Source organism: Acomys minous, assembly GCF_964271855.1.
Source record: "Acomys minous genome assembly, chromosome: 1".
Lineage (NCBI taxonomy): Eukaryota > Metazoa > Chordata > Mammalia > Rodentia > Muridae > Acomys > Acomys minous.
The window spans coordinates 109,145,040-109,217,128 of NC_140483.1; the positions used below are offsets into that span (position 1 = coordinate 109,145,040).

The 72,089-nt window shown below is 38.6% G+C and overlaps 1 protein-coding gene and 1 long non-coding RNA gene across 4 annotated transcripts; one reads left to right on the top strand and one right to left on the bottom strand.

Moving 5' to 3' along the window:
- Nucleotides 1–4,913: 4,913 nt before the first annotated feature.
- On the bottom strand, nt 4,914–15,386 carry LOC311607636. Its single transcript, XR_014782676.1, has 3 exons — nt 15,247–15,386; nt 11,513–11,638; nt 4,914–5,297 (listed from the first exon to the last, which is right to left on the bottom strand). It is a non-coding gene; the product is annotated as an uncharacterized lncRNA (long non-coding RNA).
- A 328-nt stretch (nt 15,387–15,714) lies between these two features.
- MYBL1 (MYB proto-oncogene like 1) lies at nt 15,715–52,707 on the top strand. 3 transcript variants are annotated; one of them, XR_014778683.1, is made up of 16 exons: nt 15,715–15,989; nt 24,343–24,448; nt 24,751–24,822; nt 27,039–27,131; nt 30,929–31,149; nt 32,813–32,987; nt 34,986–35,057; nt 36,489–36,593; nt 41,046–41,279; nt 43,294–43,662; nt 44,945–45,087; nt 45,675–45,789; nt 46,917–47,033; nt 47,254–47,358; nt 48,822–48,939; nt 50,113–50,246. XR_014778683.1 is itself a non-coding variant. In XM_084779246.1 (16 exons), exons 1-16 carry the CDS (start codon nt 15,970–15,972, stop codon nt 50,239–50,241), a joined length of 2,256 nt encoding a protein of 751 aa, XP_084635372.1. In that variant the 5' UTR covers nt 15,715–15,969; the 3' UTR covers nt 50,242–52,707. The 3 variants fall into 3 exon arrangements, 2 of the variants coding, with proteins under 2 accessions (XP_084635372.1, XP_084635373.1); XM_084779246.1 differs by having other exon boundaries at nt 48,760–48,939; nt 50,113–52,707; XM_084779247.1 differs by lacking the exon at nt 48,822–48,939 and having other exon boundaries at nt 50,113–52,707.
- Nucleotides 52,708–72,089: the final 19,382 nt, after the last annotated feature.

Below are 72,089 nucleotides of genomic sequence, written 5' to 3' on the forward strand. Positions count from 1 at the left end.
GAACTTATTTAAAAGACTGTAGCATTAGGACGGTTGAGAACCACTGATTGGTCATCTTGCTATGGCGGGAACGATAGACACCTAACATCCCTACCCTAATTGTTAACTAGCTCTTTGGTGAAAAACTCAAAACAAGATGTTTATAGGTTTAATCTAATTTATCAATTTTACTTTGAATATTTTAAAAAACAGTCTTTCCATTTTATGTGTATGAATGTTTTGCCTGCATCTAAGTGTATATAGTACCCCACAGAAGCCAAAAGAAGGTGGCAGATGCCCTGGGACTGTAGTTACAGATGGTTGTAAGATGTAAGAGGGCACCATCTGGGTGCCAGGAACTGAACCTGGGTCTTCTACAAGAGCAGCCAGTGCTGTTAACCATTGATTCATCTCTCCAGTTTCTATCAATTTTAGTCTTTTATTTGCTTATGGAAGTTGAGTTCCCTTGTCCTTTTTATGACATTATTTTTATAACAATTATGCCTCTATCAAGCCATCACATTTTAACATCTGTTTTCACTCTAATATAGAAAATTAACATTTCTATCCAAAGAGTCCTTCCCAATGTCTTTTTTAGCTTTTAACAGCTGTATTATATTATAAAGATTAGTGATGGCAAAATGACTGTCTTGGAGCCATAATTTCCTTAAATAATAATTATTATTACTATTTATAATTTATGTGTGTGGGTCTTTTGCCTGTATATCTGTCTGTGCACTACATGTGTGCCTGCATAGGCCAGAAGAGGGCATTAACTCCCCTAGGACTGGGGCTAGACATGACTACGAGCTGCTATATAGGCCTGGTCTTCTAGAATAACATCCCTTTATTTGCCAATCTGCAGTTGGACTAAGCTGGCAAATAGCTGCAGGTGATCTCAAATGTTAAAATGAAAAGGACTTGTCCTGGCCCCCAGCGTATCCACCAGACGTTGGAGCTTCCCAAGGCAGATACCTGCTTTTCCTGGAAATAAATGAACCAGTAGTTACTCCATAAGAAGAGTGTTGGACTCTCTTATGGGGGAGATTTCAGCTCTTATGTTTTATGTTCCACTATCACTCTTATCTGTAGAATTTGGAGCCTTAAGAAAACATTGGGAAATTCACCTCCCATTTTGCTGTTGTCTTCTGTATAATGTCTGAAGTGTGTATGTGTGTGTATACACACATGTATGGATACATGTATATATATTAAACACAGGGCTTACATGCTAAGGGCATCCTCTGCTGAGCTACACTCCCACCCTCAGTTGTCAGTATGCTTCATACATCAATCTTTTCCACTTCTTGTCTGTTAGAAACACATTAGGAAGAATGTGTCCTTTCTGCTTCTCTTAGATGTTTTAGGTCTGGTTCCTTTATTTCCTCACTGTAATAACATGAGTTTGGGATAGAAAAGCAATGATCCACCAACCATAATGAACCAACAGTCAAGCTCTTAAATTTGTAATGAAATTGCAGATATAATTTCAGGGTTCTGTTTTGTTGATTTTTAAAATGATTCACCATTTTGTAAAAGAAAACCATTTTTATGTCAAAGAAAGACTGTTAGTCTTTTTTTGTTTGTTGGTTGGTTGGTTTTGTTTTGTTTTTTTGAGACAGGGTTTCTCTGTAACAGCCTTGGCTGTCCTGTACTCATTTTGTAGACCAGGATGGCCTCAAACTCACAGAAATCCACCTGCCTCTGCCTCCTGAGTGCTAGGAATAAAGGTATATGCCACTACATCTGGCCAAGGCTGTTACTTTTTTTTGCAAGGAAGAAATATTAAAAATTAAAATTGCTCTCTAGCTGGTATATTTATTTATTTTTGGTTTTTCGAGACAAGATTTCTCTGTGTAGCCCTGGCTCTCCTGGAACTCATTCTGTGAAATGGCCAGGTTAGGCTTGAGCTCAGAGATCTGCCTGCCTCTGCCTCTCAAGTGCTGGGATTAAAAGCCTGCATTACCACTGCCCAGATACTCTCTAGCTTTTATTTATTATTTTAATATGTAACACACACACACACACACACACACACACACACACACACACACACACACACACAGGAGAGGGAGACCGTGGTGAGAGAAACATCATGCTTTTATTGTTATCCAGTTTTTCTGTATCCCACTGTTCTGTTTCATACCAGATCATAACTCACAGTTTCAGCTGTGCTCTCAAGTTGCTTGTGTGGCTACTATGGGAGAAACAGCCCTCCATAGCCTTCTTGCACATCTATACAAATTTGGCTGGGCATGCCAAGTTTGCAAGGCCCTAGCTAATACTTAGCCAGATCATTTCTAAGAGTTGTTTTACAACTTGTGGCATTGAAGTAACATATTGCCCCAAACAAAAGGTAGACGCACGCCTTTAATCCCTGCACTCGGGAGGCAGAGGCAGGCGGATCGCTGTGAGTTCGAGGCCAGCCTGGTCTACAAAGCAAGTCCAGGACAGCCAGGGATACACAGAGAAACCCTGTCTCAAAAAACCAAAAACCAAAAACAAAAACAAAATGGTAGATTCATTTACTGCAAAAGCAGCAAGTCAAGAGGGATGCATTAAAAGTTTAATACCAGGGGAGTCCCCCAAAGCTCAGTATTTCTCCACGGAAGCACAAACTCCCTGTGTGCACAATGCTCATCTGGGCCCAACCTCCTCTTCCTTACCTCGGAGGACCAAGGGAACTGGCAGAAGTATGTTGGTGCTCATGGTGTCTGCTGTGCTGTAAGTTATAATAATCTTTTGTTATTGATATGAGAATGATTGTTCAGAAGCAAACATGGGCCATTCACAGACTGTCTTAGGTTATAAATAATAGAAAATCAACCCCCAGATCTGTTTGCTTCTGGACCAAAGTATCATAAATAAAGGGGACTCCTAAACATTGTGGATTCTGTAGTTCTCTGTATAGAAAATTTATAGAAATAGAAACTTTCTATAAGGTTCATTTTGGCTTTCATAAGTTTCTGGATTCCCATATATGCATATATATTATATTATATTATATTATATTATATTATATTATATTATATTATATTATGTTTATTAAGTGAGCATGGGGAGAAAAGGAAAGGGGGAGGGGTACCCCAGAGAAAGACAGGGACAGAGAGAAAGCAGGTAAGGGGATAAGAGAGAGAGAGTGCATATATATTTTTAAAAGTTCATGAATTCCTGAGTTGAGATTTGATTGTATAGGAGTGTAAGGCACCTCCCCAGCATATGCAAAACCCTGGGCTCAATCCCCAGGGCTGGTAAAAAGGAATGTATCATGGTTAAAGAAAACCAGAGGATGTTTCCCTGGCTGTGGGATTACAGGGACAGTGAGAGCATTCATACCTACTGTTGGCCCCTTTCTAAAGATTCCCAAGGGTTTCCTTTTTATATTATCAGGTAAAATAATCTCTGAAAATGAAATTCTGGACACTTTGAATCTTGTTTTAGAACTATCTACTTGGTTGCTGGAGAAACAGCTCAGTTGGAAGAAAGAAGGAAGGATAAATGGGCTAGTGAGATGCCTCGGTGAGAAGAGTTGTTTGTGCACAGAACCTGAAAAACTGAGTTTGATCTCCAGATCTCATAAGTTGTCAGAAAACACCAATTACCAGAAGTTGTCCTCTGACCTCAATATGTGTGCCATGACATGACCATATGCACACATACAAAATAGACAAAAAAGAAGGCTGTTATGAGAGCAGCAGCAAGGTCAGATTTGATCTTAGATTTCTAAATTGACAGTCAGACCCACCTTTAAAAGTATCAATGCATGATAATAGAATAAAAATCATGTGCATAGGGGCTCAGTCAGTAAGTGCTGCTACATAACTACAAGGAATCAAATTTGAGTTCCATAAAAAAGCTACTTGTCGTGGCTTTTGTCTCTATTTTTCACTGGCAGGTAAAGGCAGGTGACTCTCTGTGAGTGGCCAGCAAGCTCAACCCACTCAGTAAACTGCAGGTCGAAGAAAGCTTGTCTCAAAAAGATTATGGCCTGCTAAAGACACTCACAGTCACCCTCTCACCACAAGCACATGAACACATGAGAACTCGCCCAAAATAACCCCCCCACACACCCCAAACAGTCGTGTACATAAAGGACATGTCCATGTGATTATTTCAATCCTACGTGTAAAGTATCATGTGTTAGATTAGCTGTAAGTTGGAATTGATTATATTAACATATACACTTTCCCTACACTACATCAATGCATTCATCTCTCCTCCCAGTCATCTTGAATTCAGCTCTATTTGCATTCTCATCTCCTAACACTCTGTCAAAGTGCAGTACATGTTAATCACCTTTGAGTCTGAAAATCTGGTTAAAAATGCTCCAAATATGAACTTTTATAGGCTGACATATCACAGATTGAAGATTACACACCTAACTTTATGTGATGAGCCACAGTAAAGCAACAGGTGGATGAAAAATTTCACATAAGATTAAATCCAGGTCATATGTACAGGAAACAAATCTCATTTCTAAGCTTGAGTCTAATTTCTGAGATATTAAGTGCATGTAAGTATTCTTAAATCTGAAACATTAAAGCATATGCAACCCCCAATGTCATATGGTCCACGCATTTAAAGCATGCAAGTGGTTTTATTTTTAAACATGTTTAGGGGGTCGTACAATCGCTACCACAGTCCATTTTAGACCATTCTCGTTGCCACCAAAGAGATCTGTGCCCATGCCCTGGTTCTTCTGAGGACCCTCTCTTTAGGCAGTTCAATTCTTTCTCCTCCATTTGCTTTTTAAAACAAGTTAGAAGATAAATGGATTTATGTTTTGAAAAATCCCCTGGAATCTCAATTTGTGGATGGGATATTATTGGATTTGATCTGACAAGAAGCTAGGAGCTCAGCTAAAAGACTAGGTGAGAGAGGAAAGCTCTCCCACCCTCACCGCCCCCCCACCTTCCTTCACTCCTTTGGTTTTTGGAGACAGGCTTTCTCTGTGTAGCCTTGGCTGCCCTGGACTCACTTTGTAGACTAGGCTGCTTCTGCCTCGAATGCTGAGATCAAAGGGGTACGCCACCACGCCCAGCTGAGATAAAGGGGTACGCCACCACGCCCAGCTGAGAGAGGAAAGGTGCACTAGAGGTTGGGGTGGAGACTGAGAACAGTGGGATGAGAGTACGAAGTTGGACACAAAGGATTAGGTTGTTCTTTGAGAGGCAGGAGGGCAGTGCTATTGATTTAGGCTAGGACACAGAAGGAACTACAGATGGTGGGTTGGAGGTGAGCTCTACTTTGGACACCGCAAGTTTGTGTGCTTAGTGCTTCCAGAAGGAGAAATACGAAGTTCAAATGTGGGCTTTGGACTGAAAGAAAAAAATATTTGTTAATTATGGGATAACTGAAATCACTAGTGTGGATGAGACTGTCTAATAAGAAAGTGTAGATTAAAGAAGAGCTAAAAACGAAATGTTGAATTCTGAAAAGCCAGCAGAACAGGCTTTGCAAAGGAGCCCACGGAATGCAAACTATAGACATGATATCACAGAAATTAAAGGATACATTTCAATACAGAGTATAAACAAAATTGAATGCTATACAAACTTCAAGTAAAATGAGGAGTAATTCATTTTCTACAAACATCCAGATAGGATTTGGGCCACAGATACAACAGTATGGTAGTAAAGTCAGAGTGCTAGAGGCAGGGAGGTTGATGGGAATTAAGGTCAGGATTCTCTGTAGGGAAAAAAAACAAAAACAAACAAACAACAACAACAATAAAAACCAGGAGGTGGCAAAGACAGGGTTGACTAAGATGCAATTCGTAGGCTATTTACAACTTTTTGTTGTTGTTTTGTTTGTTTGTTTGTTTGTTTGTTTTTCAGACAGATTTTCTTTGTGTAGCCCTGGCTATCCAGGATTCACTTTGTAGACAAGGCTGGCCTCGAACTCACAGGGATCCGACTGCCTCTGCCTCTGCCTCAGGCTACTTAGAACTTTTAAAGCACTCTAATTCTTGCCTTGCTTTGGTATGTCCCTCAAGGGATCATTCAGGATGGTTTAGCCCTGAGTAGCTCTGCGGGAAGATGAGATCTTGTGGAAGTCTTTAGATCATTGTGCCATGTCTTCAGGAATACTTCTGGGACTCTTCTGGCTTTCTGTTTTTGATGTAATATTCTCTGACACATACACTTGCCTTTTGACCTTATCTCTACAGTTAGGTTAATACTATGGGCCAAATCACTGTTTTGCTCCCCAAGCTTGATCATGGATTCTGAACTTCCAATACTTTGAGCTAAATAAACCTTAGTATTTCTTCATGGTAACAGAAGGTAGGACTAATACCGAGTTCTACTGACAATGCAGAGAAGAAACAAAGTCTCTTGTTGAGCATGTAACTCATCAATTTGTCTACACTAACTGGATAATAAGCCCCAGGGATCCTCTTTTTTTTTTTTTTTTTAAAGATTTATTTATTATGTATACAAAGTTCTGCCTGCACGCCAGAAGAGGGCACCAGATCTCATTATAGATGGTTATGAGCCACCATGTGGTTGCTGGGAATTGAACTCAGGACCTTTGGAAGAACAGAGAGTGCTCTTAACTCTGAGCCATCTCTCCAGCTCCTCCAGGGACCCTCTTATCTCCACATCTCCAGCACGGGGATGCCATGTTTGGCATTTCACTTGAGTACTGGGATCCAAACTCGGGTCCTGAGGCTTATGTAGGAAACACTTTACTGAGCCAGTTCCCAGCTCCTTTAATGTATTAAAAACAACACATCCTACTTTGGAAATCTATCTGGTGCTTTCTCAGAAAACTGGGAATAGGGCTTCCTCAAGACCCAGCTATTTCACTCCTTGGAATATACCCAGAGGATGCTTCATCACACAAGAAGGACATATGCTCAACCATGTTCATAGCAGCCTTATTCATAATAGCCAGAACCTGGAAACAGCCTAAATGTCCCTCAGTTGAAGAATGGATAAAGAAACTGTGGTACATTTACACTATGGAATACTACTCAGCTATTAAAAACAAGGAAATCCTGAGATTTGTGGACAAATGGTTGGGACAAGAAATGATCATACTGAGTGAGTTCACCCAGAAGTAGAAAGACTCACATGGTATATACTCACTTACAATTGGGCACTAGCCCAAAAGGCATGTGGCACAAAAGTCTTTACTTACCAGGAGATTGGGATAGATGTGAGGACATCCTACTGAGACTCTAGGTAAGACAAATATAGGAGATGGGGAAATAGAAGGACCCAGAGGGTACTAGAAACCTATAAGAAGACTATCGTGATGGGTGGATCGGGGCCCATGGGGGTCTGCTCAAACTACTGTACTAACCAAGGACAATACAATAGTAAACATTGGACCCCTACTCTGATCTACCCAATGGACAGGGCATTCTCCACAGTTATGTAGAGAGCAGGGACTGACTTCAACATGAACTCTGGTGCTCCATATTTGACCATTTCCCCTTGTTGGGGAGGCCTGGTGGCACTCAAAGAAAGAATAAGGAGGCTACCAAGATGAGACTTGATAGCTTATGACCATAGAGTGGGGGAGGAGGTCCCCTTCAGTCATAGACCTAGGGGAGGGGAATGAGGTAAAAGCGGGAGGGAGGGAGGAATGGGAGGATATAAGTGATGGGATAACAACTGAGTTGTAGTCTGAATAAATTAATAAAAATTAAAATAAAAAACCCAACACATCTACTTATTTTTCTTTCTCAGTGTGTGTGCACCTGTATGCCCTGACTCGTGCATGTGTGGAAGTCAGAGGGCAGCTTGTGGGAGATGGTTCTCTCCTACTACATGGGTTCCAGGATCAGACACAGGTCAGCAAGCTGGTGAGTTACTTAGATAGTCTGTTCCTGTGTATTACACCAGGCACGAACTTGTGTTCATGGGTGAAGGGAAGTTGGCTTAAGGAATTAGTATAGACTTTCACTTATGTTACTGGTTGGAAATTAAATGGAACACAGGATACTTCTTTTTTAAAAAATATTTTTCTGCTACTTTATTAATATGACATGCATTCCTTTTTATTTTGCCCCATAAGAAATAAACAAAGAAACAATAACAACAGCAACAACAAAAAACCCCAGTATTGAGGAAAGCCTTCTATACTACATGTCAAACAAAATGAACAATTTTGAGAGATTAGCAGTCCCTTAGAGGGCGTATAATAGACAATACTGATTTCATCTTTTTCTAAGCTATAACTTATACTCTGTTCTCTAGGTGACCAACAAATATACTGGGGATTTCTCACTAAACTTCTAAAATCGTGTGATATTTGGGTGTTTGCAATCATATAAAATGAGTCTTTGATCTCAAGACAATTTTACAAAGAAACTCTAAAGTTAGAGAAATGAAAGTCCACACCCCGGCAGACACCCATGCACACACACTTCATAACATGTACACACTGCTTTTTACTGAAAGTTGTACTCTTCCATATCCCATTAATGACTATATTGAGAGGCAATATTGGAGGCTTTGCATTCTTCTAGGTCTTTAGAGTTCTTTAGCATGTTTGGAGCACATACTTTCAGACTCTTGCTAAGTTTCTTGTGACTGAGGAGGATTGATAGCTTCAGAGACACAAGTTATCATGGTATCTCTATTGCTTATCCATTGAGAAGTGACCATTCAGAAACCAGTTACCCTCTTCACTGGCCTGAGAAAGCTGTTTACAGTACCAAATTCAAGACTGAGGCCAGGGCCTGTTTCCTTTTGAGTATTTGGCTCAAGCCCGATTGCCCAGACACTGAATCAATGAGAGACCATTAGCAACAGAATACTTCTTTATGTAGTATTGCCTCACACTTTACAAGAGTCATATATTCCTGCTCCCAATACAACTAAATGCCAGTAATTACCTTCATTAGCCACCATTTCCCCTAAAACGTCTAAAATTCACTGTTCTCTGTGGAAACACCTAGACATGCCATCTATAGAGACAACAAGGCTGAAAAACAATAAGAACTCCCATTGCCTCTGATAAAGTAGAAGGTGACAACATTCAGAGTAAACGTCTTAGCCTAAGCCTCTGAAGGCCAGAAGAGAAAAGAATCCCACTAAGGTGGGCGTCTTAGTGTACCCCTTTAATCCCAGAACTTGGGGAGGCAGAGGCAGGCAGATTTCTGTGAGTTCGAGGCCAACCTCGTCTACAAAGTGAGTCCAGGACAGCCAAGGCTACACACACACACACACACACACACACACACACACACACACACACACAAAGGCCCACTGAGCTAAAAGCAAGGTGATGATAGTAGGGAGCATGTTCCTTTCTTAAGTTCTGGGAGAGAATTTATTTCCTTGCTCCCTCTGGCCCCTGGAAGTTGCCTGAATTCCTTGCCCCATGACCCTTGGACCATTTCTACTTCTGTAGTCTGTGATGTAACATCTTCAGAGCCCTCTCTTCTGCTTCCTTCCCTCTTTTATTTTTTAAGTACTAGTGCTGCAGGGCTAACACAAACTAATAATCTCCACAGCAAGATAGTCAATAGAATTGTTTCTGCAAAATCTTTTCAACATGTAATGTAATATATTCACAGTTTGAAAGATAAGGACATGAATAGTTTTGGGGAATCGTGTATCTATCCCAAAAATATAGTGAGGAGACAGGGGTCAAAACAAGGATACTTAAAACATTTCTTTTTTGCAACTTTTTCTTGCAGTTCAACGACTTTTATTTTTAAACCTAAAAGCTAAACTAAGAATTCTTTAGCTGCTTATGTTAGTGTGACTTCTATTAATTATCTCCATCAAATTTAAAATAGCACTCTAAATGTAGAGATTAGTAAAAATATTGGCAGGAGGAGAGTCAGGTTGGAGCAAACATTTCTGTATTCAAGATCTGATTCTCAACAAAACAGAACAAAATAAAAAAAAATCCAACAAATAAACAAAACCCCCTGATTCTCAGCTGGAGTTTGCTTTCAAATGAAATATATAATATGTAGTCTCATCATTTCTGCCAGAGAACATTTTTTTTTTAAAGCACCATCCATGCAGGAGCAGGCTTAGCTATTTTTATCAACTTCTTGCTACAGTACTGAAATACTCAAGAAGACTTAACAGTTTGGAGGTTCCAGTCCATGGGTTGGCCTCCTTTTGGGGTATGGTAGGAGAGCATGGTAGAGAAATTGGTTAAATCAGGAGCTAGGACAAAAGGAGAGGAAAGGAAGGGGCCAGAATCCTACAGTCTCCTCAGGGATCCACTCCCAATAACGACTCTCAATGATTCTACCACCTGCCAACAGTGTTGCTCGGGGTACCAAACTTTTCACACCTGGGCCCTTGGGGACATTTAAGATCCATAGAGCATGTATCATACCTGTACAACTTCTTTCTAGGGCTTTCAGTTATTTTTAGCATTTAATATCATCTTACAAAATAAAAACATAGCTGGGTGTGGTGGCGCACATCTTTAATACCAGCACTTGGGAGGCAGAGGATCTCTTGTGAGTTCAAGGGTGGCCTGGTGTACAAAGCGAGTCTAGGACAGCCAAGGCTACAGAGAAACCTTGTCTCAAAAATACTAAAAAAACAAACAAAAAAAACCCCTAACTTATGAATTAATGTTTTAAGAGTCAAATATTACAAAAAAAGGTAAAAATTTGAAAGCCTCTTGCTTCATCTGACTTTCCCTCCATCGTTAAATACTGTTAACAGTTTATGTAGTCCACAGTCTATTTTCTACCATGATGGACATATGCGCACTGCTTCATGAGTGCTTATTAACGTAAATGATATCTTACTCACTGTAGCAAGCCATTCTATCTCTGCAGTGCGCCTTACTATCTCCATACCTCATGTGCACTACAGTTAGAGCTGAGCACCCATAGATGCTAAGGTATTAAGAGTGCAGCTTGGCTCTCATTCTAGTCTGTGTGTGTATGCCTTGGACAAATTAACCTTTGGATGCCCAACTTTCCAGATTTATAAAGTAGATGAAAGTAATAATACTCATACTTCTTAGGGTTGTGTTATGATGAAAGAAACTGTGAATATTATCCAAGACATGAAGCACGGGAAAGGCCTTAGACCATTTAGTGGGATCTCAGCTGTATAGATTTCTATTGGCTGAAGAACCATTTGAGCCAGGCTGTAGGTGTAAATGTTCCTCATCTGGGGTTATAATGACATACACTACTATAAATATCCAGATACAGTTTTAATATTTTCTCTTCTGAATTATCCCCTTAAATTATAGTGTGTGTATGTATTTTATGGGTTTTGCTCATTATTACATTTTAAAAGAGTTACATCAGTTTTCAATACCAGTATCAGGGAATTGCTTAAATGCTCTTCCCAGAAACATCTGCAGCGGCTGTAACATGACATTTCAAATATACTTTAATTTATATATTTTTCTTTTATCACATTCTTTGTGTGCAAACATAGTCAAATGCTTGGCTATCACTTACTTGTCCTCATTTATTCTACAGAGATATCATTTATTGATAGCCGGGTATCCTCACTGATTTAAAGACTGGAAAGATAGCAATAAATAAACAGTCAAAAACATCACATGAAAATGGCTGGGTACTCACTTGTATTAAAATAGTCTCATAGGCGCTACTGGAACCAATGCTTTCCAACTAGCAAAGTTTGAATGAAGCTGGTCTTTCATCATAGAGGATGGGGAGAAAGTGCATCTAAGGCACTGGTGCATCTCCCTGGGGAGGAATATGATTTCAAGAATTTATCAGGGAATATGAATATAAAGATAGCTTAAAGGGATCTTAAAGGAGTTTTCACTGGGAGAACTTGACATACACATTAACTGTCCATCCAAACCATTCTCAGGGGTTGAGAAGTAGAAAGTAAGAAAGCTATCCCTTCTTGTGTTTGTTTATTTATTCAGTTTTGTTTTGTTTTGTTTTGAAGGCAGTCTTACACTGTAGCTCAGGCTGGTTTGGAACTCATTAAGTAGTTTATGCTGGCCTTGAACTCACAGCAGTCTCTTGGCTCAGCTGGGATCAGAAGCATGTGCTATCTTGCATGGCTTATTTTCAGTTTCTCTCTCTCTCTCTCTCTCTCTCTCTCTCTCTCTCTCTCTCTCTCTCTCTCTCTCTCTCTCACACACACACACACACACACACACACACACACATGTTGCCTGTGGTGCAGTGTCAGTGGAAGCCAGAAGAGGGCATCAGGTCCTCTGAAAGTGGAGTTACAAACAGTTGTGAGCTGCTTATGTGGGCTGGGAATTGAAACCAGCTACTTCGGAACATTAACCATTCTTAACCACTGAGTGCCTTTAACCACTGAGCCATCTCTCTAGCCGATTTGTAAAAATTATAAATGAAGCAATTTTAAATGCTTTCCAAAGTGCTTGAACCCCTTGCATTCCTACATGCATTTTCATCTTCAGCACTTAAAAAAAAAAAAAAGAAAAGATAGTAGTATCTTACTGTGGTTGCATTTTTATTTATATTGCTAGATAAGCTCTCACTGTGTAACTCAGGCTAGCTTAGAATGCATAATCCTTTTGTCCTGGCCTTTTTAGTTTGGGGGTTACATTTCTGGCTGAAATTTGCATTTTTCTAATGAGTTAATGAAGCGAGACACTCTCACCTGTGCTTGTTATTTTTCTTTTTTTCCTTCTTTCCTTTTGAGACAGGGTTTCTTTTAGCTCAGGCTGGGCTTGAACTTCCAAAGGCTACCCGACTCTTCTTTCCAACAGCTGGATTCCAAGCATGAAGCACCGCACTCAGCTCACTTTCATGTCATTTTTGGTAAAATAATCTAGTCATCTTTTGTAGATTTTAAATGCCTCTATTTCTTTCATTGAGCCTTGAGAGTTCTTTAATAGTGTTTATTTGTATGTGAGTGCATGTAAGCATGTGCATGTGACACACTGTGAATGTTGAGGTCAGAGGATAACAATATTTTCTTTTCTTCCACTTTATTTGTGACAAGAGTCTTGTTCCTCACTACATAAAACAGTCTAGCTGGCTAGAAAACTCTCAAGTTTTCTCCTTTATCTACTTTCATCTTGCTATTGGAGATCTGGAGCTCTGGTCAGCCTGGGGTACACAATAACACCTCAACTCAAAAAATATTAATATCTAAATTAGTCTCTTTCTTTAGCAGCTACTAAATAACCCAGAAAATAATGATTTAAAAGTGATTTTCCATTCCAGAATCTACCTTGAGAAAAAGTGTTTGCTTTTTTTTTTAGATTTATTTCTTTATTATATATATACAATGTTCTGCCTGCATTAGGCCTGCAGGCCAGAAGAGGGCATTAGATCACATGGTTGTGAGCCACCATGTGGTTGCTGGGAATTGAATTCAGGACCTCTGGAAGAGCAGATAGTCTGAGCCATCTTTCCAGCTCCAAAATGAGTGTTGTTTGTTTGTTTGTTTTTAAAGCAAAAGAGACATGCTCCTTGCTCCTGAATTACACAGGTTCTGGAAATCTGAACTCAAGTCCTCACATTTGCATGGCAGGTGCTTTCCTCATTGAGCCATTTCCCCAGCCCCAATGTTGTACTTTTAAAGAAAACCCTCAAATCTGTTTGATACAAGGCAAGCCTTGGTAGCATATGCCTTTAATCCCAGCACTCGGGAGGCAGAGGCAGGTGGATCACTGTGAGTTCGAGACTAGCCTGGTTTATAAAGCAAATCCAGGACAGCCAAGCCTACGTAGAGAGACCCTGTCTCAAAAAACCACACACACACACACACACACACACACACACACACACACACCTGTTTGATACATTTGAGATAGTGTACACAAATGGCTGTAAACTATTATAATTTCATATTTCACCTAGTTTTATAAGATCTAAATACTTTTGTACTTTTTAGGTTTTTTAAAAATACATTTTACAGCCTGGTGGTGGTGGTGCACACCTTTAATCCTTGCACTCAGGAGGCAGAGGGAGGTGGATCTCTATGAGTTCTGAGGCCAGCCTGGTCTACAGAGTAAGTTCCAGGATAGCCAAGGCTACACAGAGAAACCCTATCTCCAAACATCCCCCCACCCCGCCCAATTTTTTTTTTTTTTTACAGTAGCATATAAAGGTAATAGTTTCTTTTGGAGTACTTTTCAGTATATAAAACTATGGGAATACATTTTACTTAGACATCTCAAACACTTGCTTTCAAGTCCTAAAAAGGTAGTCTGTTTTTATAAAGTACAACCTAAACATAGTACTTTTGCTTCCTGTTAGAATAGAAATGGAATAATGTATAGCCAAGAGTAAATAAAAAAGCACTGATTCCAAATGACATTTGAAGACTTAAGAGGAGGAGCTTGCCATTGCACTCCATAATCTAACCCTGGCGAAGGTGAGGTGTTCCTGAAACCAGCCTGGGCTTTATAGTGAGTTCAAGGTCAGCCTAGGGTACATAACAACACCTTGCCTCAAAAAAAGTTATTTCTAAATTATCCTCTCTCTTTAGAAGTTACAAAGTAACCCGGAAAATAAGTATTTAAAATTGCTCTTCCTTCCCACAATCTACATCGAGAAAAAGGGTTTTTAAAAAATAAAAAAGCGAGTGTATCTATTTGATTGTATCATAGTGCAAACTCATCTTGATTTGTATTTGCACCTGTATTTCTGCTTTGCAAAACACGATGCGTACAGTTTTAAAATAGCAAAAAAGCCAGTTTGTTACAATATTAATCCGTGGTTCAGCACTCTATTCAGTAGAGCATAGTGCCTTGCAAATTTGGGCTCTTCACCGTGTCTAATCGTTACTGTAGTTAATCTCCCTGTATGCTTTTTTAACTGTTTAATTCATAATAGTTAGAAAAGTTGCAAAAAGAAGCAGCTCCTTTCCCTATGCAAATTCTCCTGTTACTCCAGTTTTCAGATGCAGTTCCAGGACTCTAGGCTCCTCCACCGCGCAGAGCATCCCGCCCCCTTTGTGGAAGGCGTATGTGGTTAAGCTTCTTGAGCGCTAACAGACCCTTTCCCATTCCACGCAAGTCTCCAGATAGTAACGCTTCTTGTCACACTTTTATTCCTATTTGGCAAAAGTAAGTGATGATGGTACCGCTCTGTCATTTCTGGGTACAACGAGCTCACACACGCTTAAAAAATAACGGCCGAGCAAATTTTCTGGCTAGAAGGCTAAGTGGAAGACCGCGCCCCTAAGTGGCGAGGCTCTCGGCGCGCGAACCAGGGCCCGCGAGGTCCACCCCCCGCCCAGGACCCCGACCGTCCCCGCCCCAGGGGCACGCTCCGCACCCCTCCGGAGGCGGCGGTGGCGGGATCGGTCCCGGTGCCTCTTCCGGCCCACACCCGGGAGTGCAGAAACTCGCCTTCCCAGCAACCTCCGCGCGCGCCCCCACCGCCGAGTGGCCCGGCCCGCGTTCCGGGTCCTTGTCACCACGGCCCGCGCGAGCCGGGCCTCGCGCCTCCCTCGGGCTCCGCGGCGCGACGCTCCCCGGACTCCCGCGAGTTCCAGTCCGGGCTCCCAGCCCCGCCCAGCCCCGCCCTCCGCCGCGAGCGCGCGCCCCGCCCCGCCCCCGCCCCCCCCTCGCGCTGCCGCCCCAACCAATGAGGTTCGGGGCCGCGTGCGCAGATTCAAACGGCGGCTCTTGAGGGAGGCTGGGCGCGAGATTCGGCGGTGCGGACAAAACCCTGCAGGAGGCTGCGAGTGCTGCAGAGCCGCTCGCTGCGGGGGAGAGGGCGGGGGGTCGGCGCCCGTGACGGAGCGGCGCAGGGTCGGCAGCTCCGAGGCGGAGGCGGAGGCGGAGGCGGCGGGAGGGGCGGGCGGAGGGCGGGAGCACGCCTCTTGACATGTTGAGGGCATCCCTGGCCCGGCCCGGTTGCCGCTAGGAGCTGCGGGTCTCGGTCCGCCCCCTGTGTCCCCCTAGTCCCGCCTGGCCCTCGACCTGACCGGGCCTGCGTTCCGCTCTCGGCCACCTGAGGGAAGGAGCCGGGGAAGAGGCGGGAGGGTCGCGGAGAGGGAGCATTCGCCCCGGGCTGGAGGAGGCTGACCCGCGTCCCCGCCCAGCCCGCGCCTATGCGGTACTTGAAGGATGGCAAAGAGGTCGCGCAGGTGGGTGGCATCCCCTTGCCCCGGCCTAGTGGACGTGTCTCGGCTCCGGCTATCTGTCCTTTCCCGCTGGTCCCCACTGAGGCCCTCTCAGGCCTGGGCATAGGTTTTCTTCGCGCTGCCCCATACCCCCTTCGGCCGCGCTGGCCGGAGCGCATCCATCCGGAGAGTAGAGTCCCGATCGCAGTGTGGAGGGCACTGACAAATGCTCAGATTGCTCCTTTGAATGGATTCTCCCTCCTCCAGTAAATGCCCACACTCCTAACCTCTCACAGCCACTTACAGGGAGGTTTCTGGCCAGGTAAGTTTGTGCACTCTCAGGGTGGGATACTCCACGACAGGGGAAGTGGTTGTGTTTGCCTGGATGACTTGAAACGGGGGCGGGGGAGGGGGTTCTCTCCTCTGACTTACCGTGCCAGATCAGAACAGGATCTCCGTGACAAACCTGGGCGGGCACCGTTCTGGGAAATCTTCTTGAGAAGGGGACCTGCCAAATCTCTTCTGTCATCCCTATACTGCTGTTCTGAGATTCCCCCCGCCCCCCCACCCCCCGCCAGTATCTTCTGAGAAGATTGTTATGTTGTTACCGTCTGGCAAACTTGATCCTAAACTAAATGTGTTTTTAGTTACTTTGTGTTCTAAGCGTTCGTGTTTGATTCTGAGTGTATCTGTGTTGTAACAAGTAGTACACAACTTTAGTGCTGAAAAATTTGCTAGACTGTCTTTATGCATTTAACTTTTATTTTATGCCATTGTAATAGCTACTCCTAAATTGTGTGGAATAATCAGATGACAAAAAAAATCTAGTGTCTTGGTTTTCAGTTATTAAGGAAACCTGAAATATATTTGGCAGCATTTCCAAATACTTTGATTTATCTAAATCCATAGCTTCAAAATCTTAGAGGTGTCTCTCCTGAGCTGAAATTTAGTACTGAGAGCCATTCATTGCAGATTTGGCTTTAAAATAACTACACATAAAATACTTTGCTTTAGTCATTTATTAAGCATCAGCTGTATGTAAGATGGTTCTGCAGATAGCAGCACAAGTTTAATTATGACTAATTACTTTATGTGTAGCAGTTACCAAACAGGTTGAAGACTGAAGTGGAACAAATGTGCATACACCTGCAGGCACACTACCCTGGCACCGTTACCATTTTGGAATAGATAGTTGTAGGATTTTTAGCAGATCTTTACTTCTACTCAGTAGAAGACAGTAGACCTTTTTCCCACAGTAGGGACAACCAAAAATGCCTACATATGGTGCCACTTATCTTTTGGTGGATGGAAACAAGGAGCATGCAGGTAAGAATGGCTGATCTGCAGGTTCAAGAGCATAACAGTCCCATCTTCAGAAAACATGCAGATTTTAAAAATAATTAAGATTGCTGGGGTACTGCTTTAGGCTTTTTGAGTTTTGAAGTAACAATATTTTTTTAAATGATGCAAGGTGATAGGTGAATGTGTCATTACCTACTTAGAATTATTGTTTTTGTTTTTTTTTGTTTTTGTTTTTTCTGAGACAGCGTTTCTCTGTGTAACAACTCTGGAGGTCCTGGAATTTGCTCTGTAGTCCAGGCTGGCCTCTGACTCACAGAGATCCACCTGTCTCTGCCTCCCAAGTGCTGGGATTAAAGGTGTGTGCCACTACAGCCCGGTTTAGAATTATTGTTAATCTTACTTGAAGCAGCATCTTGGCTAATTCTGTCACCATCATGTAATTAAAAGTTACTGCTAGGTACTGATATGTGACTGTCTGATTCTTCTCTCAGTTTTTTGCCTTTTCTTGCCACAGTTGATCTTGTTTCCTACTAGTAGACTAAGGAGAAATGACTTAGCAATTACTTATTATAAATTATTTTATTAACAGTACTGTGCATTTGACCTCTAAACATTAATTGTTTTGTTGACTTTTATTTCTTGCCAGATGTGTAAGTTAATTTAGACAATACAGAATGGTGTAGAGTTCTAAGTCTGGAGTAAGTGCTGCAGTGAAACTACACTTCCCTGGGAGTATATAGATAGAGGATGTGGTGAGAAATCACCATCTCTGGTTTGTTTCTTCGGGTCTTATTCAATGAGTTCCATGTGCTGTTAAAGTTCTTGTATATTTGAATATGACTCATGTGTATTATAATAGAGTCTTAGTAAATATGAGTTCAATTTATAATAAAGAATCAAAGATCTCCAGCATACAAACATTTGTTAATGTGAATGGAAAGTTTTGCATAAGGATATGGGCATAAATATAGTAGACTTTTTCTATGTGATCTGAAAAAACAAAACAGCTAAAAGAAGGAAATGTTTACCCTAAATATGAAATAGCCAAAAGGTGTTGGTTCTTTTTAGTTTCTTAGTAGCTGCAGAATTTGTCACTGAGATTTACATATGGAAAAAAGTTATGTAGTTTTGTGACTTAAAATAGTTTTAGAACCCAACAGGGGTTTTAATTACACAATCTACAGCTAATTCTTATCTTAGGACATCTATTAACAGCATGCATTTAATTTGTAAGCATTTATGTAAAAGTAGGTGTATTTTTATTTTAGTACTTAAGATTTTTTTTAATCCTTTTTGGGTGTGTGTATATGTGTGTGCTCATATATGTGTGTATGCATGCACTTGGGCCAAGGTATGCATGCACTTGGGCCAAGGTATGCATGCACTTGGGCCAAAGAATGCAAGGTGAAAGGACCGTTGTCTGGAATTTGTTCGCTCCTGCTGCCATGGTTGTCCTGAAGATCAAACTCAGGTTGACAGGCTTGGCAGCAAACACCTGCTGAGTCATCTTTTGTGCCCCAGTTTAGTTTTTAAAAGCCACTTAAATGCTTAAAAATAAATTCACAATAATTCTGATGCCGCAAAGCCTATTACAAGGTACAGGTTTGAATATTTATACTTAAGATGACCAATGATTAAATTAAAATGCTAAGATGAAAGCTAGATTCTACATAGGAAGTTTTTTCCTTAGTGGTGTGTGCATTTGTGTTCTCTCTCCCTCCCTCCCTCTCTCTCTCTCTCTCTCTCTCACTGTGTATAGCAACTTCACTTTTTGTTTCCAGAAATATGAGTGGAATAAACGAGAAAGGATTATTTAGCCAGCTTTGTCTTTATCTAGCAGTGTTATTTTGGGAAAGCTGATACAATCTACTTGTTTTTATTTATTAATATAAGGGGTTTGGACTTTATGGCCTGTGAGGTAGCCTATAGTTTTAATGTGTATGCTATTTGGAGGACTTTTGTGTCCATCCCTTTTGTTTAAATATACATTCTCTAAAAGAATTAGAAATATTGTCTCTTGTTTTTGTTTATGGATAACTATATAGAACTCTTTTCAGTATTTATTGCAGTGTTTGTAATATTAATGGTTCAGATTATCTGAAGTCAAACTTTGTCTTACTCTGATAATGCTAGTTTAGTCTGGCAGTGGAAGCCAGTATTCATGCATGCAGTACAGCATATTAACCACTGGGTGGCCTGATTTCACTTGGTTAATACTCATAATTTGAGTGCAGTGGAACTGAAAATAAATATACTTCCCTGACCTCAAGAAGTATAATTAAGTTTTTTTTTTTTTGAGATAAGGTATAACTCTGTAGTACTGGATAGTGTCAAAATCACCATCTCATAATGTAGGCAGGACTGGACTTGAATTCCTGAAAATCCTCCATATTCAGCCTCCTGAGTGTTGGAATTACAAATCTGAGCCACTGTGACCAGCTGGGTATTTTTAAATTATGATAAATATTTGAGACCTGAAGAAATTTGGGTTAACAATGTGATTAAGTTGAAACTAGGACAGATTCTTTAATTTCTCTAATTTCAAATTAGAGGTTACTTTTTCAGTAAAAGTAAATTATATTTTTTTTCTTGGTTTAACTCATCTTTATTAAATTGTCTGTTATTCTGTACTTTACTAGATCCTTTATCTTAAAAACCAAGTGTAACTCATCTTTATTGGGTTATCTGTTATTCGGTACCTCCCCCAAACGCTTTATCTTAAAAACCAAGTGTAATTTTGTATATTGATTCACAAGTAAAATCATAACTATCATATCCTATCAGCTTATACTCCAACACGTTACAAATATCTTTATGCTTCTTTTTTGCTGTTTCATAATCATTTTTATTACTTTATTTATCCATAAAACATTTTCATTGAATATAATTTGTTTATGTATTGAGAGTTTATAGAATTCACATTTAATGGTCAGGTGTGGTGGTACACATCTTTAATACTAGCTCTAAGAAGACAGGAAGAGGGTCATTAGTTCAAGGCCAGCCTAGGTTACATAATGAATTCAAGGCTGTCTTGAAATAAATGTTGTTTCAAAAACAAAACAAAAAGAAAACAACAACTAAGCCAGGAACACCAACTTAAATTTTTTTTTTCCTTTTTGACCTAAATAAGGACAGTAACAGTGATTGTGGAAGCCAAATCTTAGATTGGTGAGCCTTTGGTTTGTAATTAGAGTAGTATTTTATTTAGCTGTGATTCATCTTGCTGGCCCACTCCTTTCCCCTTTCTTCTTTGTAAATTATAAGCACCCTCAGGCATCTTCTTGTTGTAATTAGTGAAATTGATACATGTCTAGGGGTACCATATTTTCAACAATCAAATGTATATAGAAATAACTTGGGGCTAGAGATGTAGCTCCATGTTAATTTGATGCTTGTCTAGCATAGATGAAAGTACTCATCTCTGAACACAACAATCAAAACGAAAGAGACCCATGCACAAAAAGTTTAAACTAAAATTAAGAGGTAGATTAGTTAAATACTAGGAAAGTCCCAGTGGTAGAGATGATTCTAAGAATTGTACTTTAATGTTCCCTTGTCCTTACCCTCACTCACTCAGCCCAGCTTTCTGAATGCTGAGTGGACTAAATAGCTCACAATCTGAAACTGATGATCACGTTAAGAGCAAAACAGAATATGACCTCATGTAGAAATAGAAATTTCTCACGAAGTATGCAGTCAAAAGATAGAGTATGCTGTCAATGATAAAGAACAGAGTTTTGTTTTTTGGGTTGTGTTTTGTTTTGTTCTGTTTAAGACAGGGTTTCTCTGTCTAGCCTTGGCTGTCCTGGACTCACTTTGTAGACCAGGCTGGCCTCGAATTCACAGTGATCCACCTGCCTCGGCTGCTGAGTGCTGGGATTAAAAGCATGCACCACCACGCCTGGCTAAAGAACAGTTTTAAAGTGAACAGGGTTTAGAACATTTACTCCTTGGTTAATCCCACCTTCCAGGAGGCAAAGGCATATGGATCACTGTGAGTTCAAGGCCAGCCTGTTCTCCAAGTGAGTCCAGGACAGCCAAGGCTACACAGTGAAACCCTGTCTTGAAAAACAAACAAAACCAAAAACAAAACCTACTCCTTGGTGACTACTCTTTTTTGATCAAAGTAACACTGTTGTAACACATATCTTTTAAGGAGCTTAAGGTGGCTTTTGTACAGACAGGATATGATGTAGGTACTTTTATGATTTATTAAAGATCTATGCAGGTACATTCCTAAATTAAAATTTGTTTTTGCGTAGAGATAACCTAGTTAAGAATAGTTTGAATATGCTGTGTTAGAAGCTCTTGGGACCAGAGGGGAATGAAGACAAAGAGAACTTGTGAGAAGCGTGCCTGACAGGTTTGATTTTTCTGGTTTGTGTGTGTGTGTGTGTGTGTGTGTGTGTGTGTGTGTGTGTGTGTGTGTCAGGAAGTGGTAATATTTTTGGGGTATTTCTAGGAAAGGCTAGGCCAGATTGTAGAAACATTCATTTAACGCCCTGTGTGCTGAATTACCTTTAAGAGTTTGTTTTAGTAGATTCTGCTTCTTAAAATTCTACCACTTGGAGGTACATTTGGATTTTAACAAATGAGAATCTTTCCCATCTCTTGATAGCAGTGGTTCTCGATCTTCCTATTGCAGTACCCTTTAATGTAATTCCTTACGTTGTGATGACCCCCATCATGAAGTTATTTCACAGCTACTTTATAACTGTAGTTTTGCTACTGTAATGAATTATAATGTAAGTATCTGATATGTAACCCACAGGTTGAGAACCACTGCTCTAGAGTTTTTGTTTGTTTTGTTTTGTTCCTTCTTGTATCTACTCTGAGACCACACTGGTATTGAGGAGGGCAGATACTTTGAATGGGCTAAAATGGAATACTACAAATTTTGGTGTATAAAGCAGGTAGAGGAGGAGAAAGAATAAGGAAAATCCTTCATTGATCTTACAAGTATTTGAATAACAGGTGCCGTGCTTTGTTTTGGGAGGTGAACATGCATGCTAACTGTGGTCTTTACACTGCTGCTCTTACTCTTTGGTTGGGAAGATTGGCAAATATGAGCATTAAGATAAGAAAAACAGATACGCTGTAAGCTACAGTATGGAGCTTTATCCAGTTAAGTAGCTTACTTAGAAATTTGAAATAACTAAACCTTGAAGCTATTGAGTATTCTTTTTTAAATCCCATATTTTTGATAGTTGATGTTGGCTGCTAGTAATAGGCATTTTCTTTAATTAAATCTGTACATTGGTTTGAGGCATAGTTTAACAACAATATTAAGGGCTAGCAGATTATAGGCATTATAGCAAAGGGACTAGAGAACTTTGCTATTTTGTTTGCTCAAATATGAAGAATTTTAGTCAAATGAAGTCAGAGGAAGTTAACAGTTCCTACAAAGTGTGTGTGTGTGTGTGTGTGTGTGTGTGTGTGTGTGTGTGAGAGAGAGAGAGAGAGAGAGAGAGAGAGAGAGAATAAAATCTAGAACTTGATTTTTAATTTTTGTAAGATTGAATTTGTAAACTATATTTAAATATTAAAAGTCATTCATATATTGCACTAAGCATAGTAAAATCTTCAGCCTTGATGTTTGGAATCAAAATGAATTTTTACGAGTTAAATTTAGTAAGGCAGAAATAACTCTGATTACTGTTTGACAGTATATTTACATAATGCTGAATCACCTTTTCTTAAAGGCAGATAATATACTCATCTTACAGACCCAAGAGGTTAGTATGTTTAGATAAAGGTACAACTTGAACCATGTTCTTATTTCAGAATGTGTTTGGTTACTTTCAGTTTCTTATTATGTTTTCCCCATTTTCCCAATCTGTTCTACATACTCAAATGGTTGAACAGTGAACTTTCGAAGTCATCCATGCCATATTTGATGTGACTTTGGGAAGAAGTTACTTTTCTAGGTCCAAGTTTTTTAACTCTCGGAAATAGTAATAGTGGTAATAACTTCTCTCACGTAGTTGTGGAGTTTATTTTCTTTTAATGATATATTTAAAAAATTTTAGATAGGATCTCACTATGTAACTACAGCTGGTCTAGGACTCCCTTTTTAGATCAGGCTGGCCTCAGAGATCCACTTGCTTCTGCCTCCTGAGTGCTAGGATTAAAGACCTGTGCCATTATGCCTAGCAAGATTTCTTTAAAAAATTTTTTTTGTGTGTATGAGTGTTTGCTTGCGTGTATATATATATATGCCATTTGTGTGCCTGGTGCCTGAGGAGGCCAGAAAAGGGTGTCAGGTCCCCTGGAATAAGTGGCAGTGAATGGGAGTTGGGAACTGAACTCAGGCCCTCTCTAAGATCTGCACGGTGCTTAACCCCTAAAAGATCTCTCCAGCCCCTGTTGTAAAGTTTTAGGAGAGAAATGTCATAGACTGTCACAATCATTGGTATTTAAAAGGTTTTAAATAAAATTTAGAGAGTGTTGTTTTAGAAGCTCATTAAAGCATCATCTATTTCAGATTATCATGGAGGCTTGCCTCTTTGGCAGGGCTTCATTCTTTACAACCCCCCCCCCCCCTTTTTTTCATCCTATAGAACTCAGGCTCTGATTTTGTCTGCCCTCACTACATCAATTTCTTAGATATCTCATGGCCTCAACTATTATTTTTTAATTTTATATTCTCCCCTCTCGTGTGTGTGTGTGTGTGTGTGTGTGTGTGTGTGTGTGTGTGTGTGTGTGGTGTATGCTTGTGAAGGCCAGAAGACAATCTTGAGTGTTTTTCTCAATAAACTCCAATTTGTTTTTGAAGGCTGTATTTCTCATTGAGCCTGTAGCTTGTTGATTTGCCTTCCCTCAATTGCCTTTACTCATCTTTTCTCACAGGTCCTCTTCCTTTTCCCAAATAGTTCCTTTTTCTTTCATGTCACATATAAACTAGTACCACATATGTTCCCATCTTCCCCTTTAGGACTTAATTTTTTTACTTTGATTAATAGTCAACTGTATTGTTTATTCTGAGTAGCTTCTTTAGTCATGCCTGCACATACAGACTCTGTTTGAATTAAATAACTTAAATAAAATTCTTGAGCTTTCATATTATGTTTTGTAGTGAGGACGAGGATGATGACCTTCAATATGCTGATCATGATTATGAAGTACCTCAACAAAAAGGACTGAAAAAACTCTGGAACAGAGTAAAATGGACCAGAGATGAGGTAGTCACCTGGCAAGAGTTACTAATCTCATGTTTTTCAATTAGTACTATTATAATTATGAAAGGAATTATAAAACAATGTGGGGAAAAATTATCTATTGACTTACTTCTGCATTCTTTAAAAAAATCAATAACATGAACGGCTTGTTGATTTTGGGATTGACTGAAACAGTGTAGTAGGTGGAGGAATTTGTGACTCCAGTTTTTCTCATAATGAATACCAAATATGCCTTGAGAGGGTGCAGCTGCCTTCTACATACCAGGGGTGGGGGAAGAGTTCTAATGTTTGCTCCTCTGTTATAGGATGACAAGTTAAAGAAGTTGGTTGAGCAACATGGAACTGATGATTGGACTCTAATTGCTAGTCATCTTCAAGTAAGTGAGGTGTGAAGTTGCATCTCTGTTATAGCATGTCTTATTTAAGGCATTGGGTTAACATTCTATTTTTCAGAAATGTATCTATGTAGTTTAGGTTTCATTCCTTAAAATATCTGGTTACATTTCTTTCTGGTATGCTTGTAACTGTTTGCTAATGATTTAGAAAGCAATTTTCAAGTACAGGTTGAGTACCTTAAATCCAAAATCTTAAGTGCTTCAAAATTCACAACTTTTTTTTTTGTGATGAAATGTCAAAATTTATTTCTGAATATCAGAAAAATGGAAAAGATATTATTTCATAAATTTTTAGAAGAAAAGTTTTAGATTCTTCAGACAGCCTTTCTGAATTCATTCATTCCATCACTGGCTTAACTTTTTCACAGCACATTCTCTGTCATACTCAAAAAAATAATAATCACTGCTTAGGGACACAGGGTCATTTTGAGGAAAACATAGAATAATAAAAGATAAGATTTTACCAGACTATTTGGAAAACAAATGTCCTGAACAGTACTACCATTCTCAACTTTGTGAATATGTCAATAACTTTCAAAATATTTCATAAGTATAATTTATTTTTTATTTTTAAATTTTTATTTTTTACATATACATTTATATTATGACACATATATATAATAAACTACCTGCAGCAAGAATCACCATGGAACAATCAGGAATTATATAAATGTTACATTCATATTGTTTTGACTATTTGTATTTGGCAGCCTTGAAGAAAACATCTTTCCTACCTTGGTGCGTCTAATATTCTAAATGTAAATCATTATCTCTCATATCTCATATTTATCAACTTAAAACATCTATCTAGACCTAAAAACATCTTAACCCTAAACAACTAAGCTTAATTGTAAAACTAAGCTATCTGGTCTTCAACTCCATCAGAGACTTGAGAAGGAATAAAATTAATTACCTGAGTAGACAGCTTCCAAAATGAGAAAATGACAGAGACAGTTTGCTGCCTGAACACTCACCCAAAACTCTTTATAACGTTGGAGCATCATCTTCAGCCTTCTCGTCCAATATATCTGACAATGTATTTGTGAGGCAGGAGCTATTGAGGACTTGCTTACTCTGTCTTGGCAGAGTTTGGCTGTCGACTCTGCCTGCATCCAAGCTTGCCCATTTTTAGGCTGAACTCTGTCTGTGGTAGTAACGAAGATATTTTGCCCAATGGCTGGCAAATGATTATTATATATCTATCTATATAGATATATCTATATATTATTTATAGCCTCTTATGAACAGATAGTTTTATAAGTTGAAAATTGGTAACAAAATAGTAGGTATTATGTATTATGACTATTGTTATCTTAGCAGTACTTGGTCATGAACAGATTAAAGTTAAGCTTCATTTATTTATTACTTTTAGAGTTTAAGCTCTTTCATTTTTCGCACATGTGTTTGCGAGGGGCACGTGTACTGGGATTGTACCTGGGGCCTTATACATGTTAGTTGAGCACACTACCCCAGAGCTGTATCCCCAGCTCATTTTTAAGTGTCAAATTTTAACTTACTTAAAATGTATATATGTATACATTATATAATGTGTAATGTAAATCCTTGTTTCATGTTTTATTGATAATTTGAAGGGCGTCATTTATAAATGTACTTTTAATACCACATAGAGTTTACTGATGCCTTTGGGTTTTTTTTTTTAACTTATGCTGTATGAATTTTACCTGCTATATGTTTAAAGGTTTATATCTACTTCATACAGTTTTCTGCCTACTGTCATTTATTCCTCAATTCTGGATCAATTTTTTTTTGTTTGTTTTTGTTTTTCAAAACAGTGTTTCTCTGTGTAACAGCCCTGGCTGTCCTGGACTCACTTTGTAGACTAGGCTGGCCTCGAACTCACAGAGATCCATCTGACTCTGTCTCCCAAGTGCTGGGATTAAAGGTGTGCACCACCACGCCCAGCTCTGGATCAGTTTTTTATGGAACATGTCTTCCTGTTTACTGTGTTATAAAGGATAGCATAGAGGTACATATTTTAATTTTAAATATATCATTTTATTTGTGATTAAAAGAAAAGAATTGGGTTTTTAGACATGTAAAATAAACATTATGTGTAAAAATTTGATATTGAGCATATTATTGATTCATATTTTCATCATGTGGATATACTTAAATTTGGGTTAATTTGCTTCCTGGGAGGCATTTATTCAACAATAAAATTGTCCAAATTCTTTCAGAATCGTTCTGATTTTCAGTGCCAACACCGATGGCAGAAGGTTTTAAATCCAGAATTGATAAAGGGTCCTTGGACTAAGGAAGAAGATCAGAGGGTAACATGCTCATGTTCTTTTGAAAAAATTAAAGTATTATTTGTTTGCATGTATGTGTTTGGGCACATGTTTGAATGCATGGATGCTCATGCCACAGCTCACATGTGGAGGTCATGGGATAGTTTGTGGGAGCTGGTTCTCTCCACCAATCATTTGGATCTCAGACCATCAGGCTTACTGCCTTTCTCATCTATGTTCATATTCCTTATGTTCACTGTGTAGATAGATTAGATTTATTTTAACATGTTGTAACATAAAGTGCGGTGACTCTGTGTGTGTGTGTGTGTGTGTGTGTGTGTGTGTGTGTGTGTGTGTGTGTAGTAAGTGTATGTATTGGAGGTGGCATACATGTGTTGTGTACATACATGAGGCAGCTGAGGTCTACATTAGGTGGTGGTGTTCCTCAAAACAGTGTCATCCACCATTTTTTATGTAATAGGGTCTCTCATTGGCTTTAAACTTGCCAAATAGGGGTAGGTTGGTGGGCCAGTGAGCATCATGGATCTGCCCTTCTGCCTTCCTAAGGGTGAGATTGCAAGTGCATGCCACTATGCCCAGCTCTTTAAATGTGCTTTCTAGAGATGGAACTCAGGTCTTCGTGCTTGCAAGGGAAGCAAGCACTTTAATAACTTAATCACCTTCCTAGCTCACGCTTCTTTTTTTTTTTTTTAGGTACTTGGTATTGCTTTTTTTTTTTTTGAGCCTGTGTACATAAGAATTGAATGTTGAATATCTTGAAATTTAGGTTCCCAACCCTCCATCCCCTGGGTAATGATGAGTGAAACTGCCTATAATAAATACAATCCTTTTTTGTTTGTTTGTTTTTTTTTTGGTTTTTCGAGACAGGGTTTCTCTGTGTAGCCTTGGCTATCCTGGACTTGCTTTGTAGACCAGGCTGGCTTCGAACTCACAGTGATCCGCCTGCCTCTGCCTGCCAAGTGCTGGGATTAAAGGTGTGCACCACCACGCCCGGCAAATACAATCCTTTTTGAGAGATCCATTTACAAAAGGAAGAATGCTTTATTTAAAGCTTACTATAACAATATTTAAGGCATAATTTTCTGTCAAAATTTAATTAACATTAAAAATGGATTTTAATTTTATTTTCACACTTAATAACTTGATATGTAAGAAATAGTTGTAATTTTTTTTCTTGACCTTAAATGAACCCCATGATTAGATAAATGCCAGCACATCATGTTTCCAAAGGGTTTATAATAAGACACCAATTATTTGTGCAATAAAAGTTGTTGAAGAATAGAAGCATCTGCCCTCCACTAGGAATTGCTCTTTAATTCATGACCTTAGCTTGCCTGTTGTTAATGTACTTGGAGAAATGAAGCATCCTTATACCCATAAGAGCAAACAAAAGTTACTTCACAAGGCTCAGGACTGATGTGACTTTTCTTAATGGCCAGTGATAAGCTTTGAAAGGTGTGATCTGGGCCAGGTGAGATGGCTCCACTGGTAAAAGCTCTTGAGGTTTGCTGTGCAAGCCCAACAACCTCAGTTCAATCCCTGGATCCACAGTGGAAAGAGAGAACTACTTCATGAAGTTTGTCCCTTGACTTGTACACTGTCACCATGGTTTGTATATGCTTACACTCATACATCGTAAACATGCAAATAATAATAGATAAGAAATGAGTAAATAAAATACAATGTGGGATCTTTTTATTTTTGGTGGCGGCACACGCCTTTTAAAAATATTTTATTAATTTATTCATATTACATCTCAATTGTTATCCCATCCCTTGTATCCTCCCATTCCTTCCTCCCTCCCATTTTCCCCTTACTCCCCTTCCCTATAACTGTGACTGAGGGGGACCTCCTCCCCCTGTATATGCTCATAGGATATCAAGTCTCTTCTTGGTAGCCTGCTATCCTTCCTCTGAGTGCCACCAGGTCTCCCCATCTAAGGGACGTGGTCAAATATGGGACACTAGAGTTCATGTGAAAGTCAGTCCCCACTGTCCACTCAACTGTGGAGAATGTCCTGTCCATTGGCTGGATCTGAGGAGGGGTTCAAAGTTTACTGCACGTATTGTTTTTGGCTGGTGCCATAGTTTGAGCAGGACCTCTTGGCCCAGATCCGCCCGTTATAATGTTCTTCTTGTAGGTTTCTAGGACCCTTGGATCCTTCTATTTCTCCATTCTCCCAATGTGGGATCTTTTAAAATGATATTTAATAGCTGGTACACTGGGACACTGGCTATAATTCTAGCTATTCAGTAGGTCTACAAGGGCATTGCAAGTTAAAGGCCTGCCTGGGTAACTTAGTGAGCCCCTGACTCAGATAGAAAGTAAGAAGAGGGCTGGGAATATAGTTCAGTGGTAGAGCATCTGTTAAATATACCTGGTACTAGGGAAAAAAAGAAAAACCAAAAATCAATAGCCAAACCTTAACATTTAGCCTTTAAATCTTATGTTTAAAAAAATATGACAAGTAGATACATACCATAAAAATAATGATGTATGTTAAATTTTGTTTGTTTGTTTGTTTTTTGGTTCTTTTGAGACAGGGTTTCTCGGTGTAGCCATGGCTGTCCTGGACTCACTTTGTAGACCAGGCTGGCCTCAACTTATAGCAATCCACCTGCCTCTGTCTCCCTAGTGGTGGGATTAAAGGTGTGTGCCACCATGCCCGGCCTGATATATATTAAATTTAATCAGTCCATCAACATAGAATTATGATGTGACATTTGACAGTGGATCAAAGGAGTAGTGAAGTAAAATAGAAATGTTCTTCTAATTTTAATTAAACTAAAAACAAATAAGATGTAGGAAAAATGGGCAAACTGTTTTTTCAGCTTGATAAAGGAGGAAATGAAAAAGTAATTATATATCTTTTAATAATTTATATAATTATAAGTCTTTCCTATAATATTTTCTATTATAGTCCATCCTAAAGAACTTAGTTGGCATTTTGCTAAAGCTTATTTTCCCTTGTTTTTTTAAAGTTGTAAGAGTAGAAAAGACAAATATAAACATTTTATAGTTATTTCAAATTAATTTTCTATGAAAATTGTTTAATTTATGAGTTACTTTAATTAGCTCCTTGAATTTTTTGATTCCTTGGGAATTGATTTTGAACTTGCTGGGTGCTGAAAGATTAGCTAATAGTAAAATTACCTTTTACTATTATAGTTATAGCTACAATTTAATGTATTTATTTTAAGTGGAATTCTTGGTTTGTTTGGTTTTTTGAGATAGGGTTTCTCTAGGTAGCCTTGGCTGTCCTGGACTCACTTTGTAGACCAGGCTGGCCTTGAACTCACAGTGATCCACTTGTCTCTGCCTCATGAGTGCTGGGATTAAAGGCTTGTGGAATTCCTTTTTAAAAAATTTAATTAATTTATTCAGATTGTATCTCCATTGTTATCCCCTCACTGTATCCTCCCATTCTTCCCCCATTCCCTCTTTGACCCTAGTCCCCTCCCCTAGGTCTGTGACAGAAGGGGACCTCCTCCGTCACCATATGGTCACAGCCTATCAAGTCTCATCTTGGTAGCCTGCTTATCCTTCCTGAGTGCCACCAGGCCTCGCCACCAAGGGGAAGTGGTCAAATATGGAGCACCAGAGTTCATGTCAGAGTCAGTCCCCGCTAAGTGGAATTCTTAATTCAGAGTTCTTTCCCTTTTTGTTGCTGGTGTTGCTGAGGTCATTCAGCTCAAGCCCAGGGCCTGTATAGACTCAGCCAATGTCTGTGACCACCCCAGCCTTGGCATGCTTCAGTTACATCTTAAAATTCTCCTGTGGTAATGTTTTTTTTTTCAACTTTTGTTTTTGCCTCTTAGGTTATTGAATTAGTTCAGAAATATGGACCAAAAAGGTGGTCTTTAATTGCAAAACATTTAAAAGGAAGAATAGGCAAGCAGTGCAGAGAAAGATGGCACAATCACCTGAACCCCGAAGTAAAGAAATCTTCTTGGACAGAAGAAGAAGACAGGATCATATATGAAGCACACAAGCGGCTGGGAAACCGTTGGGCAGAGATCGCGAAATTACTTCCTGGAAGGTGCTGAAATAAGTGTCTGCACTTTAGCATGATCTTTACTACCTTTGTATTGAACATATCTGCAAGTACCCCCTTATTTTATTTGTAATTCACATTTAGACTGCATAATGCGAGCAACCATTTATAATAATTTCTGTGGTAAAGAATTATACAATAAAATAAGACCTTTAAGTTATATAAACATTTTATTTACTCCACAAGTCATGTTTATGTATCATTGCCAGTCAGGCAGAGCCTTGTACAAGCTAGTGAAATGAAATCTAAATTAGAGATCACTTTCACATCAGATACTGTGCACAAGGCTAGGGAATTGAAATACACTGATTGAAATAAATTATTTTGGAATAATCCAGTTAGGAAATTCAGTTCTTAATTATGGTGTACTTTAAACTGTGAAAGTAGTATATATTGTCCATGTAACTGAAGTATAGCATTTTCCTCAGAGGCAGGGATGTGCTATGTGCACTGTCAATCGTACTGTTCAGACACTTTCTGACAGTCACTAGCACTGCAGATCTTAGCTGAGGGAACTTTACATCTTACTCAGAATATGCTTAATAGCTGTAATCTCAAAAAAAAATAGCTGTAATCTCTATGTAGTACTTCATAGTAACTAATAATGCTTTTATTGCATTCCTTCTTAATCTTTGTATACTCTGGACATTAATGTCTCTGTTTCATCAGAAAGTAAGGCACAATATATATTTTTTTATCCAAGTTACAAACAGTGAGCTGTGAACTTCTGTATTTATGTACCTTTTTACTTTGTGTAGAACCTAGCTTAATGCTTTAACAGAATTGTGTCTAGTAAGTGTATAGTTTATGCAGAATGGAATTTATACTATAAATAGCTCTAGGTTCACCTTTATGAAAACAACCTTGGGTAAAAAGGGAGCTGATGAACTAATTTTCTATAAATATAATAGTCTAAGAAATGGTAAAGAATACTTAGAATCTGTAATTATTATTTTCCCTTTCTCCCTCCCTCCTTCTCCCCCCTCCCAATGGAATTGAAGATTGAACCCAGGCCCTCACTCATGATAGACCACTAGACAAACAATTTACCTCTCAGCTATATCTCCAGCTCTGCATTTTGGGTTTTTTTTTTTAGTTCTGTTTTTCTTTTTTCATTTTTCCAGTGTTAGTGTGAGGTCTTTGTTCTGGTCTAACTTTTATACAGAAGGGTCTTTCTTCTGTTTTGATTTTGAGACAGGTTCTTACTAAGTTGTCCAGGCTAACCTTGAATTCACCCATCCTGCTCCCTTAGCTCCAAGTGCCGAGACTTGAGGCTGACGACCCTGTACCTGGCTTTGTTCCTGTTCTTGTACTGCTAGGTCACTCTCATCTTTCAGATCTTGGCTTCACTTTCATTTCACCAAAGGTCTTCCTGGTCCATTTAACCAAAATTATCCCACTTACTCAATTCCCATCCTATTTTAGTTAGTCACACTGCTATGATAATTTTCTTATTTATTTCTTGATTTATGGTCTTTCTTCCCTGTTGCCATGCTTTCAGTGAGAATTTAAGCTTCATGACACCAAGGACCTTCCAAATATTTAATTTCACCAGTTATAAAAATATGTCTTATATAGTTTGTGCAAGTTAGTGCTGAAATTTGTGGAATCCCTTTTCCTTTTAAAATTGTATGCTTTGATTTCTTAGGACTGATAATTCTATCAAAAATCATTGGAATTCTACGATGCGAAGAAAAGTGGAGCAGGAGGGCTACTTACAAGATGGAATAAAATCAGAACGATCTTCATCAAAACTTCAACACAAACCTTGTGCGACTATGGACCATTTGCAAACCCAGAATCAGTTTTACATACCTGTTCAGGCACATATTTTTAATATCTTTATTATTTAAAAACAATCTCTGTAGTTGCTATGTGGGAAAGGGTCTTTTTTTTTTAAGGGCAAATAAAATTTGAATTGGGTAGTGACAAAGATAGACATTTAAATTTCCAAACTGAAAAAGTAAGCCATAATTTTTACATATTTTAGTGCAAATTTCATTTAAGAGGTTCTTTTTATATGTGATTTTTCACATTAAGAAATGCAGTATTGCTGCGCAAAATGGCGCACACCTGTAATCTCAGCACTCAGTGAGGTGGAGGCAGGCGGATCTCTGTGAGTTCGAGGTTAGCCTGGTCTACAAAGCAAGTCCAGGACAGCCAGGGCTACATAGAGAAACCTTGTTTTCCCCTTTCCTGTCTGTCTGTCTCTTTGTATTTATAATAGATAATCCTCAGTTCTTTTCACATAATTGTAAAGTCTGTTAAGACCAAGTAGTATCTAACAAAAGATAAATTGGGCACAGGGTTAAGTCTGCTTCCTGAGCCTGAGCTTTGATTTCATTTTACTTTTTATGAACATTACTAATTTTTGACATGCTTTTAAAAGAGCCAATTAAAGAAGTGACATCTTAATTTATAAATAGGAAGACATGGAATCATAAGTTATCTGCTGACACTTGAGTTTAAGAATTTTAATTTTTTTAAAAAACATTTTCTTCAGAGTCTTAGATTTCAGTAGCATAAACTGCAAGGTGTTTCTTCTTATAAAAATTACCGCCTAAAGTGTTTTTACTTGTAGAAAGATAATTTCAAAAATTACTCACTGCCAGTGATGTGTTTGACAATCTCAGTGAAAATATGTTGGAATGATAAGGATATTTTTTAATATTTTAAGAGTTGTTTCTCATTTAATAATTTAGAAAGCTTTATATATTTAAATTTTAAGCTATTAAAGATATAATTCTTATTTTTCTTATGAAGTGATATGAAGAAAAAAATGTTTATTTGAAGTACTGTTTGAAGCAGATTTTCATTGAAAAGCTTGAGGAAAAATAAGTTTCTAATTTATTGGAGTTAGCAAGTTGAATGTGATCCTAATGGAGTATTGTCAAAGCTGAGCTCTAGGGTGGAGCTCAGGTGTGATGACTTTGCATTAGGTGATGATTCAGGTAGGCCGTATAGAAAGAGGGCAGATTATAATTATTTGTATTTGATTGACAGATTTCTTCCAAACATCTCATGTATTTGAATAGTGCCCAATAAATTAAAATAAACTTCACAATTTTTATTACAAATGTTTTAGAAATGCAGCAGATGATATTTAGTATATTGTCAGAGTGTCTGTTAAGACATGAGTAACAGAAAAAGTCCTCTTTTCTTTATACCTAGATATTGGCATTAGGTGGTGATAGGAGTAGGAACACAATCCGTTATCTTCTGTAGGCGATAGGGTAACCCTCAGCAGCTGACTTGTAAAAATATATGGTAGAGAGTATTGGTAGGTACACTGGCTGATACAACAAGGCTTGGAGCCAGGTGTGGTGAGATACACCTGTGATGCCAGCACCGGGGAGGCTGAGGCAGGAGGAGCAGATGTTTGAGACCAGCCTCAGCCCCATAGTTAGCTCCAGGTGGTTAGGACTGCATATCAAAACCCTGTCTCAAAACCAAAAGACAAAAATGCAAATCTAAAATGTAGGTTATTTCCTACACATACGGTTTTATCTTTAGTTCTAGGGACAGGTGATATAATTATTAAATAAAAAGTATTGTAGTTACAAATTTTCAAAGTTATTAGGTAAGGTTCAGTCTCCAGGTGCTTTGTTTTTGTTTCTGTTTTTGAGAGAGTATCTCACCATTTAACCCTGAGAATTTACAGAGATTGTCTGCCTCTGCCTCCTGAGTGCTGGCATTAAAGGCATGTGCCATCATTCCTAGTGTTCCACTCTTTAATGTTGACATTTTATCATAAGATTTCTTGGCATCAGATTTTTAGTAAGTGTATAATCTATAATACTAATGCTTTACTTATATTTTAGATCCCTGGTTATCAGTATGTGTCACCAGATGGCAATTGTGTTGAACATGTTCAGACATCTGCCTTTATTCAGGTAAGTTTAATTTGTAACAAACACAAAGAAAGGTAGTCATCATGTGCTATTTACTTGTAATCCCAGTTTTTAAGCTGAGGCAGGAGGATTGCCACAGTTCAAGACAAGCAGAGCTACATACACAGCAAATATCAGGTCAGTCAGGGCTACAGAATGAAACATACTTGAAAAAGCAAAAACAACAAAAATCAAACAAATGAAAACAAGAAGCAGCGGAATCCTGATGATGTGTACCGACCATTGATCCCAGCACTTGAGAAGTTAGAGGTAGGACGATGCTGTGCCCACCCTCCACTAAGAGAGAGAGAAAAAAAATAAAGCTTTGGACATTTTTAGAAGTTGAATATAAAGTTCTCATTTCCTTATCTATTAAACAAGGATAAAGAACAATCCTGGGTTTTTGTTTGTTTTACTTTGAGTAGTATAAAACTAAAGGAAATGTATAAATGGATTTTAAAAATATAAAATGTAAAAATATGAGGTGATTAGCAGCACCAGTGTGGTAATTTGTTTACTTTCGTAACTTAAATCATTCAAACAGTTGCTGAATTGTGAATAGCATATTACAATGCAATTATCTAAAATATTCCAGATGTACATTTTTGGCACAGAATTTTGTTTTGTTTTGTTTTTTGAGACAGGGTCACCCTGTGTTAGCCTTGGCTGTCCTGGACCCGCTTTGTAGACCAGGCTGGCCTTGAACTCATAGTGATCCTCCTACCTGTGCCTCATGAGTGCTGGGATTAAAGGCATGCGCCACCACACCCGGCTTTGGTACACAATTAATGCAATATGTTTTTTTTAGGGGTTTTGGTTTGGTTTTCTTTTTTGCTGTTGTTCGTTTCTTTTTGTATCAGTATCATGTAGCCCAGGCTAGCCTTGAACTTGATTTGTATCCAAGCATATCCCTGGACTTTTAGTCCTCCTATCTGCATTCACCTAGTGTTGGGATTTTAAGTGTATCCTGCAATACATGATCTTACGTGGTGCTGGAGACTAGCCCAGGGCTTCTTGCATACTAGGCAAATGACTAACTGAACTATATAAGTATCTCTGTGTTTTGTCCTTTTCTTTTTGCTTGTTGAGATAGGATGTTGCCATGTAGGCCTGGATGGCTTTAAACTGGAAACATATCTTTCTTTCTGTTTCCAGAGCGGGGGAATCGCAGGTATGTACTACCATACCTGAAATAATGCTTTTTCCCTCTTTTTTTTACATTTAAATTTTTCCATTTTTAAACATAAGGTTGAAATATCTTAGATTCCAAATGAATGATGATACATTGATTCGGTAGCATTAAGAGGTTAGTAGCATTTGGATTTCGTAACACTAAGCTTTTTTTATAGGTTTCATAGAAGAACATAAAAATGAAAACACTATTTTAAAGCAATTGTGATGATGCTTGTTTTTCTTTTCTTAAATTTATTTTAGCAACCCTTTGTTGATGAAGATCCTGATAAGGAAAAAAAAATAAAGGAACTTGAGTTGCTTCTTATGTCAGCTGAGAATGAAGTTAGAAGAAAGAGACTTCCGTCTGTAAGGAATGAGCTTATATATTTGTATTTGATTATTAGAGTCTTTCATATGAATGCTTTTATATTTTCATTATCTGTAGTGTTTTCAATGTGACATCACATTTTAATAGAAACTCTTTTCCCCAATTAATTTGCAGTTTGAGGTTGATTGATTATGATTTATATCTCTTCCAAGATGCTTTAAAGTATTCCGTATTATGATATTTTTTTACAAAAGGAATGTATCTTAAATCATAAATGACTTAGAGTAAAACCTTAGTTTGTATTTTTGTGAAAATTCTGTTTATGTTATATTAGGTTTTTAAAAACTTGACATGCCATGTAATGATGCATTAAATTGAAAAAAAAGCTTATAAAATTAGAAATGCAATAGGTATAGAGAGATAAGCTCCAAAATTATTTTTATTTCCTTTTACTCTATTTAGGATATAAATTCAGTAAATTGGGAACATTAATAAAAACAGCAGAAAGAACATTTAGATTTTGTAATCACTAAAGAACTCTTTCAAAAGAAGCAGGTTGACATGGATGTCTTCAATTTGGTTAGTCAGAGTAACTAAATATTAAAATTGGAAAAATGATATAGATTCCAGAAGAATTAAATAGGCCATGCTACATTGATTAGAGAAAAAAGATGTACATTTATACTTAGATGAGAGTTTTAGAAGTTTAAAATGGTATCTGAAGTCTTTTTATGTTTAGAGATAGCTTTTTTTTTTTTTTTTTTTTTTAGATTGGGCCTACAGTTCAGTTGTAGAGCATTGTCTTGGGTTCAGTCTCAGCACTGAAAAAAGTTGCTTTTTCTCCTCCTTGCTTTCAGATTTAACAAGAGAGCAGAAGTTTTGAGAGATACTGGGAATTCAGGTAGCATCACACTGACAAATAACTGACATGTCTAATTAGAGTTAAGAGGGTATTAAAATGAAATGCTAATTATTGTAGGTGAGATAGTTTTTATAGGAAAGGTAGGTTTTGTTTTGAAACTATAAACCGTCAGTAAATAGGAAGACTAGAAGTGTGCATGGTTCAATGTTAATTTTAGTTTTGTTAAAGAAGTGACAAATAGTTGTATCCACAGAGTCCTAATTTGTAGATGATTATGTCATGCTTAAGCCATTTTGGAAATTTTTGGATTGGGATGTAGCTCAGTGCTAGGAGCCTTTCCTATGTTTGAGGCCTTGGGCTCTGCCCCCAGTGCTTCAAATAAAAACAAAACAACTTAAAAAATTCAAGTGCTTTTAAATTTAAAACATTTTTCCATTTTATTTTATGTGTATGAGTGTTTTGTCTACTTGTGTATCTGTGTCCCACATATATGAAGTTCCAGAGGAAGCCAGAAGAAGCTGCCAGATCCCCTGGAACTGCCACGTGGTTCCTGGGAACCAAACCCAGGTCCTTTAGAAGAGCTATCACTTCTCTTAACTGCTGAGCCATCTTTCCAGTTCAGTTTTGATTTTCAAAAACAAAACAAAACAAGCCAGTGCTGAGGACATGTTGGGAGGTGCTCGGGGATAAAGAGGGGCATGGCAGGTGGAAATGATCAAGATGTGTTATGTACATATATGAAGTTATTGAAGAATAAACTAGTAACAGTACCTTAACTCAGGATGCAGCACATCTGTCTCACTTAATAAGGAAAATATACAGGCTCAAGTAATTCACATTTTATATTAAAAGGGAGAAAATAGCTGACTGTTTAAAATTTGCTGTTAAAGATGTGACTGAATAGGTTATTTTAAATCCTTGAGGGAAGACTTCCTACAATTTTTTCTAATTTTATTTTTAAAAAAATCTAAAAGAAATGGACAATTTTATTGAAACATACCAATTACAAAATTAAACCATCATCAAATATGCAATTTAAATAGACCTAGAGAAATTGAAGCAGACACTAAAAGTCTCCAAAACAAAACAAACAAATCACATTGCTAGAGGGTATTAACACAGAATTCCACCAGACTTCAAAGAACAGTTAATGACAACAGTCCTCAAATTACTTCACAAAATAGAAACAGAAAGAATATTGTGAAGTTTGTTTTACAAGGACACAGTTACTGTGATAATCAAGCCCTATAAAGACACAGCAAAGAAAGGGAATTGCAGACCAATTTCTCTTATTAACAGAGGTATAAAAATTCTCTATAATATTTGCAAACTGAATCCAAACACACACAAAAAAGAACATCCATCATGATGAATTAGATTTCATCTTAGAGGTTTAGAGATGGTTCAACATATGCAAATCAATAAATGTAATCCACTATATAGACAAAATGAGAGACAAAAACCATATATATGATCATCTCATAGATGCACAAAAACTCAGATAAAACAGAAGAGCATAGGCAATAGGTGAGAAAACATTACTATTATTTTTTCCTTTTTATTATTTTTCTTTTCTTACATACACATTTATATTATTACACATATATACAATTAACTACCTACATCAAGAAAAACCATGAAACAATCAGGAGTTATATAAATGTTACATTCATAGTGTTTTGGCTATTTGTATTTGGCAACTTTGACTTCATATAAATTTATTTTTTTAAACAGTTGTGTGATAATAATGACTACTATTTTACTGAATTCCATTATGCTGTACTAAGCTGTTTCGTGTATATTTTTGGTAATTCTCAATTAATTAATTAGTTAAAGTAGGAGGACTGCATTGGAGATTAAGATTAGAGCTGTATATTTGCAATGCTATGGTTTTTCTGTTGGGCCCAGTGGCTTCCCTCTTTGTTTTTTGTTTTGTTTTCATTTTTTTCTATTTTTTGGTGATGAGGCTATATGATTCAGTAGCTATTTCTTTTCTTTTCCTTCCTACTTTTCTTTTGTTGTTGTTGTTTTTTGTTTTTCAAGACTGGGTTTCTCTGTGTAGCCTTGGCTGTTTTGGAACTCACTCTGTAGACCAGGATGGCCCCGAACTCACAGAGATCCACCTGCGTCTGCTTTCTGAGCGCTGGGATTAAAGGCTTGCACCGTCATCACCCAGCCAGTAGTTAGTTCTTAAATGTGACTTAATTAAATGGCACCTATGTTAATGAAATTATTGTTTTAATTTATTTTATTTTTAGGAAACTTTATGGGTAGAGCTTGTTTTACAACTGTTTTTACTTTAACATAAAACTTAACATTTTATTAGTATTCATCTTCAGTACCTTTTAGAAATTATGATTTTAAAAAATTATTTATTTAATATGTATGGGTATTTTGCCTGCATGTATGTACCATTTACATGCAGTGCTCATGGAGTTCAGAAGAGGGTGTAAGGATCCTTTGGGACTGGAATTATAGATGCTTTTGAGTTCACATGTGGGTGCTGTGAACTGAAACTTGAGTCCTCTGGAAAAGCAGCAAGTACTCTTACCCACTGAGCTATCTCTCCAGCCCTGATTTTTTAATAGTAGAAGCCATTTATTAAGTGATTCCTGTAAAATAGGCAATATGTTCTTGAGAATGTGGTTACTTCTTGCTATACTTAATTTTCAAAAACATTAAAAATTCCTCATGTGCACCAACCACATTTTGTACATTTGACTGCTGGCTCCCATACTGATTTGCTGAAGGTACAGAACATTTTCATATTTCAGAAAGTTCTATTGAATAGTGCTATACTCATTACAAGTTATCTTTATGACTCTTCAACTTCTTTCTTTTATTATTATAACAGCAGGAAACTAGGTTTACAAGATAAGTAAATTGCCTCAGTTACGTTTCTAAAGAGAGAAAGAAAACCTGATATTAGAGTTTTAATCTGCAATGAGAACAGAGATTAAGCATAGAATATAATAAAATGAAATAAATCATTTGGTTTTATAATAACTCAGGAGAAAGATGTACTTAAGACTCATTCACGGGATATGTTCTTAAAGGAAGTTCTACTTAAGTTTAATCTTGACACTCAGGATGATTATATATTAGCAAGATAGATGAGTTAGAAAAGATGAAAGTATATCATCAGTCACACAGCACACTTCTTAGTATTTAAACCACTCTTAAATCAAGATTAGCACTTTGTGTGGACAGTTGGTTAGAGAATGTTTTAGATAAAGAGAATAACAGTATGTAAAGAGATTCTTCAGAGTTAAAAGAACATCATTCATCAGGGAGTTAAAAATACTATAGCTTGCTATTCTCCTTGAAGGAGGGTCACAAGTTTGTAAAGAAAATGAGGCCAGGTTTTAGGTCTTAGTTATAATGTAAGGGCTAATTTTATTGACAGTGACATTATTGTTAAAATTATTTAGGAAAAGGAAATCTAGTCAAGGAATGAGATTTAGTGGAAACAAATTGTATACTACTGTTGAAAGGTTGTATATGGTACTATTTATTTTTTTTTAGCTAAAATGATATGAAGTATGTTATTGAAATTTTTCATTTAAAATCTAATTCATGCCTACATTGAGAATGGCAAATAATACTGAAATTTCTTTTGTACTTTTAGCAACCTGGAAGCTTTTCTAGCTGGTCTGGTAGTTTCCTCATGGATGAAAGCATGTCTAACACACTGAATAATCTTGAGGAACACACTACTGAGTTTTATAGCATGGATGAAAATCAGACTGTTTCTGCTCAGCAGAATTCACCCACGAAGTTTCTAGCTGTAGAAGCAAATGCTGTATTGTCTTCTCTACAAACCATCCCAGAATTTGCAGAAACTCTAGAACTTATAGAATCTGTAAGTTTGCAATTATGAAATTAATATTATGAATAATTATGTTAATCTTTTGTTTAGATTTTTTGTTATGAATAATCTTATGTTTAGATGCTTTGATGATGATGATTATGATGATGATGATGATTAGTTTTTCAAGACAGGGTTTCTCTGTGTAGCCTTGGCTGTCCTGGACTCGCTTTGTAGACCGGGCTGGCCTTGAACTCACAGAGATCCACCTGCTTCTGCCTTCCAAGTGCTGGGATTAAAGGCGTGTGCCACCACTGCCCGGCAGTTTAATATTTAAGAGACATTTCCAACTTACATGTTAAGCATTGCCTAAGTTTGCTCTCTTTTGTAGAGGTTTCTGACAAAAAATTAAAGGTCTACGTTCTCAAGTATGGGTCTTAAAAAGATGTTTTTAGAATTAAATACTTAATTCTTTTTTTGTTTTTGTTTTGTTTTTTGAGACAGGGTTTCTCTGTGAACCTTGGTTGTCCTGGACTCACTTTATAGATCAGACTAGCCTCGAACTCACAGAGATCCTTCTGCCTCTGCCTGCCTGAGTGCTGCAATTACCAAATCATTCTTTATTAGATGAATTACACAAGTATATTAGAATGTTAGAAGCTAGATAAACTATAAAAAGGAAGAGTAAAATCTCCTGTATATTTATACTTGATAATTTGATGTATATAAACATGCACACATATATTTTTTATCTTCTACTTATATCATGAGCCTCAGCATACATACAGTTTTTGAACAAGGTTTCACTGTATATCCTTGGTTGGCCTGGAACTCACTATTAGTCCAGGCTGGACAGAAATCTGCCTGTCTCTGCTTCCTGAGTGCTGGGATTAAAGGTGTATACCACTATGCCTGGATCTTGAAAATATTATTTTTATATGTTCATTTTGGTTTGGTTGGCTTTTTTTTTTTTTTTTTTTTTGGTTTTTTGAGACAGGGTTTCTCTGTGTGGCCTTGGCTGTCCTAGACTCGCTTTGTAGACCAGGCTGGTCTTACGGTGATCCACCTGCCTCTTGATGTGTTCTTTAAAAATTTTTTTACATATACATTTATATTATTATACATAAAACAAACTACATAGAGCAAGAAGAAGCATGAAACAATCATTAATTATATTGTTACATTCTTAATGTTTTGGTTATTTCTATTTGGCAACCGTAAGGAAAACATATTCCCTATCTTGGAGAGTCTATAATTCTGAATGTAAATCAGAATCTATCATATCGCATTTCTATCAACCTAAAATATCTACCTAGACCTAAAAACATTAAACATGAATTTTAGGCACCTTATAGTATTCTGTCATATGACTGTTAGGCAGTTTATTTACTCAATGCATTGTTGTTATTGTACATTTAGAGGGTATCTATATTTTTAGTATCACCAATAACAAGTAATATTTTAGAAGGCTTTTTGTTGAATCATGACAATTATGTACTCAGCTAAATTGAATTTCTAAATCAAAGTATATGTTCTCTACATATTGCCAAATGGGTATGTAGAATTTCATAATATTTTTTTGTAAATAGAATGGTTTATGGTAAGTTATTCTTTTTTTAGTAATAGTCTAAAATAATTTTGTTTTTTTAATGTAAAATATTTAGTGGAAAATTTCAGCTACTGCATTAGATAAAACATTATCTTGGAATTTTCTAAATTGGTATTATCTAAGGTGGTCATGCTTATTAATTAAACAAAGGTGCTTAGACAAAGCTTGGCTTTTTGTTTGTTTTGGTTTTTGGTTTTTTGAGGCAGAGTTTCTCTGTGTAGCCTTGGCTGTCCTGGACTGGCTTTGTAGATCAGGCTAGCCTGGAACTCACAGTGATCCACCTGCCTCTGCCTCTTGAGTGCTGGGATTAGAGACGTGCGCCACCATGCCCGGCGACAAAGCTTGTTTTTACTGGTAAAAATGAGTAAATAGCTTGTTAGAAACTATCATCCTGTATTCAGATCATACTTACCTAGGTTACAGCTTAACTTTAGTTAAGAATTCAATTTTTTTTTCTAGGATCCTGTAGCATGGAGTGATGTTACCAGTTTTGATCTTTCTGATGCTGCTGCCTCTCCTGTCAAGTCTACTCCAGTTAAACTAATGCGAATTCAACATAATGAAGGAGCCATGGAATGTCAATTTAATGTCAGTCTTGTGCTTGAAGGGAAAAAGAACAGTTGTAATGGTGGAGACAGTGAAGCTATTCCTTTAACATCCCCAAATGTGGTCAAGTTTAGCACTCCACCAACCATCCTCAGAAAGAAGAAAAGAGTACGAGTGGGTCAGTCTCTAGGCAGTGAGCTTGGTGACGGCTCATTCAGTGACGGCAGCAATACAGCACTAAAGCACACACCAGTGAAAACACTACCATTTTCTCCTTCACAGGTACTAATACTTTCATTTATGTTTGCAAATCTTGACAAGCTAAATTAAATTAGATCTTAGTATCTTTAAAGCATTGGGTTTTTTTGCTACCACAAAAGTAGATATGTTTAAATGTATCCATGAGAATAATAAACTCATAAAGGGTCATATTTGCATTATAGTACCCTAGAATTTCAAGAGCTAAAGGGAATTTTTCTATGTCATATAGTCCTATTTTTTCATGAAACTGGCCCCTAAAAGTAAAATGATTTTGTCCAAAAGTAACTAATGCAGGGCCGATACTAAGATCCAGCATGACTCTTCGATCCTTGATTGTTCAGCATATATATCTGATATGGTCTAAATAGACCTTATCTGCATACAGCAACTTAGATTTTCATTTACCTGTTAAATTTCCCTTTTTGACATTCTTTGGAAGAAATCTAGACAACAGTTTACTTACTCTAAGAATTCCATGTTTGGATGTCCAAAACTACCTGCTTAGCTTTTTAGTAATGTTTCTAACAGCAAATATATATTAGGAATACTTTTTATTGAGATCTTACCATATTCCAAGCTATATGTCACAGTATTTCTCTTAATCTTCTTTCAAAAGACATTGGAAGCCAAAGGTAATAAGGTTTTAATGTGCAGCAATTATAACAGTATATAAGTTAAGACTCAGTTAGCACATTGTATAATTTAGAAAGTGGACTGTCATTTTGTCTGTGTAAGTATGTGTGCTGTCTTCTAGACAGACAGCTCTGCCAGACAGTTAACTTTCAATAAACAAAACAATGTCTCATCCTAAAACTTGTGCTTCCTGAATAGTTGAGACTGCAGGTGCACACACCATGCCCAAGCTATTATTCTTTTCTGAGTTCTAGATACTCTCAGAGAAAAATACACTTAGTATAATTTGTGAATAACAGCTCACAGTTGCCTTTTTCAGTTATACTCTTGTACAAAACTAGAAGAGTTGTTGTAATACCTATGTATGGGCGTCTGTAGATCTATATTTGATGTAATACTGTTTTAAGTTTTTTGTGCTATTATAAAGCATGACTGTAAGACAACTGTTTCTTAAATGTTTATCATATGCTAAACTGTTCAAAATGCTGGGAGGCAGCAATGAACACAACAGAAATTTCTTGCTTTTATGGAGCTTAATTTCATGAAGTAGAGTATAAATGTAATATTATTTAAAATATTTTTCTAAAATAATAGAGAAGTCTCATCAGTTTGATATTTGTATTGGAATTTTGATGTTCTAAAAATTGTCTGAATTTTCTTCCCCTTTTAGTTTTTTAACACATGTCCTGGAAATGAACAACTTAATATAGAAAACCCTTCGTTTACATCAACCCCAATTTGTGGGCAGAAAGTTCTCATCACAACTCCTCTTCAAAAAGAAGCAACTCCCAAAGATCAAAAAGAAAATGTAGGGTAAGTCTGTACTAATAATTATGTTATGGAAAACAGAAAGCATAATGCCAAGGATGTGTTAGCATTTTATTCAGTGAATGGCATGTCACATAATCTCTATGTCTATAGGACTTAGAAGTTTGTTGTTGTTGTTGTTGTTTGGGGGTTGAGACAGGGTTCCTTGGTGTAGCCTTGGCTATCCCAGACTCACTGTATAGACCATGTTGGCCTTGAACTCACAGTAATCTGCCTACCTCTGCCTCTCAAGTGCTGGGATTAAAGGCATGAGCCACCACACTCAGCAAGTTGTTATTGTTTTTAAAGTCACAACCTTTTGTTTTGTGTATAATACTGTATAATACTGAAAACTGGTCAATGTAACACAAATTTTTATTAGTTAGTACTTTTTTCTAAGTCATTTCTTTCTTTTTTAAATTATTAACTAGAGTATAAACTACTTTAGATAACCATATTTCAAATAGCTATATGATACCTTAAAAGCATACGTCTATAATCAAAGTGTACTTTATGCTTTTACATGGTTTTGCCTTCGCTAACATATGAGCTCATGTTGTGACAGTAACATGAATATCTGGATGATTGACTAGGTTTAGAACGCCTACTATTAGAAGATCTATCCTGGGTACCACACCAAGGACTCCTACTCCTTTTAAGAATGCACTTGCTGCTCAGGAAAAGAAATATGGACCTCTTAAAATGGTGGTATGTATACTCTTTATTCTCAAGCACTTTCCTTGTTTTAAACAAACAAGCAAGCAAACTGGTTCTTACCATTTTGATTTTTTTAGTATTAAAAAAGTGTTAATTGAAACAAACAAAATTTTATTTCATAATTTATGAATATGAGTTTGTGTTAATCTTTCTTGACCTTTAAAGAATGCTTTGCTTGCCTTATTTTAAATTTGTATGTTCTCATGTTAACTAAAAGAAAACAGTTGTCTGTGGCATGCTTAATGTTAAAATATTTATTTAGTAGTTTAGCAGTTTTACTGCAGTAGAATTAATATTTTATATAGATAATCACTTAAATAATACTGCTTAGGAAACTAATAGGTCAAGGATCCTTCTTGAAGTTCAGTTTTCTATATACACATTATTAAGTATTCCCAGGTTTTTTTTTTTTTTGTAACGCTAAAAGAGACAATAAAATAAAGGGGCTTGTCTCTAGTCTCACTCTAGCGAGTGCTTAGTTGTCACTACTATTATTCTTGTAGCTGTGGTAGCAATAGTTCACAAAGTCATATATATGTGAAATGTTTTAGTTATCTGTGTTCTCATAAACACTGTTACCTTTAAAATAACCTCAGAAAAGCCTAGAATTTTCTAGACGTATACATATTTTTATATGTTTATTAGAAATAAAAATTACTTAAGTTTTGTTTCTTTAGTGGCGATTTAAATTTTGTTCTAATTTTAGTAATTTTAATGGTGGATTCATTAATATTTTTAAGTAATTATTTTTGCTATAAACTGATTAATTTAAATATCTATATCAAGTAGGAGATAATTTTGTTAATATTGGAAAAGTGTAAAAGATGGTTTATGGGAGGCAGAGGCAGGCAGATCTCTGTGAGTTTGAGGCCAGCCTGGTCTACAAACCCAAACTATTATTATAATTGTGGGTGTATACATGCCAGGATGCTCCTGAAGAAGTTAGAGACAGCTTTGGGGAATTAATTCTTTCCTGTTACCATGGACTCTAGGGGTGGAACTTGGGTTGTCAGGCTTGTGGTTTTGTCAGGCCAAAAGACTAGTTTTTATACACAGACAGAAATAAAAAAGGAATTTCTGGCAATTGCTTTTTAAAACCTTTTAAAAAAATAATTTAGTCCCAGCCACTTGCCTTCTTGGAAGAAGACATTCGAGAAGTTTTAAAAGAAGAAACTGGAACAGACATATTCCTCAAAGAGGAAGATGAATCTGCTTACAGAAGCTGCAAACAAGAGGTAATCTTGAGCATTGTGTATGTATTTATTTCCAGAGCTAGAGGTGGGTCTTCCTATAACTTCGGCTGCCCTCAAACTTGCAAACCTCCTGCCTCCACTTTCTGAGAACTGTGATTGCAGGTGTGCTTTTCCCATGTCAGCTCTTCCAGTATTACTGCTAATGAATGTTTATCATGTCCAAGAGACTTGGCTATGTTACATTGTAAATTATTTTTCTTAGCATTCTGCATCTGTGAAGAAAGTCAGAAAATCACTAGCCTTAGAGAATTGGGACAAAGAAGAACAAGGCACCCAGCTACTAACTGAAGACATTTCAGACATGCAGGTTTGTAAAGAATTCATACATGTTTTAATATGCATTTATTTATATTAAATTTATTCATTTTGCATCCCGATCGAAGCCCCTTCCCTCCTTGCCTCCCTGTCACTCCCCCTTCCCCCTTTCCTCCTCCCCTTACTCCTCAGGAAAGGGGAGCCCCTCCCCCCAGTGCAAGCCCACCCCAGCCTGTCAAGTTGCTTCCTCTTCCACTGAGGCAGACAAAGCAGTGCAGCTAGGGTAGGGAGAGTGGTCCAAAAGCAGGCAACAGAGTCGTGTCAGAGACAGCCCGCTCACATCAAAGACCAAGCTGCCCATTAGTTACATACCTAGCATGGCCTAGGTCCAGCCCATGCATGCTCTTTGGTTGGTGCTTCAGTCTCTGTAAGCCCCTGTGGGCCTAGGTTAGTTGACTCCGTTGGTCTTCTTGAGGAGTTCGTGTCCTTTCTGGGTTTTTCTATCCTCCCTGAGCTCCACCTAATGTTTGGCTGTGGGTCTTAGCATCTGTTTCGATCTGCAGCTGGGTGGAGCCTCTCAGAGGACAGCTATGCTAGGCTCCTGTCTGGGCCCAGTAGAGCATCATTAATGGTGTGGGGGTGGGTCTCACATTGGCCAGTCGTTGGTTGGCTACTCCCATCTTTATCCCTGCACTTCTTGTAGGCAGGGTAAATTTTGAGTTGAAGTTTTTTGTGGGTAGGTTGGTGTCCCCCTCCCTCCACTGAAAGTCCTGCCTAGCTAGGAGGTGGACACTTCTGTCTTAATGTTCTCCTCAGTTGGCATCTCAGCTAGAGTCACCCCCATATTCTGTCAAGAGCCTACCCTGTCATGGGTCTCCAGCTTGTCTCAGAGATGCCCTCCCACCTCGGCTTCCCTTCCTTCTCTCTCCCAGTCCTCCCACCTCTGCTCTTTGCACACCTGATCCCCACCCGTGCTCCCCTCCCTACACCCTCTTCCATAACTCAGAAAAGGAATGGAATAGTCATACATGCTTTTAAATGGCTGTATTGTGTCATGGTGGTTCTCATTTCATATGTACTGCTTAGCCAGATCATTTAAAAGAGAGTCACAGAAAATTTAGGATTATATTGCCTAATTCAGAGAGAATGTATTATCTTTGAAGAATATATTATTATTTTAACTAATTTTATTTTGAGAGAAGTTAGCCTTTTGTATGATGTCAAAAAATGGTGGTTCACAAGGCTTTAAATTTTAGTATTGTATGGAATTACCAAAATATTACTATAGCACTAGAAATTATTTTAAATAATTACCAAGATATATCATTAGAAATTTCATCAGCACCAAATGCTTCCTAGGAGGAAAATGAACAGGGCTTCCATTACCACCTACTCAGTAGTCTCTTGTCTCTATTTTTGAATTAGTTATTTTCCTCTTTCTTTTTTCTCTTAGTCAGAAAATATACTTACAACATCTTTATTAATGATACCATTATTGGAAATACATGACAATAGGTGCAACTTGACTCCTGAAAAACAAGATATAAATTCAGCCAACAAAACATATACACTTACTAAAAAGAAACCAAACCCTAACACTTGTAAAGCTGTCAAATTGGAAAAGAGTCTTCAGGTACGGATTTATAGTTTCTTTAGTGATTTTTGCTGTTGTTTAGTCAATGATCACTTTAAACTTATCGATCACAAGCTATACTTTTTCTTTTAAAGTTTAAGTTGAAAAGTACAATAAAAAATTATTTTGTCATTGGAAGCAGGCCTTGGTTTGAGAGAGACTCATTCCTCAGTGCACATAACATCTGTACAATTGGACTTGTTAGCCCGAGATTTTTAGAGTGTTTTTGTTTGTTTTGTTTTTTGTTTGTTTTTGTTGTTGCTTTGAGACAGGATCTAAGACTTAGTGCTTCTTAGGACAGTTCATTATGTAGTGGCTCTGACATGTCATGTAGAAACCTTTATCCTTTGATAAAGAGAAAACAACAAGGGTACACTTGTGTTTCATTTTTTGACATCTTCCCTTTAAGTCCTTTTTTTCTTTCTTGGTACTGGGGACCCCTCCTGAGTCTCCCACATGCTAGACTCTACTCTACCACTGAACTACATTTATACCTCTTCTCTTTAAAACTTCTGCAAAATTAGGGGGCAAAAAGAGATTATCAGTTTGATTTATTTTCCTGTTATGATTAATTTGATTTGTGGAGAATTATTGGGAACAAAACTATTATACTGCCACCACAGGCCAGTGAACAATATATATAATTATAATAATTACACAAAATTGATCATTAATATTTTAGTATGTCTTTAAAAATATACCTCATTTTAAAAGTTACAATGTTGCCAGGTGTGGTGGTGCGTGCCTTTAATCCCAGCCCTTGGGAGGTAGAGGCAGGTGGATCGCTATGAGTTCGAGGCCAGCCTGTTTACAAAGTGAGTCCAGGGTAGCCAAGGCTACACAGAGAAACTCTGTCCTGAAAAAAGACAATGTTATTATCAAAACACTTTACAACAGTTACTTATAAAATTCCTAGTCAAAATAATTGATTTTTAAGTCTAGTTATATAGACCGGCAATATGGCTTACTAGATAAAGGTGCGTGCTGCCGATCCTGATGACCTGAGTTCCGCAGCCCACGTGGTAGAATGAGAGAACTGGCTCCTTCGACACATATTTGTGTAGAAGTCACACACACGTGTGCATGCATGCACACGTGCACATACACACTCTAATTATGAAGTGGTTTGGGTAGTTAATTTTACTAATTTTCACATTGATATTTCCTTCACAGTCAAATTGTGAATGGGAAACCGTGGTGTATGGGAAGACAGAAGACCAGCTCATCATGACTGAACAAGCAAGAAGATATCTGAGCACTTACACAGCTGCGAGCAGCACTTCAAGAGCTCTAATACTCTAACTGTTACTAAAGCTGATAAGATGTCTTGGCCCCTTGCTGTATCTTATGCTAGAGTAGGTCGCAATGAAATTTGTCTCAGTTCTTTTAAAGGTTTCAATACATCCCTAAAATGGTTTGTATTTTTTTTCTATATTGGACAAACAAAAAAACAAAAAAGCCACTTAAAGTAGGGGGTAGGCAGATTCATTATTTATATTTTTAAGAACTGAGAGTTTAAAATTTTGTTTTTAAATAACAAAAAGGGAAAATAAGGATGTTCATGTGTAATTCCAGAGTAAATTATCCTTAATTTCATTATATAATATATGTCACTACTTTCTCAAGGCTGTAGTCTGGTATAAGCAAGTATGTGTGACCTCTATGAAAGTCTGTATTTAGGTAGCACAGGGCCTTTTGAAGTACTTCTGCATGTGTGCTGACTTATGTAGACTACCATTTATAAGGAGATACAGTGGGAAGGAGTCTCAAGGAAGCTAGAAAGTTGCACTACTAATTTTGGTATTTTTCAAAAACAATGAAATTAACTACAGTGTTAAGCATATTTATTTGTGCATAGTACTAAAAAAGCATTGAAATGAGCTTTTTCTTACTGGTAGAGTCAGTATTTCTTTAAAGTCTCAGAGGAACTGAGAATTTTGTTGAATGTATTGTACAATATGTAGGAGCAGGAAAACTTTGTAAATTGGAAAGATGTCTGTTTTTATAATTTATTTTCATTTTTAAAGCTTAAATGTAGATATTTATATATATATACAGGGTGTCTAGATCCAGTGTTGTTTCTTGTCATTACAGCTAGCACAGTAAAGCATAACTTTGATTTTCAAGTATGAGATAGTTAATTTATAGCTGCAAAGAATACAGTATCTATACTGTATGTCACATCTACCTAAATATTGCACTATATCCTTTAAATCATGTTGGTTATAAAGTAGTTCTAAAATGTACTAAATAATAATTTAATATTTTCTTTTAAATTATATTGGAGAGTCATATAAATTAATCTGGTGATTTGTATATGTGTTTGAAATTTTCATTTTGTTTAAAAAACAATATGGTACCTTGCTCCCTAAAACAGTCTGCACTTAGGAGTTTATTGTATTTACTCAATGTTTCAGAAGTAGAAAATGTTATCTTTATTTATACAAATATTTTGTCCTTTTATAAATGTTTTGTGTTTCCAGGTTTCAGCAGTTGCTTCAGTTGCCTGTTTAGGTGTTTGCACTTATTTTATTTCTTTTTGAAAGAATGTCTTTGCTTATGTGGTAGAGATTTTATGTAATTTTTTGAGACATATAATGGTGTGCTGTCAACCTAAACACTGACAGGCAAATAGAATTGTACACTGTAGTTTGATTATTTATGATTGACACACTCTCTCCCTCTCCACTCCTAAAGTATGCTGCTATACAAAGTAGCAGAATCGGCTTGCTGCTATGAGAGACGGAAAGAGCGACTACCACTTGCACTGTGTGAAAAGATAAGCAAATGATGGCAAGTTCTCAAGTTAACTGATGGATCCAACTATTCCCAAGCAGGTTCTTACAAAGACCAAAACACCACTATGCCTCAAAAGCAAACCAAACCAAACAGCTTAAGATTAAAACAAAAAAAATATATTTATCTGTTAATAGAGATGGGACTACTGAATATTTTAATGCCTAGTTCTTCAACAGTAGACCTAAAGGGGTTTTAAGCTTTAAATCCAATTGCTAGTTTTTGCAAACTATATGTTAGTGAGAAGTAAAGAATATGTATGGTGGTTCTAAGATTATGCCTTCCTGATAGCAAATAGGTAAAACAATTTGAATCTTCTTAGCATGTTAAATATGTTGATTTTTTTCTAATTAATGAGCTTCTCACAGAAATTTTGCTTTGTAAAACCAATGATTGTGGAAAAAATCATACTATATCATTTCAGCTACTTTGGGGTAATAATAGCACATAATTCATTTTGTAAAAATGTGGCCTTTAGCTGCATTGGTTACAATAATTTTCAATTGCCAAAGTAAAATATCTCAGACACGCTACATATTTTAAAACATAATTTTCCTTGAGCATTAAGTTAACACAAATGTTAATATATTGTATATAAGCCTGGGCTTATGGGACATAGTATATATTTGGGTTAGTGTTGGTTGAATCCTCCAGTTAACTGCTTTGTTGCTTTTTGCAAGATTTGTAATCAGAAACATGTCAGGCATCTTAAGTCATCTTTTTTACTGTTCATTTGGATTCTTCAATTTTTTTCTGAAGATGCCAGACATACAGGTAGCAGCCATACATGCATGGAAACTGACTACACACATTCCAATACTGTGTTTTGTTATAAGGTTTTCACATTAATACAGCAATTACATTGACTAAATTGAGTTTTTTAATATATGAGAAAACTTTGCATTGTAAGAGAATCTTGCAGACAATGTTGAAATCTACTAACATCCAAATAAAGCATCTGTGTACAAGTTGGCTTGGTGTTGCTCATTTCACTTCGGCTCTGTATCGTGGATGATTGAGCCCTCAGGACCTGAGTCGGACACTGAGTTCTTAGAACTCCCTTTGCAGGCGATTTCATCTGTTAACACACGTGTCCTCTCCAAGCTTCGCTCAGAAACATTTTCAACTTCTATTAAATACTTCCATGTGACTTTTGTTGACATTGAAAATAGAATGTTCAAAGCGGATTTCTTTTTGCCAACCTGGATCTGCCCTTCCTTTGTTGTGTTTCAAAATGGAATTGCTTTTCCTTTGTTCATCCACTGAATAATCTCTTAGCTTCTTTCAACCCCCACATTGAAATCTGTCATAAAGACTCTGTGCAGCATGGCGTGGTGGTGCACGCCTTTAATCTCAGCATTCGGGAGGCAGAGGCAGGCAGATCGCTGTGAGTTCAAGGCCAGCCTGGTCTAGAAAGCCAAGGCTACATGGAGAAACCCTGTCTTGAAAAACCAAAAAAAAAAAAAAAAAAAAAAAAAAAAAAAAAGACTGTGCATATGGCCATGCTTATCTCTTTATTTGAGTTATTGCACATTCCTTTGGGCTTCATTTTATAGAAATAGCAAAAAACTGCCTTGATGTTAAGAGTCTCATCTGGGAAGGCCAAGTGCCCACCAGTCAGGTTTTGGCAATATTGCATTATTTTAGTCAGTTCATCACCATTATTCAGTTTCTTTAGGCTTAGCAGTCTGTTGAAATTAACTCACTGAGAAGGAGTTTACCTCTCAGTGGAAGGCTCACAGGATTTTGAAACACTATATATGAAAGCCAGAATTATTTTCATTTGTATGTAAAATAACACTGCTATATACATTCTTACCTCAGTTGTAAATAGAAGGAAATAATAACATGTAGATGGATCAAATCTCTAGGGCTGCCTAATAATAATGATTCTTATTTATTGTCTACCTGGGGCTGGTTTCTACACTTCATTTTCAATCCTACTGGTGATTGGGCTCTCCCAGGAACATGTATAATGGTACTTTTTTCATGCCTATGTTTGCAGTGTTACCCTTTTATCTACTGTTTCTTTAGAATGTTAAAGCGTCAGCCATATGTCACAGGCCCTGTGAAGTATTTACTGAGTGCTTCACAAAATGTTCTTACTGTCCTTCATGCTTCTATGATGATTTCATTTCTATCAGTGGGGCTTAGAAAATCTTGGGGCTTAGAAAATGTTGAGTTTTAATAGTACCATGGAATACTAGCTATGTTTACACAACAAATTTATAAATAGCTTTGATTTCCTAGCTTTTGAAATAAAACAAGTTTTTGCCTTACAGTCAAGAAGCTTTCTGAAGATCTTTTAGTTCGTCTTCTATAACCATGTAATGTACTGTTTTATTTATCCGTTATGGAGTGATAAGCCTGCCAGGTAATCAGATCTTTAATTTCTAATGTAAAACAGACGATAATATTTGAAGAGATATTCCCTGAGAAATGAAAATGTATTAGGTAGTGTAGGGTAAATTGAATCAAGAGAGATACTTTGGGTTATTAACTTCTCACAGTTTTTTTTTGAAACGAGTACAGATATGTTCAACGAGAATATGTGACATAGACCAGATAAAGTACACTCGGGAGAGAAATTTTGTGACCGGTGTGGCAGAAACTTTGCAAACTTAGTATTTTTGGCATGAGTACATTTAAAGCTATTGGATTTGAAGCACACTGAATTTCATAGAGTATATACTGCCTATTTTCCTGAAGTTCTTAGGACTGCTATGCTTATTCAAGTGTCAAGTATAGAATGTGCTTAAACCACATGGGTTCTATGGATGGAATCCAGGCAAGCGCCTTTTACCTACTGAGCCACCTTCTCAGCTCTGTTCAGTTTTAACTGCTATGACTTTGCCAACCATAGCTCAAAGGTTTAAAGTATATTCTGACAATTTCTTAAGTCCTAATACAGTTAGCACTTACTTATTGAGTACTTCTCATGCGCCTGTGCTAGGTTCTGGGGATATTCTGAGAGGGCAATGTATGACAGACAACCGCATGGTATTTCATTAAGGTCATCAGTAACAGAGAAGCGGAGTTTCTAGATGAAGGATGGATGTGTAACAGAAATACTTTTCCTTTGGCTAAAAAAGGGAGCTAGAGCCAGCAGCCAAGTTTGTTATTACACGTGAGTAGAATGTTTGGACTCAGCCGAGAGAGTGAACACCCCCCTGCGCCCCTCCCCCCCCGCTCCCCCCCCCCCGCCACCCACCAAACAGAACTAGCACTATATGGTTCCATGGAGGCTTGCACAGACTAAGATGTTGAGTCCAGTATAGCAGCTGCAGCCAGATGCCAGTTAACTATGCTAAGTCCTTATGTGTACATTTTTGTTTTAATGTGACAGCACTCCTTTGCAATAAAAATTCTTGTAATCCAGTTCTGTGGATATGAAGTAGGCTTATGTTAAAGTAGTTGTCCAAACATGGTGCTGAAGCTGGACTTCAGTTGTTCATGATATAGACTGATTAAGATTAAGCATTAAGGTTGAGATTAAGATTAAACATAGGGTGCAAAAGATTACATCATACATGATTCCATTTACATAAAAGTGTAAGGTCAGGCAGAGCTAATATATGCTGTAAGAAGTTGGGATGGTGGTCACTCTGCGTGAGTGGGTATGTAGGGTGCTGCAGTGCTCTTTCTTGCTCTAGATGCTGATTTTATGCATATGCCCCCAGCTTGTAAAAATACAAGCTGCCGCATTAACAACAGGAGAGCTGCTCTCTCTCTCTCTCTCTCTCTCTCTCTCTCTCTCTCTCTCTCTCTCTCTCTCTCTCTCTCCTCTCTCTCTCTGTTTCAGTAAGTTGTAAAAATCAAACCTAAGTGGGATAACAAGAAAATAAAAATGCTCAGCCAGAGCTAAATGTAATACTAATCTACCTACGTGCAACAAAGCCAGCCCTCAGAACTTAATGCCATTGCTCCCCAGCATATGCCAAGATCTTTTCTCCTGCTAAACTAAACTTACCTTAAGCTTCAGCACAGCACAGCACAAACCACTTCTTCCTAGGTAATTACGTATCATATTTTTATGAGTAAGAGCTTACTCTGTTTTACTACATGAACCTTTGATAGACAATTCCTTCTAAATTCTCTGCACTTGCCCACCTATTAACCTTTTAGCAGCCTTTTTCCTCAGCTTGAAGATTATCTTTCCTTTCCACCCCGACAGAAGTGTGCATATTCTCTGGTCACCAAATAGTCACCTACCTAACATGTAATACTATATGCCACCTATTCCTTATACTTTGGCAGCTGCATTTCTTTATAACACCATGTGTTAATATCTTGTTTATTTGGAGTTGACATTCTCTGTCAATATCACCTAATTCACTCATGGGAATGTCTTTGTTCCTGAGATCTCTGTTCTCTCAGGACTGAGCAGACAGTGGGCCTTTCGCCTGATTGCTGACTTTTGCTCTTACCCAAGCTCTGATAAGAGAGAAGATATCTAATTTTTACAGTTTAGTGATCTATTTTGTCTAAGTGAATATATTCAAAAAGTATAAATTTAACATGGGACTACTTTACAAAATTATAAATTGAGGACTTTTCTTTTTTTCTTTCTAAGTCTTGAAACACAATGTTTGCTACACTTCAAACAAAGGGCCCATATCCAGGGTTTACAATGAATTGCAGAAATTAATACCAAGAAACTAAAACAGCCTGTCAACAAATGGGCAAATGAACTGAGTAGATGGTCTAAAAGAAAGAAACACAAATGGCCTATAATTATTTTATTTTAGGCAGGGTCTCTCTGTGTAGCCTTGGCTATCCTAGACTCACTTTGTAGACCAGGCTGGCCTTGAACTCACAGTGATCCGCCTGCCTCTGCCTCCCAGAGTTCTGGGATTACAGGCGTGCGCCACCACTCCCAACCCAATAATTATTTTAAAAAGTTTTCAATATCCTATCCGTTAGGGAAATGGAAGTTAAAACCACTGTGAGGTAACAGCATACACCAGCCAGATGGCCCCTGAGAACAAGTGTGACAACAACCGGACAGAATGTGGTGGACAGCCCTATTCACTGTCCATGGCAGCACAAACTGATACAGCCATTGTGGAAATCAGTTTGGAGACTTATCAAAAAATTAAAATAGAATTACCATGTGACCTGCTATTTCACTCTTGGGCACATACTCAGAGAACTCCATAGCCTACCATAGAGATATATGTGTTTGTTGCTGCTTTATTTACAATACTGAAGAAGTGGAATGAAGCTAGCTGTCTATCAAAAGATGAATAGACAATGAAAACTTGGTATATATAAAAATTGGAATACTACTCAGCTCTAAATGGAAAAAACTTGCGGGAAAATGGATGAGCTTAGAATGCATAATATTAAGTGAGGTCATACAATTTCAAGAAAGAAAAAAAACATACATGTTCTTTGATGTGCAGAATCTAACTATGTGTAAACAAATGTACATGTGGGTACAGTATAACAGGAAGAAAAAAAAAGAAAGGCTAAATACTAGTTGACAAGGAAGGACACAATGCAGGTATTGGCTATGAGTTATAGCAGATGACATAAACTTTTACAAGTTCTATTGTGAATTTTGTTTTTGTTTTGGGTTGTGGATAAATACATAAAATACTGAAAGTGAAATTCAATCTGCACAGTTTCTGTTCCTAATGCTTATTCTATTGTACAGAAATTCATGAGTTGTATGGACTTTGGCTCTGGTTACTTTTAGTGTGTGATGTTCTTATTTTGAAGTTTCTTTTTTATAATGAAGTTTATAAAATTAGAAAAAAATGTCCATTTTGTGCATAAGAAATTCAGACCAGTCACATATCATAGACTTAAAAACAACATGTGATGAGAGACTCTTTGTATACCATTTGATGCATTCACAGCTCTAGGCAATTCTAGATTACTAGGCACTCACAGAAGAGGTTATTGCAATTCAGAAAAAAATATTGCCTACTTCAGGTCACAACAGATAACTCAGTAAGTTACAGTGTCTTCTCCCTATTTCCTGAATCAATCTTGAGTTTAATCTGAATTCTCTTTTTTTTTGTTTATGATCTTGTGCGAATTACTGGCTTAGGTTTTTATGTTAGGAAAATAGAGAAATATTGCATTTTCAACCCCCTTCTTCTCTCAGTGGATAGTAAGCTTCCTGAAGCAAGCAGTTTGTCTTGTTCATCAGGGCTAGTGGGGGAGTGGGGAAGGAGGTCCTCTTCCGGCAGAGGTCTAGGGAGGGGCATAGGGTGGAAGAGGGAGGGAGGGTGGGAATGGGAAGAGACAAGTGAGGGGATAACATTCAGGATGTACTATGAATAAAGTATAATACATTTAAAAAAGATTGCAGTGGTGAGCAGATCTGAACAGCACTGCTGGAAGAGCAGGCGGACGGAATCCTAAGTGCTATGTGGGAAATAATTGGTGTTTCATATGAGGTTGTGATAAAGAAAAAGCATTTGTTTTCCTTGGGAGAAAATTATGTCTGAAGTGATGAATCTTAGACTGATTGGCCTGAGGAAAACAGATTGGGGAAGACTAGGCAAAGACTTGGGGAAAAAAAAGAGTCAGTTCCATTTTTTTTTACAATTTTTTATTAATTTTTTACATATACATTTATATTATTACACATATATACAATAAACTGCTTACAGCAAGAAGAACCATGAAACAATCAGGAATTATATATACATAATATATATGTATGTATTACATATATGTATATATACATGTGTGTGTGTGTGTGTTACATTCATAGTATTTTGGCTATTTGCATTTGGCAGCCTTGAAGAAAACATATTTCCTAGCTTGATGCATCTAAAATTCTGAATGTAAATCAATATCTGTCATATCTCATTATCAACTTAAAACATCTATCTAGACCCAAAAACATCTTAACCCCTAAACAACTAAGCTTAATTGTAAAACTAAACTATCTGGTCTTCAACCCCATCAGAGACTTGAGAAGGAATAAAATTATTAATTACCTAATTACCTGAGGATACAGGGAGTACAGGTTAGCAGCTTCCCAAATGAGAAGATGACAGAGACCGTTTGCTGCCTGAGCAGTCACCCAAAATTCTTTATAACATTGGAGCATCATCTTCAGTCTTCTGGCCCAATATTTCTGAGAGACATATTTGTGAGGCAGGAACTACTGAGGATTTGCTTACCCTGTCTGGGCAGAGTTTGGCCATCAACAGTTCCATGTTTAAAGATAGTAAGGCGCTGAATGCAGTGGTGCACGCCTGTAATCCCAGCACCCTGGGAGGCAGAGGCAGTCAGACTTCTTGAGTTTGAGGCCAGCCTGGTCTACAAAGTGAGTCCAGGACAGCCAGAGCTACACAGAGAAACCCTGTCTCAAAAAACCCAAAACAACAGGCAAGCAGGTGTTGTTGTAGTGCATGCCTTTAATGCCAGCACTTGGGAGGGCAGCCAGGACTACACAGAGAAACACTGTCTCAAAAACCCAAAACCAAAGACTCGAGGCTAGGAGTGTGCCTGGAGGTATTGACAGAGGAGAGGACAGTACAGAAGAGGTTCCTGAAGTAAACCTACCCTGGTAGGCCATGCATTCTATGGGAGACAGACTGTCAAAATTAGCAGGCAGGCAATGCATAAGGAGTGCTTAGGCCATCTAGCAAAAATAGAATTGCCAGGAAAAAGCTGGGCTGTTGGTCTCTGTGAAGGCCTCGGATGCTCCACGGTCATCTCTGAAACTCAGTGGCCCTTCCAGCTATTCAAGTCGAGGTGAGAAGACCAGGTCTTGATTGCACATTAGCTGCCTGGAAATGAGATTTGCTCTTGGGCAAGGACACATTATCAGAAGACGTGATTCCTTAAAGTGTTCATTTAAAGGTGCAGGGAACCGTACAGAAGAGGGGTGAATGTAAGAGCCAGAGGATAGAAAGAAGTGCTAGGAAACACATGTCTTTTGGATGTGACATGACTACTACACGTATGAACTCACAAGCAGCTGTGAACACATGTATAAAAGCCCATCAACCCTCTGTGTGTGTGAAAGTTGTGTGTGTGCGTGCGTGCGTGCGTGCGTGCGTGCGTGTGTGTGTGTGTGCATATGCTTGCCTTCTAGGACTCCTCCTGGGAGAGTGCGAGCCCGAGGCTACAGCTGCAGCAGGCAGATGCATACCTGGGCTTGACTTTCCAAAGTCTACTGTATGGCATCTGATTCCTTTGGGTGTGGTTCTAGGAGCAGTATAGCCGGGTCATAAGACAGCTCAATTTTTTTTTTTGTAACCATTTTTCTGGTTTCTGTAGTGGTTACACTAATTTGTACCCACTTCAACAATGTGTAAAGATTCCTTCTTTCCTCCCAACATTTCTCTCAGAGTTTATAATACAATATTTTCATTTTCTTGATGATGACCATTCTAATGGGGATATGATGAAATGGTAGCATAATTTGAAATTGCATTTCCTTGATGACTAAAGATGTTGAACATTTTCCCATACATTATCCACTTATTTTTCTTTCTTTCTTTTTTTTTTTTGAGAAGTGTCTTATTAGTCTATTTGCTCATCGGTTTGTTGAATTACTATTCCTTTGGGTGTTAAAATTTTTAGGATTTTTAATAGAATCTGAATATTAATCCTTTATTGGAAGAGCAGCTGGCCAGAATTTTGTAGGCTATCTCTCTGCTCAGGTAATTATTACCTTTGTTGAACAGAAGTAAATATGTATGATGTATGTATGTATGTATGTGTGTATGTATGTATGTATGTATGTATGTATGTATGTATGTTCCTTCATGTAGATTGAACCCAAAGTCCTGTGCATGTAAAGAAAGTGCCCTCACACTGACTATACAATTCAGAAACTTTTTTTTAAAATTTATTAATTTATTTTCGTTTTTCTGTTAGGGTTCAGGAATAGCTGCATACTGACCGCTTAAACACCAGACTCAGGTTGATGGAAGTTTATTTGAATGCTGAACAAGAACTGACTGGTCAGGGCCACAGCCTGTAAATTCAGACTGTGACATTGTTAACAAGAACTGACCACTCAGGGCCAGGGTTGGAACTTAGGAAGCAGAATGTGACATTGGTCTGCTTCTAAGGCAGGCTTTTTATAAGAAAAACCATAACCAGGTAACCACGTGGGAAGCAAGAGGGAGGGCAGCATTACATCATTTTAAACACAGGAAGAATGGATTTCCTTCTGAGCACAATGTAACCAAATAGCTAGACAGAGTGTTTAAAGCTGATTGGCTGGGATTTAGGGTAGGAGAGCTCCTGGGGGTAAGGAGTAAGGAGTAAGGAGTAAGGAGCAGAGCAGGATTTTGGGACCTTAACTCTAATAGAACATTATTTATCTTTAACCCACGTAGAACATGCATTTATCATTTATTGTTTTTGTCTAAGCAGCAAGTGTTGACCTATCCTGGCTTCAGGCATGTAGGGTCTAAGAACTTGAACTTAATTTCACCTTATAATCAAAGTGGAGACTTGGATGCTAAGAACTGGTGTTAACAGAAGAGCCACAGTCATGCTGGGAACTAAATTAGTCCCAACAGAGGGGCTGTAGAGGTTAAGCTGGTTACAGTATTTGATTCAGGGTTTCTGTTGTAGTCCTGGCTGTGCTGGAACTCCATCTGTAGACCAGGTTGGCCTTGAAGTCACTGTGTTAAGCTTGCCTCTGCCTTCCTGGGTGCTGGGACTAAAGGCATGTGCCACCATACCAGGCCTCAGAAACTTTTTAATTTGATAGAATCTAGTGTGTGAGTTTGGGTCAAGTATCTCAAGAGGTAAAATCTAAGGTTTACTGTAATATCGAAAGGTAATAAATCAAGCAGGTTTTTTTTCCTCTGCTTTTACAAATTAAACATTTAAAATTAATTTAATTTTAATTTAACTATTAACTTTAACTTTAAAATTCACACATCTTTTTAAAAATATATTTTATTAATTTATTCATATTACATCTCAATTGTTATCCCATACCTTGAATCCTCCCTCCCTCCCATTTTTCCCTTACTCCTTTCCCCTGTGACTGAAATTCACACATCTTAAATTTAACATTCAAGACAAGGTTTCTGCCTTACAGGATAACTGCTATAAATATTATCTGTTTATTTAAGTGTATTCAACTATCTCATTTCTAAGAACTTAAAACATACATTACTTACCTCCCTCCCTCCCTTTGTTTCTTTCTTTCTAAATAACTTTTTATTTAATGTACATTGGTATTTTGCCTGCATTTGTGAGAGTTGGATCCCCTGGAACTGGAGTTACAGACAGTTGTGAGCTGTCATGTAGCTGCTGGGAACTGAACCCGGGTCCTCTGGGAGACCAGTAAGTGTTCTTAACTGCTGAGACATCTTTCCAACCCCCTCCTCCTCTTCCTTCCTTCCTTCCTTCCTTCCTTCCTTCCTTCCTTCCTTTTCAGCAAGGTCTCATGGAGCCTCAGCTCAAACTTGCAATATAGCTGAGGATGACCTTGAATTTCTTTGGTTGGTTTGTTGTTTTTTATTTGAGACAGGGTTTCTCTGTGTAGCCTTGGCTGTCCTGGACTCACTTTGTAGACCAGGCTGGCTTCGAACTCACAGAAACCTACCTTCCTCTGCCTTCCTGACTGCTGGGATGAAAGGCGTGTGCCGCCTAGCAGAGCTGACCTTGAACTCCTAATTCATCTCCTTCCACTTTCTAAGCACTGAGATTATAGGTATGTGCTACCAAAGCCAGTTCAAGACGTGTTGGGGATCAAATCCAGGGCTCCGTGCGTACTCTACCAACGGACCCACATTCCCAGCCTTGCTTTGTTTAATATGAGAAGGAGAACAGTAAAGATTAGCACAGACACATCACGGTGGTGGTGGTGGGCTAATAAACGAAAGTCACCCCCCGCTCTATGTCTTGACTCTGCTGTTATCCCAGGCTGTGTGTGGCTGTTTTCCCATTTTCTGTCATCCCAGATCTGTTTGGTTTAACGTCTCCTACTCACCTGATAGTTCCTCCTTCCATTCCTTCTGTGGGTATCACAGAAAGACAGCTAACTCTGGGCTGTGGCTGAGGTAATTGTAGTTGTAGAGGCGCCGAGCAAATCCCAGCACTCGGCAGGCAGAGGCAGGAGGATCACTGTGAGTTCAGGTTACCAAGAAGAGACTTGATACCCTATGAACATATACAGGGGGAGGAAATCCCCCTCAGGAACAGTCATAGGGGAGGGGAATAAGGGGAAAATGAGAGGGAGGGAAGAATGGGAGGATACAAGGGATGGGATAACCATTGAGATGTAACAAGAATAAATTAATAAAGGAGAAAAAAATGTAAAAAAAAAAAAAAAAAAGGTCAGCCTGGTCTTCAAAGAGAGTCCAGGACAGCCAAGGCTACACAGAGAAACCCTGTCTCAAAAAACCAAAAACAACAACAATAATTTCAGAGGCATTCAATGAACTATGGAGTAGTGACTGAGGTACAATGTCCATTGGCCACTGCCAAGGTTTTGTTCTTTTATTTACCTCAAACAAACAAACAAACAAACATGCACTTTTCAAACTTTTTTTTTTTTTTTTTTTTTTTTTTAGCTCAGTCACCAAAGGGAAGTATGTTCCTGGTGAGAAAGCAGTAACAGGAAATAGCTTATAGAAGCCTTTGTGGGTGACATTTAAGCTCGAGGATTATGTCCCAGCAGGAAGAACTGTAAAGTCTGTGCAGCCCAAGCTGGATTTTCCTCCACAGAGACTGTAAAAGGAGCTGACAGAGCCCAAGTCCCTCCGATGACTTCAGGCCAGCAGAGAGGCCAGCCCTGGCCAGTGTGTACCTCCAACCAGGCGTGAAACAGTGTCTCCAGGCTTTTGTTCAGGATGCAGACCAGCTTGGGCAGCAAACTCACTGGAGATGGTTCTGAATCAGAGACTACAAAGTTATGAATGGCCCGTCTGCTCACAGGCCAGAGCCGTTGAAATCTCTGGAGTCCTCTAACCTCATTTTCTAGAGGCTTCAGTGCTCTGGGGGTGGGGGCGGGATGGGGAACTGGATCTTATTAGGCATTGTTTTCGGGAGGGATAATTAAGGGGAAGACCCAGATAAAGCGATGCTTTGCTGCATTCCCATTTTGGCCTTCATTGCTAGTGAAGCATTGGTAGAAAGGCACAAAGCCTGCTAGTCTTAAAAAAAAAAACCAAAAAAACCAAAACATTAAAAGTGCTGTAATAAAGCAAGGTAGAGACTGTTTGCTGAAAAGTGACAATAATATATTGGAAAGAAACTGGCCTCGCCGAGCGGGACACACTGCCGGGTGTTTCTTAAACAGTATTCACCACCTGGGCTCTGGTAACTGGCCTCAGTGCAGTTCCATGATTTCCAATACAATTTACTAATTTCCCTGTGCCTTACTGTAACCTGAGTCCTCCTGATGAAGGAGCAGACTGAAGCCTGGGATTTATTCCACCTGCTCAAGACCGTGCTGGTATAGGTGAATTTATTAGCTGATGCTTAAATGTCAAAGCCATCACGTGCACTGGTCCCTGTGAGTGCCGAGGGTCCCAGGGTACCCGAGAGATTCTTCTCGCTAAGCGTTTCTGGGCAAGTTGCCTAAAGAAAGCTCAGAAAGGGAGATTGAAATCTTAGTGTCTCCAGATGTGTCTTGATTTTCTTTGCCACTGAAGAGTAATAATCAATCCTACTTCTGCTTTTTTTTTTTTTTTTTTTTTTTTTTTTTTAGACAGGGTTTCTCTGTGTAGCCTTGGCTGTGCTGGACTAGATTTTTAGACCAGGCTGGCTTTGAACTCACAGAGATCTGGCTGCCTCTGCCTCCCTAGTACTGGGATTACAGGCGTGCAACACCCCGCCCAGCTGCCTTTGTATTTTTGAAAGAGCTCCCAAACTGTAATAGCATTGGGTCCCCTAAAACCTTCCCACTTATGTAGTAAGCTACAGAGATGGGTTTGGATCTGGGTCTTCTGATTCAGAAACCTAGCTTTATAGATTTTATAAAAGAAAAAAAATAGGACACTGGGTTGAAAGTATGAAGGTGGGGTGTGGGATTACAAGCAAAACCCCACAAAACTCTGGATCAAGTCAGAGATAAAAAGGGAACATCTCCAAGCTGAGAGAAGTATGTTAGTATTTGCAGGTTAGTAATTGCTGCCTTTCCTCTATAGATATGCTAAATTACTTCAACAGTCTATACAAGGTTGGAAATGCAAATTACTCACATTAAAACTTTTACCATCATAAGACATTACACTGCAAAAATAAATAAATAAATAAATAAGAAATTACACTGCTAATTTTTAAAAAAGCTTTAAGTGATTATAAAGCAACGTTGTTTGTTTTGTTTTAAATAAATTAATAATTTATTCACTTTACATCCCAACCATAGCCCTCTCCCTGCTCTCCTCCTGGTCCCACTCTCCCTCCCTTTTCCCCTACTCCCCCTCGCCTGTTCCTCAGAGAAAGGGAGCCCCCCCCCAACCCACCCCAGCACATCAAGTTGCCTTAGGACTGAGTGCATCCTCTTCCCCCCCCCCCCGTGGCCTGTCAAGGCAGCCCCACCAGGGGGAAGTGGTCAAAACGCAGGAAACAGAGTCCACCACGTCAGAGACAGCCCCCTTTCTCCTTACTAGGGGACCCACATGAAGACCAAGCTGTCTATCTGGTACATATGTGTGGGGTGATTAGGTCCAGTCCAAAAGGGAGGATGCTTGAATCTCACTGAGAAGGAAAATAGAACAGACAGCTGGAATGGTTGAAGAGAGGGAACAGGATAGGAGAGGGAGTGCTGAGGGAAGTGAGGGCGGGGATCAGATGGGTGGGGGGAGGAGGGCGGATGACAGAGGGCTTGCAGAGAGAAAAGAAACGGTGGGAGGGGGCATCTCTGTGACAAGCTGGGAGGATATGGGGGTGCCTTTAGCTGAGAGCCCTAGTAGGGTGTCATGAGACTGACGAGGCCACCCTCTAAGCCGAGTGGACTCCTCGTGGAAGGAGGAGAACACCAACCTCTCCAGGAAGACCTCAACCCAAAATTTACTCTGCTTACAAGATACGCAGAGATAAAGATAGAGCAGAGATTGAGGGAATGCCCAATCTGAGACCCACGTCATGGGAGAGAGAGCCAACCCCTGCACAGAAGAGCCTAGCATAGCGGTCCTCTGAGAAGCTCCACTCAGCAACGGACTGAAACAGATGCTGAGACTCACAGCCAAACATTGGGTGGAGCCCAGAGAGCCTTGTGGAAGGACAGAAGGACTCAGCAGGGACAGAACTCCACAAGAAGACCGACAGGGCCAACTAACCTGGTTTGGGGGTGGGAGCTTGTGGCGACCATAAAGCAAATTCCGATAAGCTTTGTCAACTTCAGATGTTGATATCTTTTAGATTTATATTATTTTGGTCAAAGAAATAAGATAGACTCTTATTTTCAATTAATTTTAAAATGTCTTTGACAGCTATCTACACTTTTTTCTTTTAGAGATTAGAGCTATTATCATTTATCCTTCTTTTACAAAGATCTCCCTTTGCATATGATAGAGATGGTGAAATTGGAGGAGGAGTGACAAAAGCCAGGAAACTCATGATTGATCTGATACCAACTTAACTCCTGTGATGCCAGGTTCTCCTTTTATAAAAGGGAAACAGAAAAATCTTGGAGTTAAGATGAAATGAAATAATGATAGTCTACAGTGGAATTGTGAAACATTCCTATTGGCCAAATGAATCAACTCGTTAAGAAAACAAATTATTGTAAATAGATATTCAACTCAAATTCTTTGTACAGATTGCCTAATTAGCACTTACAAGGATGATTAAGAGGACAGTAAAACACGTGCTGTGTTTACAACGATTGTTCAGGGACATATACTAAGCCTCGCATGCAGCAGGTGTTCAGTGGATATTTGTAGAATGTATACATGAATTTATGCAAGATCTGCCAAGATTGGCTCTACTCCAACACTGGTTTCTGACGTCAGAGCAATTTTGATCAGGAGGGATGATGGGATTGCACTTGAGCCATCGAGGACAAGAATGGACAAAAGCTAGAGAACTGAAAATTAAGAGCACACTCAGAACGACAGTCAGTCCACAAGAAGCTGTATGTGAATTTGTCCATGGGAGCCAGGGCCTTAAGGGCCTTTAAAATCTTTTCGTCCTAAAAGCATCCAGGAGCCTCTATCATGTCAAACAGAACACACACATACAAAAATCATTTTAAAGAACTATTAGGTGTATCAATGCAACGAGTGTGATTGCTTCAACAGAAAAGCTGGCAAGTTGGTCCTGGCCACAGGAGACAAGCCATGAGGAATGGCATGCTTCAGGACCCTTGGCTCCAAGTGCAGCACAACTATCAGTGAAGGGCGTTTTCCAGACAATTAAGCATGAAGAGTCACTGAGGATCTCCAGCTCGTAGACCATGGAGAGCTATGGCAGAAGCTGGAATCCCGTGTTTAGAGCTTCTTTAGAAAGACAGACACTACACATAAACATTTACTGAAAAACCCTTGGCAAAAGGATACAGCCAGAGTTTGGAGGAGGTTGGGTGAGATGACTGGAAAAAAATGTTGGACAGCTAGGAAAGGGGGATGGAGGGGTTGGGGAGGAGCTGGATAGTGTTTAAACACACACACACACACACACACACACACACACACACACACACACACACACACTCCTTGCATGAGATTCTAAAAGAACTAAGTTTTTGAAAAGGGAAAAGGGGCTTGGGTGAGGAAATTATCTCATCCAAGCAAAGTTGATGGGTGTAATTTGAAAACATAGATACATATGTTTTATTTTAATTATGAAGATAATAAAATTCATGACCCAAGTGCTCAGGTCATACCCAAGCATATAAAGTGGCATGTCTAAAAATATAGCTCAAAATTTGTATCTCTTGACACAATGCCTGCTATAGGTTTTAAAAAAATTTATTAGTATATATTGATTATGCATAATGGAGAAGGATCACACAGGAGGGAAGAGAAGGAAGGGAGGGAGCTAAAACTGGGGGCCAGTTCATGGGTTTTATGGAGCCCTAATACAGTGGAAGCTTCTTAAAATATATACACATATGAAAGAAACCTAAACAGAACTACCAAACAGCAGGGAAGCTAAAGTCCCAACTGGACATCTCTTGTCATCAAGTGAGACTCCCAGTGCTGGGAATGGGTTACATCAATCAAGCTGTTGGCCAAAGGGGCCCTATGGAACCCCCCTAACAACCCAGGCTATTGCCAAAGCTATTGTCTCTACAAACGAATGGTAAGGCCTGAGTGGCAAAGACAACATCTACGTATCTCATCGAACATGGAGAAGTGGAGCCCGTGCCTAACTAGAGCCTTTACCCCCACTGACTAACGTCTATGGTACTGGAAGATGCTCTGCATGCTACCAGAGGGGAAAAGTAAACACCAACCCAGCCACAAACCCTGCGACCTACAATGGTGCCCAACCTACAAGATCCATGAGTACAATAGAAGCACAAATGTTGTGAGGGTAACCAAGCACTCTCTTGTTGGATTTAAGGCACACTGAATGAGATGGAATGCTTGCCCAACACTTTCTGCGTGGCCAAGAACCTGAGACTAAATAGGCTGTAGATTTAAGGGAAAAGAAATCACTACTGTTTTGCTAACCCAGCAATAAAACAACTGCTATACTTAGAGATCGGTCTCCTGCTCGGCCATCATCAGAGGAGCGTCCTCCTACAGCAGGTGGAAACAATTAGAGAGACCCACACTACGCAATATGTAACATTCAGTCTTAACTGGGGTCTCCATATCGCATCCATCCCCTCATGGCTCTGTGCATGCTGCCAAAGTCTCCATGAGTTCATTTGTGTGTCAGTTCTGTTGTGTCTAGAATGCCTTGTTCTCTTGGTGTTTTCCATCTCCATTGCCTTATACAATCTTTCTGCCCCTCTTTCACATAGTTGCCAGGAGCTGATGCAGAGGCTATGGAAAGGGTGCTGTTTACTACCCTGCTCCCCATGGCTTGCTTAGCCTGCTTTCTTGTAGAACCCAGGACCACCTGTCCAGGGGTGATCCTACCCACAATAAGCTGGGCCTTCCTCCATCATCACTACTAATTAAGAAAATGCCCTACAGGCGTGCCTCTAGCCTGATCTTATTGAAATATTTTCTCAGTTGAGGCTTCCTCCTCTCTAGTGACTCTAGCTTGTGTCAAGTTGACATTAAAATTAGCCAGCACAGACTTTTCACTGGGTATATAAGCCACACTTAAGGGCAGACTCCAGGCCCAACAATAGATGGCTTTTGTGTAAGTTCTGGGGTTTGAACTTGGGTTTTCATAGAGCCATCTTCCCAATCTGTTTATGAAATCATAAAATGAGACCCCACATTCTGGGTGCTACTCTTGAGCTTCTTAGAAACTTCATCCATATGGTTTTTTGCTAGAGGGCTTTAGGAAGCTCTCTTTGGTTTCTTTCTGAGTACTTCTTTGTATCCTTACATGTCTCCTCGACAGCATGGTCATGAAACTTCCTGAGAATAGCCTGGTTCCCACTCTGTCCTTGGCACATTGATATGGGAAGCTGCACTCAGATTCCTGTCCTAGTCAATGTCACAACATTAAATATATAAAAGCATGGCGATGCTGTGTTGCAATTTAAGTTCCAGGCCCTGCAGCCAGGGTGGTGTTTCATTAAGGTCATTGGTAAAAGAGAAGTAGTTGGCGTCTCAGGATCTGGGATTCTCCAAAGAACACAGAGCTGTGCTGAAGGCCAAGGGAAAACAGGGTGCATTGCACTTCCAGCAGCTGCACAGATTTTCTTCTTTATAATCCAGAGAAAGTGGCTTTAAATGACAAGGCGGGATGTTGGTAAAAACCGCAAGGCTAGTGGATGGTGTATTGCTGGTGTTAGGCTGAGAGGAGCCTGGGGCAGCATGGCTCCAATTAAATCATCAGATGTCAGCTATCGACTTTCTCCTGCAGTGTAAGGAGAGAGCCATCTCCTCAGCTATGATTGTTTTCCCTCCTTTCATAAAAATATAAGGTAGAGTGTGCCCTCCAAGGAGTTACCAAAGTGGCATGGCTCTCAAGAACATGGTTACTATGTAATTTCCATTTGTTATCCTAAGAGTTGAAATTGTTCCTGAAACTGATATAAGTTATTCAACAATGAGGTGTTGAGAGAAAAGGAAAAAAGGATGTACATCTTTGGGATGGAGTTATAGGTATTAAACAATTCATTTCATAAAAAAAAACCTAATGATATGCCTAACTTTAATCACATATATATAATTATACAAACCCTGTGGTGCTGTGGTACAACTGTAAGTTTACTGAAAGTTGTTGAATACTTAAATTTAATAGGCTTTATGGAATGTAAATTATATTTCAATAGTTATTAAAGTAATTGTTTGAGGAGCTAGCTCAGTAGCTCAGTACCTGAGCTCTTGCCTAACACAGAAAAGGACCTGGGCTTAAGTCCTCATTTAAATCCTCAGCAGCAGAATATTCCTCCTCCTGTTCCTCCTCCTCCTCCTCTTAGTGCTGTTTGGTATATGTAGCTAATGGAATTGTAACAGAAGCAAAGCAAAAATAAAATAAAATAAAATAATAAAAATAAATAAATAAATAAAATAAAAAAATAAAGATACAAAATCCATAGCCAGCCATGTTGGCTCACATTTGCAGTTCCAATTCTTGTGGGCCAGAGGCAGGAGGATTGCTGTGACTTCAAGGCCAGACTGGGCTACATCTTGAGTTCCAGGTCAGTGTGGGCTATAGACTGAGATCTTGCCTCAAAACAAAACAAAGAAGTATAACTCAGTTTCCACTCACATGTAATATCACAGAGCTGTGAAATCAAGAGCAGGGAAGACTCTGGGCCACCATAACTACTCCACACCCTACTCAGTCCTCAGCACAGTGACAGTTCCATCTGGGTGCTGAGGTGCCTCTGCCGGACCTGCTACTCACAAGGTCCTGCTTAACTTGAGAATAATTCTAACTGAAGTGAGTACACAATTTATCATCTAAAATGGGGACAGTTTGGAGTTCAGACTGCCATATGCATAGTCTCTCTAATTCCAAATTGTGTCTAATAATAAAGTAAATGTTTGTTTGCACTCTTGGCTGTTTTGTAAGCAGGATGTGGAACCAGAAGACTTAACTAGTTGAAGATACAGCTCTACTTGCCTGCCATGCACCAGGCCTCACGTTCTGATCTCGGCACTACAAAACCCGAGAAGACCTGTTTGACTTCCTCAGTTCTAAATACATAGATCTGCTGCCCCGCCCCCCTTTAGCCCTTCCTCGGGTCACACAGATTTATTGAACTCTTATTTCTAAGTTCCACACTTAGAAGCTAAGGGATAGCAATAAAGGCAATGCATTGTGGGGGGCTCAAGGAACTCTGGGTCTAATTTAAAGGACAGATGCCCTCATGTGGTTACAACACCTGTCCTCAGTGGCAGTCCTCTCCAGGCTTTCTTCGGCTTGTGACACCCTCAAATTAAGTCTTGAAGTTAGAACGGGTTTCAGGCAGGGGTGTGGAAGCTATTCCCAGGAAGGAGGCAAAGGGCACCAGGACCCAGAATTCAAAGCAGGGAAACATGCTGGAGCGCAGCCTTGCCTTCGCCAGTGTGAGCAGGTTTGGTGGAGGTCCCCTAGGGTAGGTACCAAGAGGAAAACTTCCAGAGGTGCCCGCTGACTTATGAGAAGTGCAATGCCCACAGAACTAAGCAGTCCCTTGTGTGGCTGTACAATCCTACCCGCCTGGACCTGCCTCTCCTGGCTCAGGGGGTGGTTCTCTTGTTTTTACTCTTTCAATTCATACTGTAGGCATGTGACAAATAGCAAAACCTCATTCCTGTCCCCTACTTACCCACCAAGTGCCCTGGAGCTATGCCTAGCTTTGCTCTGCTTTCTCTCCCTGGCAAGGGTGGACTTCCTGGTTCTAGCTACCTGTGAGCCAGGCCACCCCATCGCCCATTGTAGTGTCAGCCATGTGCTGGTCATTTTCACCATATCCCAACACCCACGTTGCTCTCTGTTGCTCGCCACAGCAAGCTCCACTTCCTCACCTTCACACTTCCTCTGGTAAGGTCCTCCCTGCAAACTGCGTGGAGTTTTCTCACTCTTTGCTTCTTTGTAGGGGGTCCCCAGAGCCAACTCTGCCTACCACTTCCTTCACCCGCCTGGCCTCTGGGATCTCTGTTTCCTGCTTTCTCTACTTCTGGTCACTCTTTCTTGGTTTCATCTTGTCTTTTTTTTTTTTTTTTTAATTTAACTTCTATGTCTAAGTTGTAAATACTGAAGTCCCCAGGCCTCTGTCTGGGCTCCCTTCTCATTTCCACACTGAGAAAAGAATCAGTGACATGTTTATTAATAAATAAGTATCACCACAGATGATGGCTTTCTGTGACAGCTATAAAAACACGACAGTCCCAAGAGTT

What these genes read in the sequence shown, in the direction of transcription:
- MYBL1 (XM_084779246.1), top strand. Translation starts at nt 15,970, where the DNA reads ATGGCAAAGAGGTCGCGCAG. An exon ending in ATGGCAAAGAGGTCGCGCAG is followed by an intron (nt 15,990 to 24,342) that starts GTGGGTGGCATC and finishes TATGTTTTGTAG; the next exon opens with TGAGGACGAGGATGATGACC. An exon ending in CTAAGGAAGAAGATCAGAGG is followed by an intron (nt 27,132 to 30,928) that starts GTAACATGCTCA and finishes TTTGCCTCTTAG; the next exon opens with GTTATTGAATTAGTTCAGAA.